We start from the raw sequence: 72,089 nt of genomic DNA on the forward strand, positions 1-72,089 counted from the left end.
TTGTAGATATCAAGAAAGCTATTTTTAGAGTCGTTGCCAACGGATTGAGATTTGTAAGTTATCTGAAAATTGTTTATCATTTGAAGAATATCAATTATTTTGATTTTTTATATATGTTACTTTCTTATGAAGAGAGATATATTATTTCAGTTCGATCATGATAATACCTTTAATTTTTGTTAAATTTATTTGAATAAATTATTTCCTGAAAAATGTAAGGCAACGAACAAAATTCACAAAGCCAACTTGATGTAGGTCAATTTCTACGCATGAGCGAACGACAAAATCGCAAAAAATGCAAATGAAGATATTGAGTTGGGTGAGTTCTTCAGATCAGCTGAAGGCAGATCAACTAGAATAAGCAGGAAGAATGTATATGAAAGGAAAGATAAAATGAAGAACACAAAGGGTTTTGATTCGACTGGTAATCTCACTTTTAATGGTGTGAAGCGAAAAACTAATATGAGATTTTGTACGTTAAATGACGTTGAAGCATATATTGAGAAAATAAATGATAAACATTAGGGTGAGGATGTTAATTTTGATGGTCAAAGTATCGAATATGATATTCCCGAAATTAAACCCGTAGAGAGAAGTAATTTTAGAAAAGGTACAAATCATTTATCTGATATCTAGTTGAATTTCATGGTAATAACTGCTTTTGGAATTGTATTAATTATCTAACTGGTGAAATTTATAAAAAAGTATATTTTGAATTTGTTCAGAATGAGGATCGCAGAAAAAAGTTATGGTTACAGCTCGTATTCAACCATTTGTTAGTCAACATGGGATTGATATTGGTATATTCAATAGAAGATAGATCAAGCCGGAAGGCGTTAATGGGCGCAAAAAATGTTTACATTTGCATAAGGATCACTATTGTGTAATTTGAGGTAACGCTGTTGAAGAAGTGAAAGCTAATTTCGGATTGATAATTCGGTTAGGGATATCAATGTAGATAACTATTCAAAATATGAACTCACACCAAGAACGGTAGAGAGTCAACTCAAAAGTATTTTTGTATGTGATATTGAATTTTTTAATAGAGATAGAGCTGTTACCTATGCTATCGGGTTTCGAAATTATCAGGGAATGAAAAATGGAATCGGGATTTGACGGAAGAAGAAATTGAGAGATTTGCGAGTGATGTGAATATATTTGCAGGGGATAATTGTATATCTGATATGTTCAAGAAATTGTAAGATTTGAAAGGCAAGCCAAAAAGAATCAATAAGAACGGAAAATTTTTTTTTGTTGAATATGAAATGAAAATGATTGCTCATAAGGGATCTGGTTTCCATAGTTGGAATATTCTTGATTATTTACCTGAACGGTGCAGAATTACTAGCATGATCAAAATTGGAAAGGGAATTAGAAGCAAGAAAATATATAATGAACTGGTAAATGTTAAGAAACATAGTAAAGGTCAACCACAATATCTCATATTCAATTGAAGTGCAAATCATATGAAATTTTCACTTAAAAAATTAGGTGATACTAATAAATTGCAATCTTCGCTATTAAAACAAGAAATTGATCACACTGAAATTTATGAAGATACTTGGGAAACTCAACGTGAAATTTTTGAGATTGTTTTTTGAAAATGGATATCCTATCGCTAGCTTTTGTATACTATATTCGATATTCGAAGAGATTGGAAAATATTACTGGATTTGGCATGAAAGACTGTCAATCAATACCGTCTTTGGTATACAAATATTTTTAACTCGCAGCGATGTGAAGATGATGAAGATATATATTCTAAAACTGATAAGTATAAGAGACATTTTGTGAGACAATCTATCAAGGTTTGTAAAGTTGCTTCATTCAATCAAAGTTATGAATCAGTTATTTCGAAAAATAGTTTCAACATAATCAGTTTAGAATAGGGAATTACAGGGAATAAATACAAAATTATTGAGAAGTATAATTCATACATCAAATCAAATAAATCCTTAATTGAAAACGAATATGACTCACAACTTGACAATTATAGGCATCGTAATCAGAAAACTAGAGATCATTATGTAAATGAAAAGTGAATTACCAATATCAATAGCGATTAATCGTCTTGATCGCAATGATCTACTGATGGCATTTGATGCAACTAGCTTACATCTAAATGCAATGGTAGATGAGGTTTATCCTAAAATTGAAAGTGGAAATGCTTTCACAAAAGATATGAATGATTCAATAGTAGAGCAATTTAATTCAGGTACAAAACCATTTGCATTTGCAGTACTAAAAGTCAAATTTTATAATCCAAACGATATTGTTCTTCAGCATATTGCTGTAAGTGAAGAAGAGAATAAGATTGAAGTTAACCGATTGAGAAATGGTTATATTACAGATTTTCTCGATTTTGTTGTTGATATTGAAGAGATTGTGAGAATTGGTGGCAAAGTTATTGAGGTTTATGAAGGTTTATTGTATAGAGATAATTTTAAAGATTCTCCACTTAAAAATTTCTTTAAGAAATTGGTTGATTAAAGAGCTAAATATAAAGCTGAACAAGAATATATTCTACAAGAAATGATCAAATTAATCATGAACAGCTTATATGGACAAACTATCAGGAGAGATATTGAAGAAGAATATTGCTGTAAAACTGAACACTGGATGAAAACTGAATTCAGTGATCGAGTGAAAGACTATTGGAAATTAGCAAACAAAAATTATATTGTAAAATTGAGTTTACATGAAGGTATCGATAAAGATTTTGGGAACAAAAAAAACTATGCCTTCTGAATTAGGATCGTTCATACTAAATAATAGTAAATGAATTATGAACAAATTCATAAGTATCATAGACGGTTTCAAAAGCAACAATGTTTATTATAAAGATATTGACTCATTATATATCGAAAAGAAATATTGGGACAAACTAAACAAAGCAAATTTAGTCGGTGCAAAATTAGGACAGGGAAAAAATGATTATGGAGACAGTGGAATATTTTTTGGATTATTTCTAGCTCCTAAAATTAAGTATTGTTTGACTATCAATGAACAAGGAATAATAAACGAAAAGCAGACTTTTAAAGGTTTTGGAGATATTAACAGATTATTAGACACTAAGAAGTATTTTGAAATGTATGAGGTCCCTATTTTATATAACACCATCTGAAAACCACAAATTCAATGAAATTCCTCCAGGTCTGTATAGATTTGATGATTCAAACGATGAAATAAAAAATCAATTAACTAAAAATGACGATGCTTGCGAAGGGTGGACACCAATAGAATTAAGATTTGATTATGTAACATTAGAATAGATAAAAAAATGAGGAATGGATTTAATATTATGTTTTAAAAAACTTTAGAATAATGGTAGGATTTGAAAGTAGAACTGTTGAGGAGGAACAAATTTTATCAAATTTTATCCCTCGTATTATATACTGATTTTATTGCAAATTATATCTTTGTATCTTGGAAAAGGTTGAAAAAAACCTTATGTACATTTGATAAAAACTTAAATATGTAAATGCAATTGAAAGTTTACCTTGGAATGAATGAAAATATTATTGTTTTCGATAAGTACAGTGTGCGTGCGGGTATTCAATCTTTTGATATTTACTAAGTACGTTCACATATTTAAACAACATATACGATTTTGATTTTAGTAATAAGCGAAGTTAGTAGTAAGCGTTAGTAAATTGTGAATACTTGCTAGATCGAAGTTTTATCAATGTCGACAGAGTGTGCAAGTGAAAGACTAAGAAAAAAACAAATACTTGAACTTATTTGAATATTTTTTTTCTTAATAAATGAAAGACTTAGTTATAAAAACTGTCAAGCTTTATGGAGAAGCGTTAAGATTTGCACCTGATGAATTAAGAAATGATGTGGATGTTGTTATGGAAGCAGTTAAGAATAATCACAACTCAGATATTTTCACAGCTTTAGAGTGTGCCTCCGATACACTTAAAAATATTGAGAAAGTTGTCTTGCTAACAGTTGAACAAAATGGTTTTGCTTTAAAATATGCTAGTGATATCCTTCAAAATGGTAGGGAAATTGTGTTAGCTGCTGTGAAAAAAAGAGATCTTCTATTCGTTTTGCTTCTTATAATCTTCGAAATGATAGAGAAATTGTTTTAGAAGCATTTAGAAAATTTAAAAAGAAGTTGGAGAAAGCTATACCAGTGAAAAGCCACTTCAGGATTTAACCCAAATAAAATCTAAACAATTTATCTGTCCAGTTTGTTTAGAATACATATAGAATGAGGGAGAAGTTGTTTTAAAATCTGTGATAAAATGTGGAAATAACTTTGGACATGCTTCAGAAAATCAGCGTAATGATAGAGAGTTCGTGTTGGAAGACGTTAAAGGTAATTGTTATGTTGTAAGCGATATACCTGATATATTTCTAAATGATCTGATAATTATTAATAAAGCTAGTAAAGAAAATTCAAGATTATATCTATATGAACTTAAAACAAAAACGACGAAAGAACATATGAACATCCTATATAAATGCATTCCATAATTTGAATTATTTGATGTTTTTATACGTCTATTTCTGAGAAATAGTAAACAAAACACATAATTATTACAATTTTATCCTAACTTTTGAAATACTGAATGGATATACTGAATGAAATACTGTTTTACTCGTCCGAGTGTGAGAGTTACAATGGTGAAAACCAGAGTTTCCAATTCGCAGTAGTTGTGGAGACTAGTTTTGGATATTTTGCGTTCATTTAAGCGATAAATAGCATAATTAAAATCACTCAAGCGTACATATTATCACAAACAGAGCAATTAAAAAGAAACTGGTTTCGTTTTAATTGCTAATGCTTCTTTGAGTTATTGAATCTGTCAACTTCAATCAAGAGACGAACTAAAAAGAAACTGGTTTCGTTTTAATTGCTCAACGCTTACTTTGTAAAATTATGTGCTTACCCGCAAATTGGTAAGCACATAATTTTACAAAGTAGGCGTTGAGCAATTAAAACGAAACCAGTTTCTTTTTAGTTCGTCTCTTGAATAAAGTTGACAGATTCAATAACTCAAAAATTGCTTCTTAATTGCTCTGTTTCTGAAAATATGTACGCGATGAATTTACACATATTCATCCAATGATGACTCTTAGTGTGCTTAGCTAGTAGCTAACGAGTGCATATATATGATTGACTTTTAAGATGGTAGTTCGCGTAGCTAGTAGTAAGCGAGCTGCGGAGCACGAGCTAGTAGTAAGCGAGAGCGAGATGCGGAGCACGAACAGTAAGGCAAGGAGTTGCGAGCGAGCGCTAGTAGATTGAGGAAAAGGTTCCTGTGTAGGAATGATCATCTTGAGTGAGCGAAGCGAGCGAAGGAAAGCTTTTTTCAAATTGGTACCGAATAACTAATATCACTAAAATGGGTGCCACTAGCCTTGTATGTCGAAATGCACGATTGAGTAATTTTAGTAATATTTCTACTTCGACTTGACGTCAATTCAAAATTCGAATATCAAGACCTCAGAAAAATAAGATAATGCACAGGATGGGAACTGAAAATAACAAAAAATTGTCTAAAGAAAACTAACAAATGCTTTTTGCACAGAACCGAACTACATTACAACATCTTTTCCAATGTTCCTTCCAATTTAACACAACTATCAAGTAAAAAATTGTGTATTAAACCTGCAGGAATTTATTTCAAACTAAGTACTACTACAGCAACAAATGCATGTGGGGAAATTATGTAAATTGAGGTTGTGCAACCCACCAACAAAAAATAATTAGAAGTTGGACAGAAAAACAAGGGTGTCTCAAAACACCCCTGGGAGGACACTAAAGGCTTAACTAATACCACAACTATCCTGCTGTTACTTAATGACGAGAGGATAAAAAGGACAGTATCAATACCAATAAGCCTTATAGGTGGTAACTGTCAAGTAGGCGGGCATTTAAAATTGGGATTTATGGGTTCATCCCGTTCCCAATTTTTATTTCGTTTTGTATACTTCCGTTCAATTTAGATTAATTTGCTGACCCACAGCTGAAAAAAAGCAGTTTGAGCAGAATGAGCGAAGATTGAAACTAACCTAAAGAAGTTTCAAAATGATTTCACACAAAAAGTTCACAAAGTGAGGTAAAGCGAATTAAACTTTTTTTCGACGAAGTAAAAAAAGAATAGCAGAGCAAGTCCTGAAATGGAATCCACAGAATTGACTGAAAAGCAACTATAACCCTGACCAGGGGAATAATTCAGGACAGCCAATCACAAAAAAAAGATTCTTAAATGAAGAACACTTCTGCAAAAAGTGGCCGTAGGGAAGAAAACCATAAAATCAATAAGGACTCAATATCCAACTAAAACGTCTGAAACTCTTTTCAAACCAATTTGTAACCGCATTTAGAATACTCGACTCCGTGAATAATCAAAGTAGAGAAAAGTTTAAATTTTTTGCTTTAATGGCAATTGACATGGGAATTCAAGACAAATTTTTCAGATATAATCATGAAAGGGATTTGAGAAAAAAAAGGTTTCAAGTATTCAGAAACTAATTGACACAAGCACACTTTTGTATTTATACGACTACATCACGAATCAAAAGCTAGCATTCAAAAATTATGTGGAAGCTTCAAAGAGCAAATTATAACATACACATCCGCACAAAGAAAACCACTACCAATGATCACAGGTCGAAATTTTCTCAACAAAACGTTTTTCCATTCACCAGCTAAAAAATTTTCCATTATCAACCTAAACAAATAGTAAACATTAGGAAACCCAACGTGATAAAAAATTTCAAAACACATTTTTTGACAAAAATAAACGTTTTCAGGACTTAAAAAGTTTTTTGTCCCATAAAGATCAATTAACTTAGAAAATCAGAAAAAGTTCAAAAGTTTGGAAAAAATTCAAGACTTTTAGCAAAATTTTGCAGAAAAGTGTGATATTAACTTCTTCAGACCCATTTCACTGTCTCAAGAGGCCATTCAAAAACCATTTTCAAGTCTTAAAAAATTATTGGACGCTAACGATGTTTAAAATAATTATTTGACAATAATCTAAAAGAAAATTCGAAAAAACTTAAGTTTTATCAAATGTTGCAAAAATTTGTGCCGTTGGAATGTTTCAAAGTATTCCATTTTTCTTAACAATTTTGCAGTAGTATGCTATCAAACTCTAGAATAGAGTACCTGGCCCCTCAGTCAAGAGAATTGATCAAAAAATATTTTCAAAACACTTGAAAAAGATGCAATATACATCAAAACATTAATACAATTCGTGATAATAAAAAGTTGGTTACAATTCTATTTTCACCAAAAGTTATGCAGTAACCTATTATGAGACCCATGGGGGTGTTTCTAGCCCCCGAGGCCAGAAAAACACAAAAACCGAAAAAATGTAGAAAAATTCCAAGTTTTATCAGACAATTCAAACCTATTACTAGACCCTAGAGGAAAGTCGCTGGCCTCTGAGGCTGGAAAGTTTCACAAAAGTTTTATTCAAAAAATTTCAAAAACTGAGAAACTAAAATAATCAAAATAACTAAACAAATAAACGTAATAAACCACTTACAAGCATGAAAAGTATTTTTGGCCAGAAATTTTGACCAGTGACACATCTGCAACATTTGAAAAAATTTCACTGGCCCTTGAAGATCAATGAATTTAGAAAGTGAGAAAAACTCAAAAAATAAACGTTGAATTCAATTTTATTGCCGCCAGAAGTCATACAGTGACGTTTTATTGGACCTAAAGGAGGGAGGACAGAAAAACACAAAAAAGGAGAGAAATTGTATGAAAAGTTCCAATATTTATCAAAAACTTCTAAAAACTGTGACTATAAAATGTTCAAAACAAATCTATTGCCATTAAAAATATATAGAGCAAGATATTATTAGATCCTAGGGGATGTTCGATGGCCTCTGAGTCTGGAAAAACTCAAAAGATGACAAAAGTTTTAGAACAAACTTGAGAACAGCAAAAATTGGTATCATTTTCGGTGACTGTGTTTCCAGTAGCAAAACATATAGCTCAAACAGGTCCAAAAATTATTTAACCGTATAATGAAATTTTATCAAATTTGACAAACGTGAAAATTCAAACATGAAAGTCAAAAAATGATGAAAAACGTTAAAAAACGCTGAATTTGGGTCTCATTTTCGGCTCTACCACTCTAAGCACTTTAGAGACTACTCAGGCCAGTTTTTGAAATCCTCAAAGCAAGGCGCACTGGGCCTTACTTGTTTATCCCGTTTTGAAAGATAAAGGTTAATAAAGAATGTGTGAAAACATCTTGCAAAGAAACATAGCACAACAAATTCCGAAAAATTATCTAAAGTATTGACATGAATAAGGACCTTACAATAGATATTTAGAAGAAAAATTGTCTAAGAGAGTCATCAGTTTCCCTGATCATATGAGAGCAAAAATGAAGAAAAGGCGAAAAACAATGAGACAATTTTTTTTAAACATTTTAACGACTATGTGCCTTGAGAATTGATAAGAAATACAAAAAATTCCGAAAACATTATTTTTTTGCATCCTCAAAAGGTGTACTTAATACAAAAACCTTGTGGGAATCGATGACAGACAAAGCACAAAGGAAGCAAAGTTTAATTAATTTTGACTCAAATTAGAACGTTCGAAGACCAGTGGCACAAACTAAGAGAATCCTATACCTGCAACCAAAAACATTTAACCAAAACAAACAATAAAAACTTAAAAATCAAAATTTTTTGCTAATCAAACATGTGAGTCAAAAAATGATTAAAAAAACGTTAAAAATTGCACCATTTTGGGCCAAAAACTTGTCAAGCATAATATTTCAACCTTTAATTTGGGTTTCCTTTTCGGCTCTATCACTCTAAGCTCTTTGAATTGTACTACGGCCAATTTTGTGTCTCGTCCAATAAAACAGAGTGCCCACTGGGCTTTACTTATTTTTTCCCGTTTCGAAAGATAAAGGTCAATGAAGAATGTGTGAAAACACATTGCAAAGAAACATTATAAGGATCTTACAATAGATATTTAGCAGAAAAATGGTCTATGAGAGTCAACAAGTTCCCTGGTTACATTAGCGCAAGAGTGAAGAAAAAGCAAAAACAATGAGACAACTTTTTATCAACGACTATGTGCCTTAAAAATCCATCAGAAATAATAAAAGTTCTCAAAATATTAATTTTTTGCCTCCTCAAAATGATTACGTAATACTCCATTTTTGTGGGAATCAATGAGAAACAAAGCACAAAGGAGGCAAAATATAAATAATTTTGACAAAAATCAACAAGTTTGAAGACCAGTGGAACAAACTACGAGAATCCCATACCTACAACCAAAAACAATTAACCAAAACAAAACATAAAAATTTAAAATTCATGAAAAATTTTTTGCTTGTTCTAACTTGAATCAACACTAGAACGCCTAAAAAATTTATTATTAAGTGAAAATAACGACAAGAAAACATTTAAGACAAGAAAAGCAAATTTTATTTTTCAAAAGCAGGTGTCAAATTCTTAAAAAGTAATAGATTTGATAAATATAGATAAAAAACTTATTGTGATCTTAAATTAGGAGAAGAACATAACAACATTTAGGACAACAGCTTCCCTTCCTCTATAGTTGTTTCTATTGACGCTTATACTATAAAATATGAGCGAGAAAAAGAATGAAGCTACGCAAAATTGTGCGTCCTATTGAACGTGATCACAGCCGAAACTGAATTGTCTTGTTTTATCGCTGATCGTGGAAGCCGATATCGGTATTGATTTTGATGCTGAGGAACCGGCTTCTCTATTAAATGAGAACAGTAAAGGACAGCAGAAAGTTTTCTCGATTTCAATTACCTTTTTCCCGTTTTTCAAATTCTTGATGAAGTAGTTATCTTTATAGGAATCAAATATGTTTTCTGGGCAACTCTTAAAGTACAAAAAGCACTTTCACATCAAAAAGTGTTTCACTGAAACGTTGTTTGAAGAAACCATTAGTTTTAATATCTAGTCGAGAGTCACATCGCAATGTTTGAAGAAAGGGCTCTACTTCGTCATACGTCTAACAACTTCCCATACCTCATTGATTTTTTTGCAAAGGGGCCACGGATATCATTGTGTCTCATGTCCGCAGCGCATAGCCACACTTTGGTCAATGAAGAGCGTGAGCTACATGAAAATCTGCTTCACATGAGCAAGTTGATGGCAAATTAACGGGATTTCTTCCATGTCAGATAGCAATCATATCACTCAACTCTCCCCTCTGGTTTAGTTGAAGTGATATCTTATGAATGGAAATCCGTTTACCCAGCTTGATGCTGTTTTCACCAGAGTTAATTTTTGGACAACAGATTTATTTCCTTTGAGAACTGCTAACGCCAATGTTTTGGCTCGAGGCTGTGCTCGCTTTTGTTTTCTCATTTTCTGAAGGATTGTTTATGATAAAGTTCTGCATCTACAGCGTTATGATTCTGTAACAGCTGCGTATTCCAATAGATTTTTCATATTCGGTTGCCATATCATCCGGTAGAAGGAAATTTAGGCCACCTTATTTAATCACGAAAGAGAAAGCCTTCCCATATTGGTCATTGCAAGAAGGATGGTTCATCATCGAAAGGATAACAATTTTCTCATTTATTTTTCGGTTTCCCTCAGCGGACTGTCCGAGTTTTGAGTAGTCCTAGCATTAAAAGTCAAAGAACGTTGCAATCCAATTGTAACACCTAACTTGGTTCAGCGAGTTGCTTAAGCATGTTGCAGTTTTCGTTGCAGTTTTCATCGAAACCAATAACTGAACATAGAACCCGATGAACTTCAATAACATCTTTTCCCGAACAAATTTTGTTGGCCGTATGAAAAACTCCTGTTTTGTTGTGCGATGACACTTGGTTATATTATAACCAAATGCACCACTATGTTCATTGAGCTTACCTAACACAATTTGTAGTGATTCGAGGCCCTCGGCTACATTGCCGTCATCTGCGAACTATTTATTAGTCAACTTTTTGTCTGCAACCATGTCAATGAGAGCTAGTATAGTCGCGCCGTTCATTGTATTTCACATTGGATCACCTTGTGTTGTTCTTTGTTTAGACTTGAATGTTCTTTTATCAATGAGAAAGTCTAATGGTTCTGATAAGAGATCCTGACTGCCACATAAAATACAGGACGTAACTTTCTGATGTTTTCTAGAACCACATCTCTATTCAATCTGGCAAGATGGTTCCTGGCATCAATCAGAAGGATAGTTTCAGTACGATCCTAAAAAAAGCGTCAACGGAGCGCATTGATAGCATGTTCGTTGCTCGTATGTTCTTTTTTTTGCCAAGACACGCCTTTTCAATTCACGCACTAGATGGAGATCTCGTATAACGCAATTCACTATACTCCTCCATGAAAATCTTTTTAGACCTCTCCAATGCTTATAGGTTGGACACCCGGGAATTATCGAGTACACTCAGACGAAAGAAACTACAAGCATTTAAAAAATTTAGTTCTTCAGTGGCAATGCTGTTAGCAAGATTGGACACTATCTAGCAGAGATTGATTAAGGGGGATTAAGCCAGAAGCCGTTTCCATTCTCCTCCATTGATACCCGATGGGCCATGGAGGCCACTTGTTTTCAGTGCTCACCTTTTTTTAGCTCCGTTATTTTTTTATCGAAAATGGAAGGAAGGAACGACAAATTTCGGTATATGGGTTGATCAAGCAGTGTTACGGCTAGAGATTTTGGGGAGGGCTGGGGAGGGGGTGAAGTGGGGGGTGGATTCGCCTTCTAAACAGGTTTGGTGCATCGCATAGTCGAAGACAAGCATGCTGTAAAAGTTCCGGCTTTGAATTATAGTATTAGATTATTGGAAACTGTGAAATGTGGTCCCATGATAGTGTATGTACAAATAGGATCAATAGCTGCTGATGAAATCAAAGTTTCAATTACAGACAACATTATTCAAATTGAGAACAAGCAGGAGTAACGATTTCGATGGCATTAGTGATTTCAGCTGCAGCGAAAAAAGAATGTTCATTTAACATGAATTTTATTTAAAAAACGGACGTCAGAAATACTGAGAAATGATTCACAATTGAATAAAATGATTTACAACGAATAGACCATTGTCATTGAACAAATTGTTCTTTTTTGTACTCGAACTAGAATCTTAAGTTAAGTCCCACATCAGTTACTCATCGCGCGTATTTGGTTTTGGTGTTGACTTTTCAATGCAGATCAATTAAATTGTCATTAGTTTTTTGCTAAACAGCAACATGCATCGAGATTGTCCCATTAAAATTTATGTGCTGCATCACAACATGCCACGAGGTGCTGTGCCCTCGGATTTTTTTTTGAAATGTTCTGAAATATTAGTGGCAAGGTGTTGCCTGGTTTGGTCAATATGGCTGGAATTGCATCCATTATATTTAATATTATATACTACAAGCAATTTCAGAGTTCCCTCAAAATAAGATTTTAGGCTAGGCAAACTAAACTGGTTGGTAATTTTGTCCTTCTGAAAATGATTTGAATATCACACTCTACCCGGTTTTTTCACCCTGCCCGCAAAATTTTGAGTAATGTTTTCTCTTTATTGAACAAAAAACTTTGTTTTATACCTCAATTTTGCTGATAATTTTGTTTGCGTTGAGATGTTGTTCTTTATCGGGATGTTCTACAGTTATCTTGTCTTTTGTGATTATGTTATCCAAATTTCTAGGAAATGAGTTAAAATAAGAGTGAATTTTTGAATTTACTGAAAGCTAGGCTTACATTTAACACACTTCATTTACAATCAGATAAAAAAATTCAAGAAATATATACTCTAAATTACTGGTAAATCCCTTAATTGTACATTAACGTAAAAACGAGTACGTCTTAACAAGAAAAAAATCTCTTTCAGCCAATTTTCACTGTGCCGTTTGCAGAAGTTAATTTTAAGATGCTACGTTGAATTTCAAATTTTGTCTTATCCGTTGTACCCTTTGTAACGATTATGCTGTGTGACGATTTATTTTAAATAACAACAGATTTTCAAGGAGCGCTAAAGTTGCCACTTTTGTAGAGTTGGACCAGAAGATAATTCATAGACCAAAAACTGAAACAACTATAAGGTGTTGTCAAACCACCATTCCTGGTAAAATTAGGTTTTTTACTGGTAATACAACTGCTAATCAAAAAAATAGTTTCAAGATCGCAGCTCTCTTTTGTTGTTTAGGTCGCAAAACCTATTTTTCTAGAACAGTTAATATACCATTAGGATACTGAAGTCCTGAAAAAGCTAAGTTTATTCCTCGACGATGCTGAAAATATTTAAATAGTAAGAATAAAATCTTGTTGCTAAATTTAATTTCAAGAAATTGCATGCAGTCTTGTTCAGTTCTATCCAGTTAATTTCGGGAATCGAGGTTCTCTGTAGAACACCTTTAACTAAATTTAATCTCACTCGACTAGCTTGTTGAAATTACCAACAGATTTTGAAGGCGCGTTAATGAAGCTACGTTTGCAGAGTTCAACGACAGGATATTTCAGGACCAAAAACTGAAACAATCATAAGGAATTGTCAATGTTCTTTTCCTGGTGAATTTGGGTATTTTAAAACCACTAAAACTAATCAGATAAACAATTTTAAAGAGTACAACTCTCTCTTGAGGTTTAATTTGCGAAACCTAGTTTTGCGAGAGAGCAGGTAAAATACCATTAGGATATTGAAGTCCCAAAGAGGCTAAGTTATTTCCTTGACGGCGCTGATATTATATGAATAGTAAAAACAAGATCTTGTCACCAAATTTAATGTCAAGAAAATGCATGAAGTGCTGTTCAGTTCAATCCACTTTATTTGGGTAACCAAGGCTTTCTGTATACCACCTTTAAGAAGATTTGATCTTACTCGATAAGTTTGCACTGAAGTACCAAAATTTTGGACTAACAGGCTTAACTAAAATCATGTCTTTAATATCGGCGTGATTCTCTTTTGTAAAAAGTTTTGTTTTTTCATACACTAGACATCAGGGCAACTTTATTACGGTAATGTAATTTAATTGCATACTATAGTAAAATTTAATTTCAACATAATTTTCAGTAAGTATAAAAAAAATTATCTCTCTTAGAGATATTTTCTGTTTGTTGAATATAATTTTTTAAGATCAAAGTATTCAGCAGAATACATTGATTACATTACAGGTTACTTAAAAAATCAGGTTTCAGTGTCATAAGCAACCAGAATAAAAACCTAGTAATAGTTGAATAAATGGTTCTCGATAAGATGAAAACTGCACTAATACCAATCTCGGTATGTTGCATAACTAACGACGTGTGGTCCCAAGATGTGTATGTGCAAACAGGATCAATAGCTCCTGAAAAGTTCAAACAGGAGCTATGTTTTTTCAAACAGACAACATCTTCAAATTGAGATCGAGCAAGAGAACGATTTCAATGAGATTAATGGGTTCAGTTACAGCGAAAAAAGAATGCTCGATATCAATGAACTTGACTATAAGAAAAAGACGTTTTCGAACTGTGCGTTTATCATCAAATTGATTTATTTAAAATTGATTCAAAATCGAATAAAATAAGATACAACGTACAGACCCTTGTCATTGACCAAATTGTTTTTTTTTGCATCTGAACTTGTCAGATATAGAGCGTTCCTGGTAAATGTATGTATTTTAGTACCACTACAACAACTAATCACAAGAACAAACTTAAGGTCACAATTCTCTCTGGAGTTTTAAATTGCAAAATCTAGTTTGTGAGAGCAGGTAATGTACTATTAGGATATCGAAGCCCTTAAGAGGCTGAGTTAATTTTTCGACCTTGCTGAAAACATATATGTAAAAAAAATTCTTGTCCCCAAATTTAATTTCAAGAAGTGTTATGAAGTGTTGTTCAGTTCAATACAGTTAATTTCTGGAACCGAGGTTTTCTGTATACAACCTTTCACAAAATTTGATCTTACTCGAGTTTCTTGCACTGAAGTACCAAATTTTGCATTAACAGGTTCAACTAAAATAATGTCTTTAACGTCGGCTTAATTCTCTGTTGTAGACATTTTTGTTTTTTTTATACACTAGACGTCAGAACAATTTATTTACGGTAACGTAATTTAGTTTCATTTTACTGAAAGTTTGATTTTGAACACAATTTTCACAGAAAGTAAAAAAATTATTTCACATAAAAAAATTATCTCTGTTAGAGATATTCTGTTTGTTGAATATAATCATTTAGGATCAGAAAATTCAGCAGAATACTCTGATTTCTTTATAGGTTACTTAAAATTTCAAGTTTCAGTGTTAAAAGCAATCACGATAAAGACCTGATCATAATTGAAAAAATGGTTCTCAATATGATGAAAACCGAACTGAAACCAATCATCATTATTTTGCATAACTGAAAATTAGCAAAATTAGCATGCTGTAAAATTTGTGGTTTCGAACTATGTTGTTAGAATAATGGAAAATGTGACATGTGGTCCCATGATAGTGCTTGTACAAATAGAATCATTAGCTTCTAAAAATTTCAAAGTTTTTCTTACAGACAACATCATTCAAATTGAGATTAAGCAAGAAGAACGATTCAATGACATTAGGGATTTCAGCTGCAGCGATAAAAAATGGTCAATAAAAATAAAATTGATTTTATAAAATGGACGTTTTCAAAAAGTGCGCTCATTGTCAGGTTTACTTAAAAATGATTCAGAATCGAATAAAGTGGTATACAACGTATAGATCTTTGTCATTGACCAAATCGTCCTTGTTTGAATTTGAAGTAGCGCCTTAATGTTATTTCAAACCCTCGTTACTCATGGCGCTTATTTAGTTGCGTTGTTAACTTTTTGATGCAGATCGCTTCATTTTTTTTTAGTTTTTAAAGCTCGCAACATGCATAGAGAGCGTCTCAATCAATTTTTTGCGCTATATCACATCATTGAACGAAGTGTTGTGCCCTTGGTGATAACTTGTTGTCTGGTTTGACCAGTTTAGTTGGAATTGATTCTGTTAAAGGTAATACTATGTAACATATGCGATTGCAGATTTCTCTCAAAAGAAGGTTTTAGGTTAAGCAATCTGGTTCGTAATTTTTTCGTTCTGAAAAAATTTTAAATATCACACTTTACTCACTTTTTTCGTTCTACTCGCAAAATTTGCAGTTGAGTTTCCTCTGTACTGAACAAATAAACATCGTTTTATACATCTTTTTTGCTGATATTTTGTCTGTAATGAGATTTTGTCGGGATGATTTTCACTCAACCTGTCTTTTGTGAGTGTTTTATCCAACTTTCTGGGAAGTGAGTTAAAGTAACAACGAACTTTTGATAATAATTACAGATAGGTTTACATTTACACTTCATATACATTCAATACACACAATTCGATAAAGACGTTCAAAAAATATTATTCAAAAAATTTTAACTTTCGATCAGAATTCGGGACCAGACTTATAATTTTTTGGGTGTATTTATTGTAAATAAAATTTTTTACCAAGATTTCATTATTCTAGGCCCAAAAATAACTCTCATCAAGAAGAAGTTCGTTGTAAACCAAGTTTCACTGTACCGTTTGCAGAAGTTGATTTTAAAGAACAATGTTGAAATCAAATATTTTTCCTATCCGTTGTACCTTTTGTAACGAATATGCTGTGTAAGGACTTGTTGCAATTAACAACAGATTTTGAAGGCGCGTTAAGAATACCAATTTTTAGAATTGAACAAGAGGATAATTCAAAGACCAAAAAATGAAACAAAAATAAAGTTTTGTTAAAATTCCTCTCCTGGTAAAGTTAGGTATTTTACAACCACTACAACAAATCAGAAGAACAATTTTTAAGAGCACAAATCTCTTTTGAATTTATGTCACAAAAGCTAGTTTTTCGTGAGAGCAGGTAAAATACCATAAGAATATTGACGTCCTGAAGAGACCGAATTAATGACTTGACTTAATGCCGAATTAATGCCGAATTAATGCCGAATTAATGCCGAATTAATGCCGAATTAATGCCTTGACAATGCTAAAAACATATAATTAAAAAATAATAATTTAAAATTTTGTCCCCAAATTTAATTTCAAGAAGAGTCTTGAATTGTGGTTCAGTTCAATCCAGTTTACTTCGGGAACAGAGTCCTTGGAGGTTACATTTGCGGTATGGTTTTGCGACATTTCAGCTAGTGCCATTTGGAATTATCTGGACGTCAGATAATTATCAGGAAGTAACAGTTCTCATTTGGAGATTCAATAACATACGACGTTTCTTCCAGGTAGCAGCCTACTAATTGTTGCCATTCGATTGTTCAATTTTTGGTAGTCAACAACTAATCTAAAGATTTCGTCTTTGTTCTTAGTAATAACTCAAGGCCAGGAGACAACCTGGTCAGCGGGACAACCATCTGCGTTAGACGTAACCATAACTTCCCCACTGCAGCCCAGTCTAATTTCAGATGCGGCGAGGAGGTGTGGTTTTGCTCTGACCAATGCTGAAGATAGGAAATATGAACAATATGCCCAAAAATGTGCCGAAATAGGTATCCAGTTTGTACCACTTCTCAGATGTGGTTCGAAAAACTTTGAAACGTATAGCCTTGCATGCCGATAACAGAAACTTTCAACCAGCTGGTTTATCAATTGCCGACAATCGGTTATCTCAAGGAGTCTCAGTGACTTTAATGAGAGGTTCAGCCACAATGCTGATCGCCAGAGATACCCTGTTATGAGACTCATTCCTGCGACAACAACCTCAGCCCCACAATGGTTAATTTACAGTCTTGGCTCTCCCAATTTTAGTTGCCCAGTTATTGCTGTGCGCGAATTCGTTTGTCACCCAATGAGTGGGGACAATGCTCATTTCTTCCGTTCAAACCGATTGTGTGGGCTGATGATGACGAAATTTTGAAGACCCGATTGTGAGGGTTTCTGGGAACAAATAAATGGCAAATACTCAATTGCGTGGGCATCATGGTGATTTGTGGGCACAAGGCTCATCGCAAGAAAACTTTCTGAAAATCGACTGAACTTAGAAATGATTTCAATCATGATTTCCCCAACCAAGTATACCTTAAATTTAGTCTTTGGTTTTGTAAAAAAAATAAAACTAGATGAATTCTATCTGTCTTGCTTCCTCAAAGTCCTCCACAATATTTTTACAGTTTTTTTAACAGATTGATCAAATTGCAATTTGCAATTATTGTGCCTGTCGATTATTTATAACTGTCATCTGCGGGTTGTTTACATTAACGCGCTCCAACTTCGCGTGTTTTCTCATCTTGAACGACTCGAGAGATTCTAGTTTAGTTCGCTTAGTGAAAATACTCATTTATTATCAACTAAATTTTGCTTGTTATGTTAATGTTTCGCTTATTTTGCTTAGATACGTTTCAGCTATACGGTTACTTCTACGAGATATAAAACTTTCATGACTCTAGAGCCGTCCTTAGACGAATTCTAAATTGCCACCAAATTCTTAATTTTTTTTGGGCGCCTCATTTTTCTTCTAATTGTCGATGCTTTTGCCGGGCTTGATTTTACGCCTATGTTCGATACAATATTTCATATGACATGAACCATGCCAAGGGAGAACCTGCATTTGGCGTCTGCGTGTGCGTTGAAAGGGGGAGTCTGCGACAGTAACCGAACGCACAAGCACAAGTCCAATATACAAATTTTGCGAATTAGTTTGGTCAAGTTTTTGAATTCTAATACTTTCTAGTTTGTATTTTTTCAAACCTGAAAAACATAATATTTCCGTATGCGTTGCTTCTTTTCTTACGTCAGAAAATATCACGGCTTTTATCTGAAATGAACCAGCCAAACAGTTATTGATCAATTGTTCTATAAAATAAAGACCATTTAAATCTTAGGATTAACTCCCATTTCGTTTCCCAGGATTTAAAGAGGCTTTAATCAGTTATGAAACGCATACTTTACAATGAAAAGAGCGCAAAATTTTTTATTTTGAGCAGAAAAAAACAGCGAGCAATTATGCTTTGAAAAATTATTCAAAATTTTCGTGAATTGTCTCAAATGTGAGAATATATCTCTTTTTTGCTTATTTTTCTATCAAATATGCACTTAACAATGCTTTTATGTGATAAAGCTTTTTAAAGATATTCGAATGCGCTGGTTTTAATTTTTGTAAACATTTGCTAATTTTACGTTAATAAGCAGATTTAACGTTAGTACAATGTGTTTTTGTCTTCAATATTAGTTTGACGATACCTGTATAAAACTAGCTTTTCATATTATATCATTTCGTATTTAAAATAGCTTCAAAAATCTTTCTCTTCAGTCATTTGAAAATTGGTAGATTATAATGGCTTACGTATTTTGCCGTAAATTCGAGCGTAAAACTTGATTTCAAATTTGGTTTCATTTTGGTGAAAACTTTGACAAGTTAAAAGAAACTATTTGTTATTTTTGACAATAATTAGTTATTCGGTGAAACCTCTAAAAGGGCTCTTTGTATCTTTAAAATTTGAGATAGATTGAAGGACAAAAAAAAAATTCGGTTTATTTTAAAAAAATTATTTGTTGAAAAATTGGCTTCGGTTTTTTTTTGAAAAATTGGGCAACTTTGTATTTAATTTGTAATTAACTAGATTTATTTGATACTTTCGCTACCCTTCATTATCCTACGCATCCCAGACTTGACTGAATTTATTTTGTAATCTCATAATCTAATGAACCCAGATTACCTGAAAAGAAATTGTTTAATAAAAACAACGTCAAAATAAATCATTTCCACTCTGCAATCAACTTCCAACCACTGAAAAACTTCAGTCCAACTGTAACCAGCGACAGACAGGGTGATTTTGGGTTCAAATGGAGAGAGTTCAGAGGTCAGTGACTTTTGGACCCATTTCGAGGGAGAGAACAAGTGTGACTGTGGTTGATGTACACCCAGACAACCGGCCAGGGTCACAGGCAGTGAGGAAACTGTCCCGACCGAAAACCACTGGTGAGTACATTACGAGCCAGCTCCCCTTTACTTAAAATCGAGCTAATTTATGGAGCTTGGTGACAAGGGACAAAGACATTATATAATTACTAATTAGTATAATGGTTCTTCTCTCGCCATATTCCACATCGTAAGGCTCTTCTTATATGTCTTAAGATCTTTTGTAGATTTAAGAGGAAAATCGGGCCAAATTTTTATCTGGCAGTGGCACTGGCTCGTACTGTAGATTTGGTATCACGGCCTCGAAGTCTTGCTAAGATGAAAGAGAAAAATTTCAAATAGGCAACATTAGAGAACTACATATTTATGAGTTGTCTAAGTTATTGGCAAAAATTCTGAGACGAGAAGGTTAATAACTTCATAACAGCAGAAGTCTCAAAATTGCTAAACAGCACTATTAAACTGAAAATCTTGAGAAAAAGTAAACAATTAACATCAAACAGTAAATGAAAAATTAAGAACAGGGTACGATCATTTTTCAATATATGTGCTGGACAAAACATTTTGATATCGATAATATGGTGCAAGAAAAAGGGGCTACATAAATCGTTTAACAACATTCGGGATTTGTTTATATGTGACAAGGAAGATCTCCTCAACTAATTCTGGTAGTGTTTTTTGTCTATCATAAAAAACTGTCAGAGCTCATTTCTACGGTTATGCAGTCATAAATCATGAGTAATAATTTTTGACTTTCCGTTGTGATCACTGGAAAGAGATTCCTCAATTGTTTGCTCAAGAGAGAGACCACTCGAAAAACTAAATGTCTGCAGTGAATGCAAAGTAAGCCGAAGTAAAAGCAAGCCGACATAAAAGCAAGCCAAAAGTTATGTAATAGTTATGTAATCTATCAGAAATAATACATTGTTAACCATAACAATCAAGACTGCGCATAGTATTTTCATGCATAATGTATTCCAATGCACTAAAGAAACAAGAATGCGTCAGTTTTCAGACATCTGGTGGGTACGGGCCACAGCGGACCGCTATCCATCGCCGTGCCTCTCATCCGCTGTGGGATGTAATCCAGAAACCGCGGGCCGGTTGCGGCGAAGCCGTGACGCGCGTGAAGCGCGCCCACAGGCCCGCCAAGGGCAACCTAAAATACCGGTATCTTAAAAATTTTTGGCTTACTTTGCCTCATTTTCTAACCGAACAGCTAAGACAGCCGCTCATATAGTAAATTCGGGGCTTAGCTGTGAAAAACACAAGGAAAACAACAGCAATTTATCTACTGAAGAATGTTAATCGATTAACATCATTTTAAACCTAGAAAATGTTCTCCGTTTTTCACATTCACTCCACTGATATCTTTACCAAAGTTATACAACTTACGAAATAATACAGTGCTATGCGCGGTTTGGTTCAGTGGTTTTAAGGTTTAGGTTACCATAGCACTTTTAACTTATTATTCCTTCTGTACTTTACTTCATTCTTCAAAACGTTTCCTTCCCTCAATTGATTTTAACGCGTCTTAACGCTTGCCTTCATGAACAAAGTTACACTAATTACATTTTTTACGACTAGCGCAGCCCTTTAATTCTCTGATCAAATGAGGCTCAGTAATTCAATCCCTGACGCGAGGCGAGTGCAGCCCAATTTTTATTTGTTCATTTATTTTTTTATCTACTTTTCCCACTCTCAATATTTATTACTTCTTAAATAATTTTTTCTTAATGAACGACTTTTTTAATTTGAAAAAAAATTTTGATATCTTACCACGCATTGAAATACAACGAACTAATCAACTTCTACGCGGCTAGCCAAGAAGACCAAGAAAAAGAGTAAAAACAGGCAGAGCCAGCAGAAGCCCTTCCCGGCGCTTGAAATGGCTCCCAGCAACAAGAGCAATAAATTGGTTTTAAAAGAAAAAACTCTGAAAAAACAGGAGCATAAACTCATCTTTCCGAAAATTCGAACTTTCTATTTTAATTATTGATGCCTTTTAAATTGATTGAACTTGATTGTACATACTTTAATAATAATCGTTACTTTGCCTCATTTTCTGAATTCGGCTCCCTTTCCTATCAGATTACTTGACCACCACCGTCTGCATGGTGTTCGAATGGTGTTCGCTCGAAAGGTTGTTAAGTTTGCTGAATATAAACTTTGACCGCATTTTCAGTCTTTGGAAAAATTCATTATTAATATTTTATTATTAGCTGGTAGCTTATAGAAGAGGTGATAGCATATATATATATATATATATATATATATACATATATATATATATATATATATATATATATATATATGTATATATATATATACATATATATATATATATATATATATATATATATATATATATATATATATATATGCACATGCCTAGGGGACCTTGAGGAAGAGGCCTTGGCGAGTGTCTCAGATGTGGATGTTATCTGGGGTGGATCTGGTGGAAGGCGGCGGCAGAAGAAATCAGCCAAGAGTGTGTGGGCTATTCTGAAGGAACACAGGAAACACAAAGAGGCACTGGATCATCACATTGAGAGACAATTGACTCTTCCAGTCATATCTGGTCAGTTTCAGATCAATTGATTGGAACGTGGCTGGACTGTGACTTATTTCCCGGGTCTAAGTTTCCCAGTCGATTTCGAATGGTTGGTTATCTTGCAAGATTATGCATAATTTTGCCAGATATGTTCCAGAATTTCACAAGATAGCCCTCTTTTCTGCCAGAATTAGCCCTTATTTTGTAGATAATTTGTAGATAAAAAGAGCAAAAAAACTGCTCAATCTTATATGAAAAAGTCGTTCTTTAAATATAACTCGCATAATTCCAGTTTTCTGAGCCACAATCTGGGCCGGTAGAGGTTTCATTGTGCAAGAGTGAAAACGCCACATGGAAAGCACTGTCTTTTCATATCTTTTGGGTCGAGAATAGTGCCTTCTAGGTCGAGCTGATGCCAGTGACCTCAGAAAATGATATGTATTATTCACAAACTGTTCTTGAGATTTGTCGGTTTTCGACAATTAGCAATCTATCGTCTATAATGGTACCAGGTGAAAGTCTCAGACGCAAAAAAAAGTGGTTATAGTCACCGAAAAAGAGCATCCATGCTCACTAAATGAGCAGTCTGAGATGCGGGAATAACAGGAAAGAGACAGCTGAAAACAAGCTACTGTTAATGCAGACTAAAAAGCCTAATGCTGCTCCACTGCGATTAAGCAGAAATAAATAATTATTATTTTTAGGCGAAAAACTGAAGAAGATGCGAGAGTTAAAAGAGCGACCAGTTGAACTGAATGAAGAGCAGAGAGAACAGATCAACTCAAAGAGTTTCGAAGCCATGATTGGTCAATACAAACAGTTGAGAGTGGAACAAGAGAGGAGGAGTCAGGGCTTGTCAATGAATGTGGATTCCATTCAGGATTTGGTAGAACTCAGGAACTTAAGGTACGATACAATGATCAATATAGTGGCTCTCAAACAAAATTTTTTGATCATTTTGGGGTCGTGTCGTGTTGGCATTTTAATTGAGATTTGAACTTACCTGTTTGTTTTTTTGTCCTGCGAGAGAGCCGTAAAGAAAATCTGAATACTGAAACCATTTCGAGTTGCAGTGTAGTTTTAAAGAGCATTATCAGTCTCTCAGGTGCTCTGCGCATTCAATTATCAAATTGGTCAGAACGGCGTAATTTTATATTGGGGGGGGGGGGGGCAGTTTGTGAAGTAGTTCACACGGACTTTGTACTTTTTTTTACTTTGCTTCGGATTTTTCTTTCGCATGCATCAAAATAAAGGCTCCAGAGATAAGCATAATCAGACCAGAAATATCCAACAAGATTTTTTTTCTGAATAAAAATTTTATTGCAAAGATTAGCTTGGATAACAGAATTTTGGTCATTCAGAAGAAAAGAATTCGGCGCGGAGCTCTTACACTTTTTGAAGAGTTAAATGACTTTGGAGACGGCCCATTGAGCTTAACAAAATCCGTGTTGACAACAACTACATCAAGTCGCAGTTAAAGCAGCAAAATATTACATCGAAATTGTATCCACCTCAAGCCCCTCACTTCGGTGGGATATGGGAAAGGCTAACTCAGTCTGCTAAACGCACTTTGCTCATAATTTTAGGCAGCCTACAATTGAAGGCCGAATTTTTTCAGACTATTGTTGCCGAGACTCAAGGACTCCTCAACTCCAGGCCAATTACATATGTCTCCCCAGACACAAACGACGAAGAAGCATTAACACCAAATGATTTTTTAATAAAGACGCCCTTACAGCCCTTTTGCACCGTTGACATGAACCAGCCGAACATTTAGTAAAAAGGAGTTTTCTTACACACAAACATTACCAGATCATTTTTGGAGACGTTTGCAAAAAGAGTACACATCAGATCTTATCAGCCACCCAAAGTGGAGAACAGAATCAGAGGAATTGAGAGAAGGCAATTTAGTCTGGTTATTTCTTGAGTTCACTCCGAGAAGTATTTGGCCAACGGGTTGAATTTCGAAATTCCACAATGTAATGGTCGGACGAGCACAATCCTTTGAAATCAAGACGTCAACTGGAGTGCTGAACAGACCAGCGGTTAAATTAGCTAAAGTTTTACACAGTACTTGAAACCATCAAAGTTTAAGTTTCAAGCAACATATTGACTGTAAAGGTCCATTATCATCATGTCCAACGTCAGCGCGTCAAATGTTCAATTCTACAGAATTGCAATCAATCGAGCACATGAAGAAGTCAACAAAGTGGTGAAACTGAGAAACGAAGAGAATTTTAGCGTCCTTAAATCCTTAACTTCCCTAGAACTACGCGAATTTCAGCTCAAAGTGTTTCTTTACCCTCAACGATAACATTCATCATCAGTCACTATTTTGTCACTGTTTTTAACTATTTTGTCCTATTCGTCTGTTTCACAAAAGCTACATACTCCGGATTCCAATCCACATAGTTTTATCGAGAGCCTTCACACCAACAGACTTTACAGTATATGCGGCCAACAATTTTTGATAAAACGTCAACTTTCACAGCACCCATGAAGCCCAATAACTACGTTCACACATCCTTTTCATTCAAGAACACAGTATTCCAATTACAACGCATCAAATGAAAACGTTGATACAAACGTATGATCACCAACTTTCACCAACATATAGCCGGTGTATGTGCCGCCCCGGAAGAGTGTACAACAAGTTTACACGCACACACACACACTAAGGAAGCCAAAATGCCCTCAATTATGACAACAGATCATCTTTACAGCTTCGATATTACAAAACAACCTTGAAATTACAGATCAGCAAAAAAATAATGTAAACTTGATTGTTGAAAACCTAAATTGTAAAATACAACAAGAGTATACAGTTTTACCCTCATGCGCGCGGCCCGGAGTGTTCAAGCACAAGCTTTATTTCCCTAATTTGTTTTCATTGATTGATGACTTCTGATTTGTTTTGATTTGTAAAATTTGCGGGTTTTATGTTTCACCCATTTGTGCAACTTAGCAATTCATTGTATTCTGGATATCTCAAGTGAATAAGTAGTAAGGTACGATAATTAAGGTACGATACAATAATCAATGTAGTGGCTCTCAAAGAAAAGTTTTTGATCATTTTGGGGTCGTGTTGGCATTTTTATTGAGATTTGAACTTACCTGTTTGTTTTTTTTGTCCTGCGAGAGAACCGTAAAGAACATCTGAATAATGACACCATTTCAAGTTGCGGTGTAGTTTTAAAGAGCATCATCAGTCTCTCAGGTGCTCTGCCCATCAAATTATCAAATTGGTCAGAACGGCGTAATTTTATTTTGTGGGGGCTGTTTGTGAAGTAGTTCAAACGGACTTTGTACGTTTTATTTTGCTTCGGATTTTTCTTTCCTATGCATCAAAATAAAGGCTCCAGAGATAAGCATAATCAGAATTGAAATATCCATCAAGATTTTTTTTCTGAACAAAATTTTTATTGCAAAGATTAGCTTGGATAACAGAATTTGGTCATTCAGAAGAAACAAATTCGGCGCGGAGCTCTTACATTTTTTTGAAATGTTAAATGACTTTGGAGACGGCCCATTGATCTTAACAAAACCAGTGTTGACAACAACTACATCAAGTCCCATTAACAGCAGCAAATTATTACATGGAAAGTGTATCCACCTCTAGCCCCTCACTATGATGGGATATGGGAAAGGCTAATTCAGTCTGCTAAACGCAGTTTGCTCATAATTTTAGGCAGCCAACAATTAAAGGCTGGAATTTTTCAGACTATTATAGCCGAGACTGAAAGACTTCTCAACTCCAGGCCAATTACATATGTCTCCTCAGACACAAACGACGAAGAAGCATTAACACCTAATGATTTTTTATAAAGACTCCCTTACAGCCTTTTTGCACCGCTGACATCAACAATCCGAACATTTAGTAAAAAAGAGTCTTCTTATACACAAAAATTACTAGATCATTTTTGAAGACGTTTGCAAAAGAAGTACACATCAGATCTTATCAGCCACCCAAAACGGGAGAACAGAATCAGAGGAATTGGGAGAAGGCGATTTAGTCTGGTTATTTCATGAGTTCACTCCAAGAGGTATTTGGCCAACGGGTCGAATTGCGAAACGCCACAAAAGAATGGTCGGACAAGCACGATCCTTCGAAATCAAGACATCAACTGGAGTGCTGAACAGACCAGTGGTTAAATTAGCTAAAGTTTCACAAAGTACTCGAAACCATTAAAGTTTAAATTTCACACAACATATTGGCTTTAAAGGTCCATTATCATCATGTCCAACGTCAGCGCATCAAATGTTCAATTCTACACAACTGCAATCAATCGAGCAAATGAAGAAGTCAACAAAGTGGTGAAACTGAGAAAAGAAGAGAATTTTAGCGTCCTTAAATCCTTAACTTCCCTAGAACTACGCGAATTTCAGCTCAAAGTGTTTCTTTACCCTCAACGATAACATTCATCATCAGTCACTATTTTTTCACTTTTTTTAACTATTTTGTCCTATTCGTCTGTTTCACAAAAGCTACATACTCCGTATTCCAATCCACATAGTTTTATCGAGAGCCTTCACACCAACAGACTTTACAGTATATGCGGCCAACAATTTTTGATAAAACGTCAACTTTCACAGCACCCATGAAGCCTAATAGCTACGTTCACACATCCTTGTCATTCAACAACACAGTATTCCAATTACACCGCATCAAATGAAAACGTCGATGCAAACGTATGATCACCAACTTTCACCAACATATAGCCGGTGTATGTGCCGCCCCGGAAGAGTGTACAACAAGTTTACACGCACACACACACACTAAGGAAGCCAAAATGCCCTCAATTATGACAACAGATCATCTTTACAGCTTCGATATTACAAAACAACCTTGAAATTACAGATCAGCAAAAAAATAATGTAAACTTGATTGTTGAAAACCTAAATTGTAAAATACAACAAGAGTATACAGTTTTACCCTCATGCGCGCGGCCCGGAGTGTTCAAGCACAAGCTTTATTTCCCTAATTTGTTTTCATTGATTGATGACTTCTGATTTGTTTTGATTTGTAAAATTTGCGGGTTTTATGTTTCACCCACTTGTGCAACCTAGCAATTCATTGTACTCTGGAAATCTCTTGTGAATAAGTAGTAAACATTTGTTTCTGTGGTATTTCACTTCAGTCTTTAGTTTTAACTCCCAGCTCATTGCAAACAAACTGAGATATTATTAGACTTTGTCTAGTCTTTTATCTTATTTGTTTGCAATGTTGGCTTTCAAATTGGTTTGTATAACTGGAAAAAAAATGAATGAAAGGCCCATCTAATAAACTGAAAGCTAAACAAATAATCATCCAGGAAGCCTCTGAGGGGGAACAATTTTTCCTATACTGAAAAGATGTTGATAGTTGGTCAATTTGGTTGACATTACTTTTTGAAAACTACGCATGATCAGATATTGTCGGGACGAACAGAAGTCACGATCTACCGTTTGTCGACTTCTAAACATGGTAGTTTTTGTAAACATAAAATTTTTTTTTCGTACTTCCTGAAAATGACCAAAATGGAATCAACGTCTGAAAAATTTTGAACTTTTGTTTAGAAAACTTGTTGTAAATTTGTGTAAATTTATTGGCAATCGTTTTAGCCAACGTGTTCACGCGAACATTGAAAAACTAAAAGCAAACAGTCTAATGGAAGCTGCAAAGCGTGAACAGAAACAGAAACACATTGAACAATCGAAAAAGAGCTTGTTGATGATATACCAAGAAGAGGACATGTCATTGGACGAGAGAATTGAGAAAAACAGAAAACAGAGAAGGAGAAAGTTGATTGCAAAGTTCAAGCAGGTGTCTTTGACTCTGGCAGCGAGGTACAGGAAAAGACTGGCCCAGATGCAGGAAAAAACGGAACAAAAGTTTTCAGCTAAAGCGAGGCTCCTAGGTAAGCTTCCATTTTCTGGTGTGAGCAAATGTTAAGGGGATTCGAACCAGCATCTCTTACTTGCAAGCCTAGTGAGCTACCTGTTAGAATTTCGATCAAACTATAGTCTTAAACTTAGTGAGAATTAGAAAGAAAGTTTGACTTACCAGATTAGAAAGACAAGCAATTTGATTTTGATCAAAGAAATTATATAAATGAATCGTCAAGAAATGGTGCTGAGAATCAATATTCGGTTCAAATTGGTGAATCTAGATAACTATTATTAGAGTTAGATTAATTGATGTAAAATCTTCCCAGCACGTATTAAATGATGATGATATCTCCGGAAGTGTGAATGAATTCTTAGAAAAGTGCAAATGCATTCCATTTATGGTTCCCTTTGCGACTGATTTGCAGAAGCAAACCATATTGGGTATCCCTTGCGACCCCCACTATAAATCACGGTGCTAAGATTAGTTTTGTATCTTGACTTTTTCACACTGATAATGGGTATATATACAGCTGATTTTTGAGTCCTTTTTCATCCCCAAATTCAAATCACCATCTTGATCTTATAATCAGATCTCTCCTGTAAATCTCTAAATTCTACTGTAAAATATCATTTTGTTATTCTCTCATTTTTGAGAAATTAATTCTTTTACTTAGTTAAAAACGCTTTTTATTCCGCTTGCGAAAGTCCATAACCCAACAGGTTATGGGCCCAGCAATTTTTTAAGTCATAAAATTAATTTCCAAAACAAAACTAATTTGTTGTTGACAGTCATAATCCTTTTCTGCTTAATACCTTTTCTTTTCACAATTGTTTTGCCTGCTCAAACTTCAATGGATCAACAGACAGTGAAGCTGCTGACCTACACAGGAAAGGCACAGGACTTTCCAATCTGGAGCACAAGATTTGTGGCGATAATGCAGACGAAGGGACTCTACAAATCACTACTGGGGACAGAGGAGCAACCCAATGAGCCTGCGCCACTGGCCAATGGGGCAACCAATGATGAGCAGAAGAACCACAAGGTGCTGAAGGATGCATATGAGAAAGAAGTTGCAGACATCAAGGAGAAACGGAACAATGTGTGGTGCCATCTGGCACTGACTCTAGATGCAACAACCCTCATGCTGATGAGACATGACTGCGTGGGAGATGATGGCATTGGAGATGGAGCAAAGGCTTGGAAGCTTTTGCAAGAGAGATTTCAGAGTGTGGAGACGCCGACAGTGGTGACTTTAGTGGCACAGCTTGCTCGGTTGCAGCTCGAGGATTCTGAGGATTTGGACAGCTTCTTCATCAGAGGACAGGAGTTGCTCACAAGGCTACAAGAAGCAGGGGAAGCAGTCTCAGAGACCCTCTTCAACGCCTTGGTCCTCAATGGTCTGCCAATGAGGTATGAAAGTTTTGTAATACAGGAAAGCTTCAACCCGGCAACGAACTTCACAGAGTTGAGAAAAAGGCTGCAGAACTTTCATGAGAGCACGGTGCAGAGACACAAGGGACAAAGTGGTTCAGTGGCACTGGCAGTGAAGCGTGACTTCAAGAAGGGACCCAAGAAAGGAAACTGCTTTGTGTGTGGGATCCCTGGACACTTTGCCAAGGACTGCAGGAAGAAGGAGACAGCACAATGCAGCAAGTGTGGTGAGAAGGGTCACCTAGACAGGGCATGCAAGAGACAAAGAGATGGAGGCAAACATGAGTCAGTGGCAATGGGTCCAACATTGGCTACACCAGACGAGGAATGCTGGGCAGCTTTTACCCAGTGGAAGACAGCAGGCATGCTAGTGGACAGTGGTTGTACAGATCACATAGTGACGAACATCGATGCGTTTCTGGACTTTGTGCCCATTCAATCAGTGGTCAGAAATCCCAACGGAGAGGCTTCCAGAGTGGTGGGCAGAGGCTGTGTGAGGATCAGCATACCCTCAAACAAAGGGGAATTCCAATGCGAACTCAAAAATGTTCTGTGTGTGCCGGACTATTCTTCAAACCTCCTATCAGTCTCAAGATGCACGGAGTGGGGACATAGCTTCACTTTCGAGAGAAGAAACAGCTGCATGAAACTCCAGAAGGGAACTCGGGTAAAACTAACACAAGAAAATAATTTATTTTACTTACCCTGCAGCGTTCTAGAATTCAAGATGAGTTCCAACAGCGTGAAACTTGACAGTGCAAGGAAGTGGCACAGACGATTGGGTCATTTGAATCAAACGGATGTGGTCAGGAATGCACCAGAGACAGTGGGGGAACTCGATGATGTATGCAATGTGTGTGCATTGGCCAAGATCACAAAGACTCCAGTACCAAGAGTGGCAGAGACCCAAGCAGAAGAGAAGCTGGAGAGGGTATTCACAGACGTGATGGGACCTTTCAGAGTAGAGTCACTGCCAGGGTTCCGGTTCTGCATTGTGTTTGCAGACCAGTACACGAAGTTTGTGTTTGTGGACTTGCTTAAGGCAAAGAGTGAAGCACTGGCCAGCCTGAAGAAATTTGTTCTCAGTGTGGGGACGCCCAAGAAGCTGAGGCAAGACAATGCGAAGGAGCTTCTCTCAGAGCAGTTCAAGACGTACTGCTTGGATGCAGGCATTCTACAGGAAAAGACCATACCAGAGACGCCACAACAGAATGGGTTAGCTGAGAGGTGCAACAGGACACTGCTGGAGATGGCAAGATGTTTGCTCATTGACTCAGGACTTCCAAAGATGATGTGGGGAGCAGCAATTCTTCACGCAGCAAGGATCAGAAACTTGGTTGTGAGACGAGGAGAAGAAAAATGCCCAGCAGAGCTGATGAGAGGTGTAAAACCTAAGCTTCCAATTAGTATATTATCTATTTTTGGTTGCACAGTCTTCATGAGGAAGAGGGACAGAGAAGTCAGCAAACTTGAACCCAAGGCACTGGAAGGAAAGTTTGTGGGTTACACTGAAGGAGAAAACGGATACCTGGTGTACATACCCAACACACGCAAGGTGATGGCAGTTCGAGATGTGATCATCAAGGAGTCTGAAGTGGGCTCAATCCCTGACAACAAAGAAACGGCGGACCTACTAGATGATGGGTCGGAACTGGGAATCTGGCACCCAGATGATGGTCATCAAGACGATGACAACAGAGAACGACAGGACACATCTACTGCAATAAAGGAGGAGTGGCATGACGCAGGGAGCGTGAATACTCAAGAAACAACACTGAGACAAGAGGCCTCGGATGTTGGAGAAACAGCACTAGATGAAGGATCTACTGCAACAAGAGGGAGTCACAGAGACTCAGATTCACTGGAAGACAGTGACACAGAAGACTTCTCACAGTTAGTGACAGTTGGCTTCAATGAAGATGCACTGGAACACGCGGACAGAGCAGAGCCCAGACGAGGGACACGAGCAAGGAATGTTCCGCAATTTTTTGGAGAAGTCAGGACCCATCTTGCTGTGACTGAAAGCGACTATGTGGAACCCAAAACAGTCTACGAAGCCAAGCAAGGTGACGATTGGGACCAGTGGCACCGGGAAATGAAGGACGAGGTCAAGGCACTCCAAGACAACGAGACTTGGAAGCTAGTGAGACCACCCACAGACAGGGACGTCATACCGGGCAAATGGGTTTACAAAGTGAAATTGGGACCCAGTGGTCAAGTGGACAAATACAAAGCGCGCTATGTGGCGAAAGGCTTCAAACAAGTGGAAGGACTGGACTACTTTGAGACTTTTGCGCCTACCTGTAAGCCAGAGACATTCAGGATTCTACTTCAGCTATCAGCGAAGCAAGGCCATGTGATGCACCAATTTGATGTCAAGACTGCTTTCCTGCACTCACCAATCGAGGAAGAAGTGTATCTGGAACAGCCACAGGAGTTTGTAAAACGCGGATCAGATGGGGAGAAAATAGTATGTCGACTAAATAAATCAATTTATGGTTTGAAACAGGCTGCTAACAACTGGTACAAAGAGCTGGCAAGATTCCTACTGAGACAGGGGTTCACCAGAAGCAGGAACGATCACTGCTTGTTCGCAAGATCAGAAGCAGAGGATCGCACCTTCATCTTGGTCTGGGTTGACGACATCATAGTAGCATCAAGAAGTATGACAGTGGTCTCTGATGTCAAGAAGGCACTAGAAGCAACCTTTCACATGGAAGACAGAGGGAGACTACACTGGTTTCTGGGTCTAAGAATCAGACGAGAAGAGGGCAAAGTCACAGTCGACCAAGAAGGCTACATAGAAACAATGCTTGAGCGGTTTCAAATGGATCAATGCAAACCCTCAAGAACTCCAGCTGATTTGAATTTGAAATTTCAGACAGCACAGAACGGAGACGAAGAAGTGAACCAGAGGATCTACAGAAGCTTGGTTGGATCACTTCTGTATCTGGCCAAACAGACGAGGCCAGACATCATGTTCACAGTCAACATTCTGTCCAGACACATGAATGCACCTACCAATCAACACTGGATGTGCGGAAAACGACTTCTGCGATATCTTCAAAGTTCAAAAGGTTTAAAACTTACTTACACAAAAGAGGCTAGTTATGATTTAGTGGGGGAAAGTGATGCAGACTGGTCTGGAGACGTGAACGACAGAAAATCAACAACGGGCTATTACTTCAAGCTCAACGGACGTGGCGCAGCACTCAGCTGGGGTGTCAAGAAGCAGGCCACAGTTGCTCTTTCTTCATCAGAAGCAGAATATCAGGGCATGGCAGCAGCAGTTCAGGAAGCACTCTACCTGAAACAACTTCTAGAGGATTTTGGCATCCAACAGAAACGTCCAATAGCAATTGGAGAAGACAACCAAAGTTGTATCAGACTCTGCCAAAACCCAGTCATGCACAAAAGGAGCAAGCACATCGAAACAAAGTTTCACTTCATCCGGGACAAAACAGAGGATGGGACTATTTCAATTCATTACGTTCCTACAGACAAAATGGCAGCGGACATCTTCACAAAGTCCTTACCCGTTTCGAAAGTGGAAACATTCAGAGCAGTTTTGATGGGAACAGACTATACGCAATCAGCTCAAGTCTGAGTGGGGGTGTTAGAATTTCGATCAAACTATAGTCTTAAACTTAGTGAGAATTAGAAAGAAAGTTTGACTTACCAGATTAGAAAGACAAGCAATTTGATTTTGATCAAAGAAATTATATAAATGAATCGTCAAGAAATGGTGCTGAGAATCAATATTCGGTTCAAATTGGTGAATCTAGATAACTATTATTAGAGTTAGATTAATTGATGTAAAATCTTCCCAGCACGTATTAAATGATGATGATATCTCCGGAAGTGTGAATGAATTCTTAGAAAAGTGCAAATGCATTCCATTTATGGTTCCCTTTGCGACTGATTTGCAGAAGCAAACCATATTGGGTATCCCTTGCGACCCCCACTGTAAATCACGGTGCTAAGATTAGTTTTGTATCTTGACTTTTTTACACTGATAATGGGTATATATACAGCTGATTTTTGAGTCCTTTTTCATCCCCAAATTCAAATCACCATCTTGATCTTATAATTAGATCTCTCCTGTAAATCTCTAAATTCTACTGTAAAATATCATTTTGTTATTCTCTCATTTTTGAGAAATTAATTCTTTTACTTAGTTAAAAACGCTTTTTATTCCGCTTGCGAAAGTCCATAACCCAACACTACCCATTTAAACCAACAAGTCTTAAGCTCTTGATCTTGGGAATCTCTTATAACCCGTTCTCACGTTCTTTCTTGTTCCTCAAGGCTTCATTTCTATAGCCAAGTATACGTTGAACAAGTAGAGCTTCTTGTCAAGCTATGTCAAGCTTATCTTATGCACAATTTACATTAGGTTGTACTCTCTCAACCTTCTAACACCAATTTTGTTGTCAGACCTTGGCTGGATTTTTCCCTATATACCCCTAATGAGCCTGCTAGTTTTATGTACGTGACCCAAGACAACGTTAAATCATAATGTTCATAATTTAATAAACGATATATGGCGTCGTAGATACCATATCCAAAACCATAATGATTTCTTAGATATATATCTAAGAAATCATTATGGTTTTGGATATGATATCTAAAGACACCATATAACGTTTATTAAATTATGAACATTATGAAATAACGTTGGTGTAATTTTGAACGCACGACAGCCCCCTTGTGCGTTCATTTCGGTCTGAACATATCGACTTTCGGTCTGGCATCTCAACATGAGATCATATCCAAGATCATAAAATGTTCGAACTGTGAGAAAATTATCAAAATTTGAAAAACATACCCAGAATCATCGGCTTCTTAGAAACCATATCAAGATCATGCAAGAAATTTCGCTTAGACTTGGATGGAACCATATATAGTCAGAGATATGGTATCTAAGAAGGATCACCCCGGGAACTCAGAATAACCCACTCTACAAAAGCGCACATTATAGAATAGAACAGTGATAAAAACCACAGTATGAATAGAGTGAATGGCATGAAAGAAAGGTGTTCTCGGCCTCTGCATGAAAACTGTTTTTTTCGCAAGTTGCATTTAATCAGAGCCAAAATCTGGACATGTCCAAGAAGGTTTCTTCGGATCTATTCTGTTTGCCCCCCCCCCCCCCCCAGCTTAGTGGGTTTATATCTTTTACGATCCCCAGGCGCACATGCTAATTTTTTACATAGTAAGGTGCTATATAACAACATATAATTTGTAACGGGGGGTGTGGCGGCTGAGCTTACTAACTCAATCACCAAAATGAATAACGCTTCAAGGTCATTTCGAGCATTGAAGCTAGAATAGCGTGACAAGCGAAATTTAATGCTACATTCTATCGAAGTCATACAGATTTGTTCATTTTGTTCAACATTTATATTTAGCAACTCTTATTGGTACAAATCGTCATTCATGAAGTTAAACTATAACCCAAACTCGAACTACCTCAACCACCAGCAAAACAAAACTACGACTTAACAGTATTGCATCAGATTCTTTGCGATTGGATTGCGAATCAACCTGTTATTGATAAAGAATATTCGACAAAACTTCTACATGGTTAACAAATTTCCCATGACATCAAATTTAAACTGAAAAAGTGACGTTATGGAAAAGTGTTCACATTCTGTTGACATTATTGTCTACAACAAATCAACAGTTGAATTTGACATGTAAATCCACTTGACTAGCAGCATAAAAGGAGCTTGAAAAACTACCAAAAATCAGTTGAAATTTGCAATTTTGGTCATATTAAACTGACATAAAGTGCGTATTGAAGCACTTTTTCTTGAGCGGTAAATTAGTTGTTATCGTGTCTTGTTTCAGTAGATCATATTATTGATTGTACAGTTTTAACTTTACTTTGACTGTTGAAAAGAGAATGAACTTTGATATTCTCAAAACTTTCTTACTGAGGAACAAAGTTCCTAAGTAAGAGAAACTTTATGCAAAGCGCATAGTCAGTTGCTCTTACTGGCTTTAACGAAGCCTACTCTAGTTCAACATTGGTGTTATTGAAACCAATAGAGAGACTTGCTAACATAAAAATTAGAAAATTATTATTCTCGTTCAGTTGTTGTTACAGTAATTCGGCCCCTTTCTGTAATCTTTGTAGCAGAAAGCTGAAAATTTGTAGAAGTATAGCTAATTTACAAAGCTACAATTTGTTGGAAATAGAATTCCTAAATTCGGTTTATAACTTGAGTTATTAACCAAAACTCAACAAAAATTTGATTGTTTCAATTTGAACTATTTTGTTATTTTGAGAGAAACAAGTTTGTTATACAGCAAAGCTGAGCAATTAGTTATCCAGAGTAATTGTGCAACAAGTAATGCAATGGTAATCTACAGTATAGCGGATAATACAGTTCACAAAAGTTTACTGCAAAAATACAATATCCGGACAGATTTGAAACCGCTGAAACGAACTGGGCGGTGTAAAGTTTTCCTTGACTTTGATAGGAGAGCAGCCGCTACATTTGAACCGCCGACCCGGACAGTGGAAGGCAAACTGCTGTCCAATCTGATGAAGAGAGTGCAAAAGGCACCCCCCAAAGAAATTCAAACGAATCAACAGCGCAACGCCAGTGAGGCAGGGCGAAAGGTGCGAGTGCAATTCACAAAACACGTTGAAGAGTTGACCTCGCTTAAAAGGAACAAGCAAAGCAAAAAGCAACCAGGCAATCCCAGCAAAACCAGCAGAGAGGAGCTTAAATCATCAGCTCAAAGGTACGACAAGAACTTCCAAGATTTATTGGAAGAAGTCAATACTAAAACAGGGATTGGCTATAAAATAATTGAAGATTCAGATCGACCCCACAAACTAAGGGTCCTCCAACAACATACTGTTCACCTTCTAGAGGAAGAAATACCCAAGCAACTGCAGCGTTGAAACAAGCTTGTGCCCTATCAAGCTAATTTCCTTCAAGAACATCTGAAAGAAGCAAGAAAGTGCAAAGCAAGTTTGGACTACCATTGGCTTGCATATATAAGCAAAGGCGCGCAACCAGCAATGAATGCAAAGCAAAGCAACACAACTCAAGCAGTGAACGACAGCGAGAGCAATAACAACTACCCAACGGACAACCCAGTTGCTCAAACAGTGCAAAATGGAGCAACAGCAAGCGGCCAAGATACGGAGAACGTTGCGGAAACATCTTCAGCAAAGCAAAAGCGACCTTCAGCAAAGCAAAGGCGAGAAAGAAAGGCGGAAACATCTTGCGCAAAGCAAAGGCGCATTCAGCAAAGAATGAAGAAATTCGATGTTGAATTCGAAACAAAAATGCAACTAGAACAGGCACAGTTCGAGCGGAGGAAGCTAGAGCTAGAAATGCAAATGAAGCAACTGGAAACCAAGCATAAACTACTGGAGGAAGAGCGCGAGCTAGTGCGCAAAGTGCAGAGAACAGCATTAGAGAACGATGATGCTTGTTCCCAATCAAATGGTGCTGGAGACAAATCACCCTTCAACTGGACCCCAAAGAAGGGAGATGTCTCAGACTGGGCCAGCAGAATGGACAACCTTCTAACACCAGATCGATCAAAAGCTCGCTTCGAAGTAACCCCTGAAGTGAACAGGCAAAGTCACTTCTCACGATATCGTAGTTCACGAGTCCAATCCTCAAGTGTTGAAGACCGGGACGTTTCCCCCAGAGCTGGTCTACGATACAACACTGGGTACGCAGGTAGCAGTAACCTACCAAAGCTGAAGTTGAACAACTTCGACGGAAACCCTCTCGAATGGCCGGAGTGGTCTAGTATGCTCATTGCTACAGTGGATCAACGGCCAATACCAGACTCAGAGAAGATGAGCCATCTGAAGACTCTACTGACAGGCAAGGCAAGGTCAGCAATCTCTGGAATGGGCTATTCTGGACAATTCTATGGTGCTGCATGGAGCATTCTGGAAAGGAAGTTTGGAAGGCCTCATGTCATCATTGATGCACAACTGGAGAGTCTTCGCAAAGCAAGTCAGTTGAAACCTCACGACTCAACAGATCTGATCAGTTTCTCAGTTATTGTTTCGAACTTTGTGAATGTGCTCAAGGAGTACAAGCAGATTGGTGATCTGCAATCAAGCTCGACACTGTATATGGCAGTAGATAAACTACCTCAAGTTCTCAAAGAGAAGTGGTGGTTCTATGTTGATGATAAAGATGAAGATTGGCCTGATCTGATTATGTTTGAAAAGTGGCTATCTAGGATAGCATTTGTGCACGAAGGGTTTTCAGCTTTCAAGGGAGAGCGAAGAGAAGAAGGCCGAGAAGTACAAATAGAGACAAACGGTTCTCGAAAACATCAAACTTCAGTGCAAGTTCGGACGTCAAAGAAACGAAGCAAACGGAAAGTGATCACTGTCCACTAGCTGATGGCACTCATAAAATATGGGACTGTCCACTATTCAGGAACATGAGTGTGAATGATCGGTACGCAGCACTGAGGAAGCAACGCTTATATTACGGATGTCTAGGCAAAGGACATGCAATCAAAGATTGTAAAGTCAATGCGTGAGGCATCAGTGGATGCATCACGAAGCACAACCGATTGCTACACTCAGAAAACCAAATGCACGAGGGCAATCACGCAGTCAACGTAAGCGCAGCAACAATCAACCAGACTAACGAAGTTACTAGCTTTCTTCAGATAGTTCCTGTCTCAATACAGAGCGGTGGCAACAGGCTGAACACATATGTTTTTCTCGGTAGTGGATCAACGGTTTCATTCATCGATCAAAGTGTGCAAGAGAAATTAAGAGCCCAAGGCTGGCATACACGGAACGAAGGATCTGAAGACCGAAAAGATTCCTCTCAAAAAAAGGGACTACATTCAAAGGTGTATTCAATCGAAGCGTTTGCACACCCGTCAATCTCCTTGGGAAACACAAACTACAACTACAACAAGCTGAAGCAAAGCTCCAATCATATGAGTGTTTTGCCAACAAAAGCTTCAACTTGATGGAAGTTGGCATCATCCTTGGTCAAGATGCTTATGAGCTACAACGCCCATCGGACTATAAAATAGGAACGCAAAGTGAATCTTTTGCCGTTCTCACAGGGCTAGGATGGGTAGTCAATGAACCCATGACGGTCAAAAGAAGACAAAATGTTTGTCATTTCGCCTTCACCGAAGATGTGAAAGTGGCTGAGGAAATCCAAACCTGGTGGGACATAGAAACCTATGCTTCCAAAATCAATGTCGTCAGTCAGTCAAAGAAAAAAATGCAGGCACAGAAGATGCTAGAGAGTACGACGAAGTTTACAGGCGAGCAGTACGAAGTTGGAATGCTGTGGAGTGAATCAGAGCCAAACCTACCGAACAACTACAGCTCAGCCTTGGGTTAGCTTTACTCACAGGAGCGCAGATTACAAAGGGACCCAAACCTGAAGAATTTGTATCAACAGTCAATAGATACAGATGTAGTAAAAGAATTCGTAAAGATATTGGACGAGTCCGAAGTGAAGGGCACCTTCGGGAAAAAATGATATTTGCCACACCATCCAGTGCTAAACGCGAACAAGCCTGGCAAAGTAAGACGCGTTTGCAATGCTGCTTCAAAGTACAAAGAATTATGCCTAATTGATAAGCTACTAGCAGGACCTGATCTGCTACATGGCTTGATTGGAACAATATTCAGATTCCGTGAAGAAACAATAGCCCTAACTGCTGACATCGAATCGATGTTTCTACAAGTGCAAGTTCCCGAGCAGGATAGAAGTTGCTTGAGGTTCTTATGGCGTCCAAGAAATAACGAACCTGTACAGATATACGAATGTCAGCATCATGTATTTGGAGCTAAAATTTATCCAACTTGTGCAAACTATGCGCTCAAGCGAGTGGGACTGGATAACGAAAAGGAGTATCCGATTTCAACAAAGGCAATACAAAACAACTTCTACATGGACGATTTCATCAAATCAGTAAAAACCCCGGAAGAAGCAATTGAAGTCTTCGATCAACTACAACCTCTTCTGTCACCGCATGGATTTGAATTGAAGAAGTGGATAAGCAACAACGATGCAGTTACCAAAGCAATCCCAGAAGACTTGAAATCAATCAACAACGCGAACGAAGTCGAAGTGGAATCCAATACGGAGGGATCCTCACTGCTAGGACTACAATGGACCGTTACTGATGATAGCCTTCAAGTGTGCAGAGGTACAAACAAGGAACTTGAAGCACCTATAACTCAGAGGAAGATTCTATCACTGGTATCTTCAGTATTCGACCCGATCGGATTGTTTGCTCCGTTCAGTGTTCACATGAGACGACTTCTGAAAGGCATCTGGACTAAGAATGGGCAACATTGGGACAACGAAGTGGAGCCTAGTGATGAAGAAGAATTCCTTAGATGGAAAGAACAACTTCCAATAGTGGCTGAAACAAGCATCGATAGAAGACACTTCAACAGAGAGAGGGATAAAGCCGAACTTCATGTGTTTGCTGACGCATCCGAAGACACGATGTGTGCAGTGGCCTATCTACGTTCACAGCCAAAAGAATACTCAGCTGACTTAGCATTTGTCATTGGAGAATGCAGAGTGGCACCGATGAGGCATCTTTCTATACCGCGATTGGAATTGCAAGCGGCAGTCATGGCAGTGAGGTTGAAAGAGCAGGTAGTCAAGGAACATGAAATGAAGATAAATAGTTGCAGTTTTTGGTTAGACTCAACTACAGTATTGCAGTGGATACACAGTTCCCATCGTAAGCAACAAGTGTTTGTGGCCAATCGAGTGGCTGAGATACTAGATACAACTGATGTTGCACAGTGGAAACATATGAGCGGTATCAACAACCCAGCGGACATTGGCACCAGAGCAATCAACATTGAGGAACTCAAGAGAAGTGAGTGGCTCACTGGGCCGGCCTGGTTAAAACGACCAGAAAGTGAGTGGCCGGAGCAAGTGAACCTAATCTTTGCATCAGATGAAAAGAATATACCCTCATCGGTATTCATGATACAGGCTGAAGAGAAGAGGGCTGTTATTCAGTGGGAACGATTCAGTAACTTCAAGTGTCCTAGATGGAGAAGGGCTTATTCGAGCCAAAAGCAGAATAGGCAAAAGTCGATTGGACTTCAATGCAAAGCATCCAATTTTGCTACATTGGAAACATCATGCGGTTGAATTAGTCTTGCGAAACGAGCACAAGGACAACCAACACGAGGGCACTGAGCATGTAAGAAACATTGTTCAGCAAAAGATTTGGATCCTAGGCATAGGCAACGCCTTACAAACAATCAAGAACAAGTGCGTTACCTGCAGAAAACGCAGAGCACAAACGCTAGCACCAGTAATGGCAGATCTACCCGAAGAACGGTTAGATGCCTCAACAGCTTTCACAAATGTTGGAGTCGACTACTTTGGCCCTTTCATTGTGAAAATTGGGCGAAGAAATGAAAAGCGATGGTTTTGTCTCTTTACTTGTCTGACTATGAGAGCCATGCACATAGAAGTTGTACCCAAGTTGGACACCGATAGTTGTCTCAATGCAATAATGAGATTTATTGCTCGAAGAGGCAAACCGAATACAATCATCAGTGACAACGGAACAAACTTTTTTGAAGCTGAAAGAGTTTGAAGAGTACGTTGCGGCATGGACCAAAGAAGGGATCGAAGAACATCAAGTTCAACGAGGAATCAGATGGAAGTTCAACCCACCCGCAGCACCTCACTTTGGAGGAGTATGGGAACGGTTGGTGAGAAGTTGCAAGAAAGCAATGTATGCAGTGTTGGGGAACAGATCAGTTGCGGAGGACGTCCTTTCAACAACAATGTGTATTGTTGAGCAGACTTTGAACGCAAGACCTTTGACTCCAGTCAATTCAGATGTTAATGACTTAGAGGCATTGACCCCAATCACTTCTTTCTCGGCAACAGGAACGTTTGCTTACCCTATCTACCATGCGCAGAAGAATTTGTTGATCATCGAAAGCTCTTTCGACAAACTCAAACCTATGCAAATCTCATATGGGACAGATTTCGGAAAGAATATCTGCCAACTCTGAATAATCGACAGAAATGGCGATCTACGTCGAACGAAATCCTTAAAGAAGGCGATCTCGTTTGGTTGATCGAAGACAGTGATAAACGTAAATATTACAATCTAGGTTGAGTCGCGGAGACCATCGATGGGTCTGACGGTGTGATTCGATCAGCGATAGTTCGAACGAGCGACGGAGTGTAAAAGAGACCAGTAGTGAAACTCGCCCCAGTACTACCTGGAAAAGATGTTTTCGCGATGGAAAACAGGGCCGGCGATGTGGCGGCTGAGCTTACTAACTCAATCACCAAATTGAAAAGCGCTTCAAGGTCATTTCGAGCATTGAAGCTAGAATAGCGTGACAAGCGAAATTTAATGCTACATTCTATCGAAGTCATACGTTCATTTTGTTCGACATTTATATTTAGCAATTATTATTGGTACAAATCGTCATTCATGAAGTTAAACTATAACCCAAACTCGAACTACCTCAACCACCAGCAAAACAATACTACGACTTAACAGTATTGCAACAGATTCTTTGCGATTGGATTGCGAATCAACCTGTTATTGATAGAGAATTTTCGACAAAACTTCTACATGGTTAACAAATTTCCCATGACATCAATTTTACACTGAAAAAGTGACGTTATGGAAAAGTGTTCAAATTTTGTCGACATTATTATCTACAACCAATCAACAGTTGAATTTGACATGTAAATCCACTTGACTAGCAGCATAAAAGGAGCTTGAAAAACTACCAAAAATCAGTTGAGATTTGCAATTTTGGTCATATTGAACTGACATAAAGTGCGTATTGAAGCACTTTTCCTTGAGCGGTAAAATAGTTGTTATCGTGTCTTGTTTCTGTAGATCATATTAGTGATTGTACAGTTTTAACTTTACTTTGACTGTTGAAAAGAGAATTAACTTTGAGATTCTCAAAACTTTCTTTCTGAGGAACAAAGTTCCTAAGTAAGAGAAACTTTATGCAAAGCACATAGTCAGTTGCTCTTACTGGCCTTAACGAAGCCTACTCTAGTTCAACATTGGTGTTATTGAAACCAATAGAGAGACTTGCTAACATAAAAATTAGAAAATTATTATTCTCATTCAGTTATAGTTACAGTAATTCGGCCCCTTTCTGTAATCTTTGTAGCAGAAAGCTGAAACTTGGTAGAAGTATAACCAATTTATAAGGCTACAATTTGTTGGAAATAGAATTCCTAAATTCGGTTTATAACTTGAGTTAATAACCAAAACTCAACAACAACAACAATTTGATTGTTACAATTTGAATTATTTTGTTATTCTGAGAGAAACAAGTTTGTTATACAGCAAAGCTGAGCAATTAGTTATCAAGAGTAATTGTGCAACAAGTAATGCAACGGTAATCTACAGTATAGCGGATAATACAGTTCACAAAAGTTAACTTCAAAAATACAATATCCGGACAGATTTGAAACCGCTGAAACGAACTGGGCGGTGTAAAGTTTTCCTTGACTTTGATAGGAGAGCAGCCGTTTCCGGGGGGGGGGGGGGGGGTTAAGAAACACTGGGCGCGGGGGGACAGAATAGATCCGTTTTTCCATAAGTAATGAGACGATTTTTTATTGACAGGTAAAACGTCAATGAAACAGTTCAACAATCTATTCGAGGCTGTAGTCTTCATGGGGTATGTAAAAGAGACAGAAGAGACACTTCGACTGAAGAAGACGTGGGAAGATGTCAGAAAGTGTAGATACTTGAGAGGATACGAACCAGAGGACTGTCGAGTCCTAACTGACAAAAAACTAACTGAATATGTCTTTGAAAAATAACACAGCAAAAAAAATTTCAGTGCGTAAACGGTCATGTAATGCTAATAAACAAAACTTTGTTACAAAAGCTAAATTTGCCCGCTTTGATTTCAAAAGTGAATATTCACATTTTGAAAATTGCTTATACGTGACATCTATGCACAAATCATTGTACTTCTGCGCTTTTTCCAATCGTTCAAACTTCTTGTCAGTCTCTGGATCTGTTCCGTTTCTGCCCCCCCAGCTTAGTGGGTGCATATTAATTGCACCCCCCGGACGCACGTGTCATTTTTTTACATAGGGATTTACTATGTAATGACACGTGCCCTGTAAATGAGGGTGTTTAAAGTACCGGGGGCGCACAAACGGAAAAGATTACCATATTAATTAATAGTTTGCTCTGCTTTAAGATTTTGAGTCTCCAGAAGTAGATCTCTGGTAGTATCCTATTTGGTTTTCATAAAGCAATTTTTATGCCCCAGTTTATCTGTTTGTTAATTTTGTCAATAGAGTAAGATGGTAAATTTTGAAAAAAAATCGCACTAAAATCTAAATGAGACAAAATTAGTGATTTAAAAAGATTTATTCTTGTTTTTAACGGTACCTGATAACTACATAGATGCCGAATGTTACATCTGGGCAAACAAAAATACAATTTGTCACTTTTAGTGCGCAAAATAAAACTGATGTTTATTATCACCGTGGAATAGTAATGGATACCTCACGGCGGAAAACGTATACTTAACCGAGTAAGTTTATTCGAGAATGCCACCATTCGAGAATGCCACCAGCAAAACAATACTACGACTTAACAGTATTGCAACAGATTCTTTGCGATTGGATTGCGAATCAACCAGTTATTGATAGAGAAATTTCGACAAAACTTCTACATGGTTAACAAATTTCCCATGACATCAAATTTACACTGAAAAAGTGACGTTATGGAAAAGTGTTCACATTTTGTCGACATTTTTATCTACAACCTATCAACAGTTGAATTAGACATGTAAATCCACTTGACTAGCAGCATAAAAGGAGCTTGAAAAACTACCAAAAATCAGTTGAGATTTGCAATTTTGGTCATATTGAACTGACATAAAGTGCGTATTGAAGCACTTTTCCTTGAGCGGTAAAATAGTTGTTATCGCGTCTTGTTTCTGTAGATCATATTAGTGATTGTACAGTTTTAACTTTACTTTGACTGTTGAAAAGAGAATTAACTTTGATATTCTCAAAACTTTCTTTCTGAGGAACAAAGTTCCTAAGTAAGAGAAACTTTATGCAAAGCACATAGTCAGTTGCTCTTACTGGCCTTAACGAAGCCTACTCTAGTTCAACATTGGTGTTATTGAAACCAATAGAGACTTGCTAACATAAAAATTAGAAAATTATTATTCTCATTCAGTTATAGTTACAGTAATTCGGCCCCTTTCTGTAATCTTTGCAGCAGAAAGCTGAAACTTGGTAGAAGTATAACCAATTTACAAGGCTACAATTTGTTGGAAATAGAATTCCTAAATTCGGTTTATAACTTGAGTTATTAACCAAAACTCAACAACAATTTGATTGTTTCAATTTGAACTATTTTGTTATTCTGAGAGAAACAAGTTTGTTATACAGCAAAGCTGAGCAATTAGTTATCAAGAGTAATTGTGCAACAAGTAATGCAACGGTAATCTACAGTATAGCGGATAATACAGTTCACAAAAGTTAACTTCAAAAATACAATATCCGGACAGATTTGAAACCGCTGAAACGAACTGGGCGGTGTAAAGTTTTCCTTGACTTTGATAGGAGAGCAGCCGTTTCCGGGGGGGGGGGGGGGGGGGGGGTTAAGAAACACTGGGCGCGGGGGGACAGAATAGATCCGTTTTTCCATAAGTAATGAGACGATTTTTTATTGACAGGTAAAACGTCAATGAAACAGTTCAACAATCTATTCGAGGCTGTAGTCTTCATGGGGTATGTAAAAGAGACAGAAGAGACACTTCGACTGAAGAAGACATGGGAAGATGTGAGGAAGTGTAGATACTTGAGAGGATACGAACCAGAGGACTGCCGAGTCCCAACTGACAAAAAACTAACTGAATATGTCTTTGAAAAATAACACAGCAAAAAACAATTTCAGTGCGTAAACGGTCATGTAATGCTAATAAACAAAACTTTGTTACAAAATCTAAATTTGCCCACTTTGATTTCAAAAGTGAATATTTACATTTTGAAAATTGCTTGTACGTGACATCTATGCACAAAGTATTGTACTTCTGCGCTTGTTCGTTCTAACTTCTTGTCAGTATCTGGATCTTTCCGTTTGTGCCCCCCCCCCCCCCAGCTTAGTGGATGCATATTAATTGCACCCCTGGACGCACGTGTCATATTTTTACATAGGTATTTACTATGTAATGACACGTGCCCTGTAACTGGGGGTGCATAAAGTACCGGGGGCGCTCAAACGGAAAAGATCCCAGTATCTTAATAATTTCGACTACTTTCATTATTTTAATTACCATATTAATACATAATTTGCAAACCTCGAATTTAATTCTTATAACTGGAATTTTGCTTGTTTGAGTTAACAGATTTTATTCCAATAATTAAAGATGAAAATATTGGAGCTAAATGCTTAGATGCCCAATGTTACATCTGGGCAAACAAGAATACAATTTTTCACTCTTAATGCACAAAATAAAACAAATGATTAATATCACCGTGGCGGAAAACGTATGGTTCAAACGAGTAAGTTTATTGGAGAATGCCACCATTTTTGAATATCCTTGTATCAAAATTAGAATCGTAAGCTTGTGTGGACGAGGGTGATAGTAAGGAGAAAAAGGAGGCTCGCACATAATGTTCCAACCTCGCTCATCTATATTTTTGATTTAATGATCTTCAAAAACAATTATAGAAAATTTTCAAAACATTAATTTTATCTCCCGAAGCGCATCGTCAGAGAGATTCAGTACTGGACCAGAAAAAAAAACATAATGGTTTTTAGGCGGGCCATTACTATGTTCAGGTCCGAGATTTCACTGTTTAGTATGATTTTAGTAAGACAAGATGAGTCATCAACTTACTTTCGTCTGAACATGAATTTGTTAATTCGGTTTGCGGTCTGGGCATAAAAAAATTCTGTCTGCCCTGGTTATCGCCATATTAAAATGCCGCCTGGTTTTGATATGCGCATAGCGTACATAATTACCCGCGCTTTCGCGCTTCTATTTGCTCAAGAGCCAATTATCTCGCGTCTCTCTCTCTCTCTCTCTCTCTCTCTCTCTCTCTCTCTCGCTCTCTCTCGCTATCTGTTTTGATCGTAATTAAAAATACATGCGTTTTCAATGTACATGAATTTATATCAAGTTGCAGAACTTGTTCTGCGTAAGATTTCAATTAAAAGGCTCTGAAACTATGATAATAACTATATGATTATAACTATGCTTTTGAGTTATAGTTTTTGAGTTTGTCTCATGCATTTGATTAAGTTGAATTGCGGCCATTTGAATTGCGGCTCCTTGAATTGTGGCTCCTCCGACCTCCGCCTCCGACCTTCGCCTCCGACCTCCGACCTCCGCCTCAGACCTCCGCCTCCGACCTTCGCCTCCGACCTCCGCCTCCGACCTCCGCCTCCGACCTCCGCCTCTGACCTCCTCCTCCGACCTCCGACCTCCGCCTCCGACCTCCGCCTCCGACCTCCGCCTCCGGCCTCCGCCTCCGACCTCCGACCTCCACCTCAGACCTCCGCCTCCGACCTCCGCCTCCGACCTCCGCCTCCATTCTCCGACCTCCGCCTCCGACCTCCGCCTGCGACCTCCGCCTCCGACCTCCGCCTCCGACCTCCGCCTCCGACCTCCGACCTCCGCCTCCAACCTCCGCCTCCGACCTCCGCCTCCGACCTCCGCCTCCAACTCCACTGCAAAGATGTAAATGCACCAATATATGGTATAGTTTGAGCTAGAATAGCTTTTGAGGGTATCGCCATTTTAAAAGTTTTAAGCATGATGTCAGTTATTCGAAATTTTCAAAACTTTCTATGTTCTTTGTATGTACAGTCTGATGATGAGAGAAATGTGAAACATTCTGTGCAGTGTTGACCAAGAATGTAAATGAGACTGTGAAGAAGAAGGGCAGACTGGGATGTTGCTTAATCGACTCTGGGCAGACTGGCAAAAGTATTTATACTGCTATTTGTCTGGTACAGTACTGGTTACCCTTGAAAGTCGAAGGTACAGCGCTGAAACTCACTGTGAGCAAGGTTCGGGCTCGAAAATAAATGATGTTAGAGTAAAAGAGTTGATTTAAACTCAAACCACTAAACTACCTAGAAACTGCCGTTTTAGAGGGCCGATGAGATATATCTTTAACATGACTACGAGACAGACAAACAAAGAAACAAAACAACAAACATTAATTACGACCAAAAATCACTGTAGATATCAAAAAAATTAACAAAAAGAAATAAATTAGCACCACATTAAAGTTGAATAAATTAAATTTTAATTCACTCAACAAATTATGGAACCTGCCTTTAACGAGACTAAGTAAAAATTGAACAAAAAGGAACAGAAAGAGAAAAGTTGAAAAATGATTACATTTCTCGAAAATAAAATTTTAAAAGTCATCGAAACCATTAGCAATCAACTAAAGTCATCGACAGTGATATTTAGCTGACTCAAATAACTGCTGAACAATTAGAGCTTTGAGGACTCGCAACTACTATTTCAAGAAATCCGACCAGGCAGCCTACCGCTTATATTTTTTGATTGAGTAAATAAGACAAGAGGCTTTTATGATAATCAAGACGACAAACTATCAAGAGTTAATTTTCCTGTCGTAGTGGGCTCTGTTGTATTACGCAAAAAGGTTTAAATTTTTCAAGCGCTTTTCTCCTCCTGGTATTCCAATGTTCTTCCTACAATACGTGGCTAATGTCCAAAAACGCAAATTGTAAAAAATGCGGTGTTTGGGGGAAACAATTAACAATGTTTCATCTTAATTGTTCATTTTGCGTAACCTTTTTTCCAGGCTAACAATTAGTTACTTAAGTCATCGAAATAAGTGACATTATATTCAGTGAAAGGTATATATTTTTAAAGTTTGTACAATCAAATTAATTTTGACTAAGCAAAAGAAATTATCGTCTAAGAATAATTGAATAAAAAAATAGAAAAACAATTGACAAACAAATTGTAATGTAGGCGACAAGAGAACCGATATTGACATTACAGTTGGTTATTTTAAATTTTGCAAATAAAAATTCAAAATGAACTGTGAAAGTGAAAAATTTTGATTATCTTGCTTAAAAGACTATTTAGATTTGCTACAATTAGTTTTCTATCAACTAGATTTTAAAAACAACTTGAGAAGAGGTTTAGATTAGTTTCTAGTTCCTTCTGTTGTTCAGCTAAACTTGATATTCTGATACTGTAATCATTGTCAATAGTTAGTTCGTTAGCTCAATTTTTCCATATTAACTATCTTTTGTCAGATCGATACTTAGCTACAACAATTTAACTGTGCAACAAGAAAATCAGTTCACTTCATTCAGATTCTTTTGAACACTGGCGACAATTTCGACATTGTTTTATTTATTTGAGCGGCTCTACACTTTTTGAGAATCGCCAGACACATTAGTTTTATTAAATATTTCATCCAGGCTTTATTAAATCTGTCTCGAAAAGGCATCTAATCCTATATATCTTTTGTTGGGAAAATTTACACCTTATGGCTCTACAAAATTAGCGAATATACAACATGTATAGAAAATCGTCTAAAAAGCTCGAAATTAGACAATTTATATCAAAGCTGAGCAGAGAAATGAGGTTATGAATAAATTATGAACCAAAATTCTATTTTGCTGGAACCCATATTTGCTCAATTTAATCATTCAATTTGATCATTTGTCCACGTCACTTTGAGAGTTATTTTCATCCAATTGCTTTTATTCGATTACAAAAGACTCAGTCATTATAATTTTGTCTAGCATAGATATTTTATTTCACTCTATTCAGTTTCGTTGCACATTTTTTCTCATAAAAATCGGCGTTAAATTTATGTTTAACAACGACAGTGTTTGCTTGCCAACGGAAATTTTGTTTCCTTTAGCTACAAAACTTGAGAAAAAGTTTTTAAAATTTATTCAAGAAAAAGCTAGAATTAAAAAAATGTTTTCCTGCACAACAACTGCTCATTTATTTGCTATAAACACAATTAAAGAAAAAGATTAAAGTCATTTCTGTTGCAAAATTTTTCATATAAGTGATCTCAAAAATCAACATGGCTTCCGTATGGCTGACAGTTTCTCATTTTTATCTTCAATCAATTTCAAACTAAACTGCCACCTATTACAATCACATCAACATTTGATTTCATAGAGTATTTTCCTTTTTTGCTGTGCATGGATTGCTCGTTATGTAATTTTAATAATATTAGTTGATTGAGGCCTGGTTATGATAAAGTAGATAAAACTAATTAAAATAGTTGATTGATTGATTCATTTGATGTTTAGTTCAAAGCCTGGCAATATTGAAATTCAATTGAGCTTAGTTGTAATTGTTCTGATTAAAGGAAGTTGTTATTATGCAAATCCGAAATTAGAAATTAAAGAAAATTTTATTACATTCTAAGTCCAAATTTAATCAAATCTTCTCATTTATTCCCCTTTTTTCCTAGCGATTTATTATTTTCCACTTTCTACTGATTTGTCAGCTTTCATAATTGTTCATCACTAAAAAAAACGTCGTAAAGACCAATTAATTAATGCGTCAATTCTTGGTTTAGATTTAAGATTCGGAATAGAAAACTTACAAGCAAGTTGAAACTCATTTATTCTGGTATTAGCTCTAAAACTGAACTGAATAATTGATAGCCCACATTTCTTATGTTCAGTTTCTGAACAAACGAAAAAAAATGCCCTCCGCCAATCAGAACATCAAATTGAGAGAGGTACACTGTTTGATCAGAGCGAGGTTCGACTATCACAATTTTGCACTTGTCAAATAGGCCACTAAAATAGACTTGAGCTCGTTCAGACTAGCAAATTTCTCGTAAAATTTTTTTCACAATTTTTTTGCTAATTTTGAAAAGCATTAGTTATAAAAAATTTCTTCTTAAAACTCCACTTTGCCTAACTGCGCAATAATTATCAATAATTAGGTATCGTTGATTTTTTTCTCAGCTCTAATCGCACGGATTATCGTATCTGTTTTCAAACATTGTTGGGTCAAGTCAAGGTCAAGACTTGACTTAGACTTGACAAATCTTTGGAACAATTTTTGACAAGTCTTCACAAGTCTTAAGACTTGAGATAAGACGAGATCAAAACTGATTACTGTCAAATCAAGACGTGTATTACTGGAGAAGTACCACTGGAGAAGTACTGATCAAGACTTGAATTTCGTTCCGAGCCACTCAATTTCGAGAGCAAATTGCTACTTCTGAGAACCTATCCACAAACTTGAGGTGACTTTTTTATGATCACAGAAAGTTTAAAGTGAAGCATTTGAGCAAATATGGAGTCCAACCAGATTATGGGTATATTCGTGAACTGGAATCAGGATAAAGAGCGTCACCAAAGGGTGTCAAAAGCTACATAAGTAACCTGCACAAAGGATAAGGAAATTTGTCATCTGATTTTCATCATTTTCATTTAAGGACATTTTATATTGCCCGATTAGGGCTGAAGATTTTTTTCTCATTTGAGACATCTATTGGGCAAAGGCACAATTAAAAAGAGATACGATAATCCATGCTCGGTTAGAGCTGCGAAAAAAATTCAACAATCCTTATTGTGACCAGTTACGGCAGAAGAATTGCTGAAATTTGAACTACACCTCTGAGTCAAGAGGAGGTATCCCGGGTCGAGGTGTCACCTCTAAAAATCGCTCAAAGATGTAAGATTTGTGGTGAATTTGAGTAAAAAGTGTAAGATTTGCGCTCAATGCGATCAATGCGGTGAAAAAAATCTAAGCGGTGAAATTTTTTTTTCACCGCTTATGCGGTGAAAAAAAAAAAATTTCACCGCCAAAAATCGCAATCCTTACAAAAATTCACCGCAAAAATCACCGCTAATCTTGCAAATTTTAATCATTGGAAAAGTTGTATTAAAAACATGCAAGAGTAGTGCTGAATGATCAGCAGCCTCGTAATATTAAAAAAGATATAACACTATAAGGTATGTCGAACATGATGTCCATAGAGGATCACCTAATGGATAGACAATCAGTTTACGGATAAAAGATAAGCATATTAAACAAAGATGTTTTAATTTTAGCCATATCTGAGGATAAATGTTTTCGTACTTTTTAACTTAGAAGCATTATAAAATATTGATCTCAATTTATGTGTCCTTCTATAGGTAAACTTTGAATTTCAGTGTTGACTCTGTCTTGTAAGTTAATGGGTACTCGTCGTCCTTTTTGATGTTTAGGGTGCAGATTCCTATCATTGTGTATTATCCCCTAGATATCTTAAACCAGACAACCCCTGACTGACTGATAGCGTACTTTGATTAGGACTTCAGCTGATTTTTTTTCAAGTATAATGATCATTCGTGTTACTTGAGCAATCAAAAATTTTATGCCAAACGAGGAGCAATTTTTTTTTCAAGTACCGTTGTTTTGGAACATAGTTTTAAGTTATAGTCACTGCTCTATTCCCGCTTGACTTGAAGAGCCATTCCAAAAATCTATCTCAATATATGTTTACACAGCAATTGAACTTTGCCTTGCGAGTTTACCTCTGAATGGCTATGTTGATCCACAACGATTTCAGTTACCTCTGGAAACATATTCCCTGATATTTTGAAAGAAGCCTATGTCAATCCTATCTATAAGAAAAACGACAGGCATAATTCTGAAAAAATCGACCAACATTTAGACATGAACGAACATTTAGATTCTCTTGAGCGAACATTCAGATATGAATAAAATAATTAACAAAAATCAATTTGGTTTCCAAAAACAAAAGTCGTGTCTTAATACAATAATTGCAATAACAGAGAAAATAGATTATTACGACGAGATCATTATGTTGAAGAAAAATATATAGTCTTAACAATGTTTTTGGATTTAGCGAAATTTATTAACTCAAAATACCCGGGCATTTTCACTCAAAAAATTGAAAAATTTGGTTCTGTAGAAAACGCAAGATTTTTATTGAATTCGTTTCTAATTAACAGAAACCACTGAACAATTACAATTCACGGTGTTCCACAAGAAACTGTACTAGAACTACTAGTATTCATACTTTATGTAAACGACTTCGGGGAGGAATTAGGGAAAAGTTCGACTGTTTCACAATTTGCAGATGACACAGCAATTTTATGTCATGAAAAAATTGAACAGTGCTTAGAAGCAAAAGTTTAAAAAAATATTGATGGAAAATGAACAATATGAGAAACAAAACAAGTTAAATCTTAATGAAGGGAAAAAAGAGATAATGGTTATCAAAAAAAAAAAATTACCAACTGTCAGTTGCATTGAGTTTAAAAGTCATTACTTGAAACAAACAGATGAATGCAGATATTTAGGTTTTATTCTTGACAAAGAGTGACATACCAAAAACAACTTAATAATGTGATCAATCAAATGGCTTTAGCTATCAGATCAATTTATTTAGTACGCTATCAAATACTTTTAAAGGCTCGAATAATTTACTTTAGATCACTTGTTTTGTTGCATTTAGAATTTAGTGCACTATTTTTTTTCCAAAATTTGCCATCCTAATCAATTGACGCAATAAACAAAAAAATTAGATGAGGCATAAAAGTTTGCTTTTTTCGAACCAAATATGACAGTGCTTATATACTGCTTCTTGAAGATGAAATACTTCCCGCAGAACTTCAAATAGCAAAAATTTCACCAAATAGAATAGACTTTTCGATATAGTCCAACAAACAAACATACAAGACCAAAAGAAATTCAGAATAATCGGAGATGCTGAAATTAAAGTTAATAATTGTACTTACGACTTTTCTCTCAAAACAAAATGTAAATCAAAATGGAGTCAAAAATTAGTTATAAGAAACTTCTTTCGGAAATGGAATAAACTTCCAAGAGCTCTTAGAAAGGAAACATCAAAGAAAAAAATTGAAAAAGAATTAAAAGAAGAGATGCAAAAAAGACACGAACGAGTTCCAATGGACAAAAAGATTGAAGGCTTTAAAAGTTTCTTTTAATAAGATAAGTCACGAGAACTAGAAACTGAACTTTATAGTTTTTTAAATATTATATTTAGTTATTGAAAGGAAAGATGTAGTATCTTTGATTTATAATTTTACCACATGTAATTTTAACCTTGGGGTTATTCAAATTTACATGTTTAAGATTTAAACAAAACGCAAAAACAGATTTGAACGGATAACAAAAGCCAGATTTATGTGTCTTAACGTTCGTAATACTCTCCCTGGGTCCTGGCCCAACCATCCGCACGGATAACTGTTTGACGAACTTGTTGGCCCGTCAACAAGTCATCATAAAGGTACACAATACATGTTCTGGCCGCCTCCTTCCCTATACAGAGTTTTCCCTGTGCACTTAATTTGGCATAATCCTTTTTCCTCAGTGCCGTACGCAATCATTGATGACTCTGGTCTCGCGGTCCACATGCATTTTTGACCCTGCTCGGTGCAACCGATGTAATATGTCTTTGGATTTTAATATAAAATGCAATGTTACACGACCCTTGATTCCACGGCTGGAGTAACTACTGGATCCTACAACCCCTTTTTTGTACACATGGTGTGACGATTGATTTTCGCCAAGACCTCAAGCGGCCACCGCTACTCACGATAACGCAGCCTGCACGTACGTATCCGCACGTTCTACACATCGCATATCGTCAACCTTGAAGCATTTGGTGCATGACCCAGTCAAGTGACCATTACTCTTGCTGTACATACCTGGACAGAGTCCAAAGAAGGTAGTTGCCTTTCAGTACTGTGACTGAAAAACTTGTTTTTGCTAGGAATAATATTAGACAAGAAATTAAACTTTAAAGCCGAAATCAAAAGAATACTATCCAGAATGGCGTGCAGCATCAAAATCTTGAAATATATAAGGAACTGTTTTCCTATAAAAATTAGAGTAACAATATAATATTGAACGCGCTTGTTTGAAGTCACATTCAATACTCATCTCTTATGCTCGTTGGTATCAGAAAAAATCTCATGATAATTTTAGAAAAACAACTTAATTGGGGATAAAAGTTTCTAAAAAGTCTGATCACTCGACTGATTTGAAAATAAAAAATAGAATCATGCCTGTTGAATTCTTTCTCAAATATCGATGCATGGTATGTTTTTTGAAATATGTTAGGAAGCAATCACCAGCTTTTATCAACAACAATGAATTGCAAACTTCCAAGTGCAACCAGAATGCAAGAGCAGGAAAAGTTGAAACGACTATGAAAAGTAATTCAGAATTCCTCCATAAATCATTGATGCTGCAAGCCATGAAAATGTACAATGAAGTTCCATATGAACAAAAACAAAAACTCGATAAGATTAAAAACATCAAAAGTTTTCTGAAAGAATTCCTTTTCAAGGAATATCTGAAGAAAACAAATGCATTGGAACACAGAGATTTGTTGAGGCACCTTTTCTAATTTGTCATTATTGTTTTCACTTTTTCAGTATCCAATATATATTTTTATAATATTTCAAACGTTGTAAAATATTTTTTTTATTGTTTTACGGATTTGTACCTTAGCATTTTGTTAAAATTTTATGGTGTGTCACATTTTGGAATTCAATGAATTCTTTTTTAAGCTGTTGATGCAAGTTTAGCTTTCGTTGCTTGAGGCTGTGCTCTTTGGTGATAGTTGGACGCTTGATTCTGTGAGCATTTCAAACAAATTTTGGTTTGGTGAGACTGTGCTCGGTGGGATGACCATTGCTGCTGTGAGAAAGTAATCAAGTTGAAATAGTTACGTCAAGAAAATTAATTAAAGAACTGTTCTTTAAATGTTCTTTGAGTTGAGAGAGATGTTTAAATCAAGAGAGAGTTGACAAATTATACAGTTGAGAAAGTTTAGAGATTCGAGAGAGCAGTGAGAGTTACGATTTTGTAGATATTCAAGAGATTAGCTAGATTTTCAGGAGAAAATTTTATCGTTCTGATAAGATAGCTCAGGAAGAATTTATTTCTACAGCGTGGGTAAGTCTACGTAGATTTCTAAGTCCATTTGTAGGTAAAAGTAATTTAATAACCCCAAAAATTATTTTTATTTTGTGGGAGATGGTGAAAAACTAGGGTAATCAGTTCACCCGTTGGTGAGATATATGCTTTTGTATCTTTGTCGTAGTTTTGCCCCTGGTGTGTATTTTTGTAGTGTTGTAATTTTATTTAAAAGCTTGCTGTTCGCCTAACAAATTTTAGATGGTCTTGTATATACTTTGTAATCGTTTGAGAGTTGTCGTCGTAGACATGTTTCTTGGCTAGGGCATTCAGCCAAGTCTGTATTAGATTGTCTAGGCGGTTCATGCATGGGCTGTGAAATTAAAATTTTTCTTTTCTAATGGTAATTCTGGGGTGTCTAAAACAAGACAGATTTTGGTTTCGTGATTGACGGTTTTCGTGGTATTCTTTTGAAGGAAGAATCGTCCGAAATTTTTTTTTCATTTTTTCCAGAGTGAATAAATCTGTGGAGAAATAGGAAACAACATTACTTCTGCCACAAGTTTTTTGCTCACCCTGAAAGTACTCTAATTTATAAGTTACTAATGTGGGAATTTGGATTATCTTGTAAGGTCTCACCTTTTTTGGTTGTAAGTTTTTTTTTGGATTCCAATATGAGGAGTGTTGCCAACCATGAGTACATATTGGTTTCTTCAGTGGTTGGGTTGTGCACAAAATTGGATTATCAAAGGAGCGGAAATCTTGATTGAATTAATTATGAATTTCTTTGTAGACATCCGTGTGTTTCTTTTCCCTACTAAGGAACCAAAAAGCGTAAACTACTTCATGTAACTTTTTCATTTGGATATAATGACGTAGATGATGGATCTCTGTGTGTGTCGGAAAAGAGTTACATTGTGTTTTCTGTGTTGGTTTAAAATAACCAATAAAATCTGTTGTAGAAATGAAACGTTAACGGTCTCCTTGGATTGATAACGAATTGATTTCGCATGGGAATTGTATCACATTGGTGCGTACTTGAGAATTAAAAACATATGAGAAAGTTCTTACTTTTCGAGAGCAACCAGCATAATTTGTAAAAAAAATGGTCCTACAGTTAAACGCATTGATAGCATAATCTTTGGGTGATAGATATAAAATCACTTTGTGTCAAGAGGAATTACATTAGATGTTTAAGTTTCCGACTGATGCGGTTACAATTGGACCGTTTGTATCTATTGAAATATGGTGACTGAAGTATGGAGAAGTTTCTTAAACATTATTTTAAGTACATGGTTTTAGGAATAATTTTAGTTGTAAACAAATCTCACGTGATATGATTTCTTGTGCAAAAAGCAAAAAGTGCTTTCACTCATTTAAACCCAAATCGTTGAAACAACAAAAGTAAAAGAGCTTTGTTTGCACGTTTTGTGGGCGTTGGCTTGTTTGCGCATTTTTTGAACATTTTTTATGGTACTAATTCAAGGCTTATTGGATCCTGTTGCTATACCGCACAAAGGCTTCAGTTAAATCAGAATTTGCAGGGAAAAAGTTATTGTACGACTGTGGTGCGCTTGATATTAAATCTTCAGCTGCTGGCAGACACATTTTTTAAAAATCAGACACTTTTTTTAGTTCAACATAGTCTGCTGTTGGGATATGACTTGGAGTCGGTTCCATTGTGTGCATATTTAAGATAGCATCTGCTTGTTTTACAGCCGGATAAAGTTTAAGCTGTGTTTACTGATTTGAGATCTTTCAGTTATCTGTTCTTGTAATATTTCAACTGGCAACGCTTTAGTTGAGTATTAGTTCTGTGAAACTGGGAAAGTTCCCTTATTTTCTATTTGTGCTTTAAAGTGATAACTTGTATTTTGAGATAAAGAGGAGAATGTGGTGAATCGCGCCGTGAATTGCTTGTGATGTTAATATAATCTGTTAAATCTGAGTAGGCAAATGGTAAGAGAGAAGTATTTCGCTTATATGTGACAGAGAATTTTATCGGTTCCGGTAATTCTACTGTTTTAATACTATGATGGTCCGGTATAGTAGAGGTTAGTGATCAACTAAATCAATCTGGAGTGTTTTTTCCTTTCCAACCAATTATTATGGAGGTTGAGAAATGTCATAACAATTAACTGGAATTTGTAGAATTTATTTTTTTTGTTTATTTTGTACGAAAAAAGGATTGGTTTATCATCTGTATTTAGAACAAAAGAGTAATCTGACACTTGGATTAAAAAATAATATTTCAAGCGTGCGTAAATGACTGCTGAGCATTTTCCAAGAGTTGTAGAGACTCTCAGATCTGCTGTAAATAAGATTCGGGAAATTGCAGAGATAAGCTCCTTTTTCTTAAATTGGATTTTCTGCAACAGAGCCGCACCTATACCGTAGTTTGAAACATCACATAGGATACAAAAACGCTTACTTGTTTTTAGTGTTGCTTACGGAGTGTTCCGCATCTAGGTTGTTTTTTCACTTTGTCAAACCTGTTGTATTTCCGGTGTCCATTGAACATCAATCAAATCTGAGTTGGAGGTCAAACGCTCTTTGAGTGACTTTTAGTTCTGTAAATAAATTTTTTGAGATAATTGTACAAAATCTAACATAATTTTAATTTTCAAATTTTTTGTAGTTGGAGCTTTGAAATTCCGTCAATATTTGGGTTTCGTGGTTAGATGTGTTTTTGTATCTGATTGCCACTAACTTGTACCGACTCAAAAAACAAAAGAAAAGGCTTTTGTTGGGCGACTTTGAAGTTTTCAACTTAAATTATGTGGCGATTTTCTGTGAGGATTTTTAGCATCCAGTCTGTTCCATCATCGTGAATAAGTATCTCATCTTAATAAAAGATTGAGCAATTTTGTCTGTATGATTCGTTTAGAGATAAAAAACATAAGAGATAAGAAAGTGGCCGGTGCGATTGAATTGCCGAAAAAGCGTTCAAACTTTTTGAGACACTCGGAAGGTTTGTCAAGCGGCATTTGGCTATATGCGCCGTTCGTATCGGCTAATGAGAAAACTGAACGTTTGATGCGTGTTAATTTTGTTTGTTTTGGCTCGATGAGCCAACTAATTTTTGCATTGCCAACTACATTTTGTCTTGCAGTAATTGTTCAAATTGTGGATGATCACGTTGAGTGTGCTCCTAAGCGAACATATTAAAAAATTTACTTGTAGTATTTGAAATGAAAATAAATCAATTGATATACGAAATGGTTTCCTCGCACCACAAGATTCTCAGGTTGTTTTCCGTCTGAATTTATACAATACAGTTGTTTTTGTGTTTATGAGAAGTTGTGACTTATTTAGTTTGCGATATTTTTGTCCATAATTTCACTAAGTTAGTTCACGCAGTATTTAGTGGTGTGATAGTCAATAAATGAGGTATCTTGTGTGCTAATGATAGGCCCAATTGTGAGTTTTAATTGATGATTTAAAGGTTTTTGTATAAGTATTCCTTTACAGAAATTAAATAAATTTTCTATATTAATTATATCCAATATTAAGAACTGAAACTTTTTTATATACTGGAATAAATGAGAGGTCTTAATTACAAAATTTGAATCTGTTTGGGCAATGGTTGTTATATTCGAATGAATTCTGTGAAATTGTTAAAGTACGGTGTTCGAGGGTCCGAAAACACAGAATATGATCTCCTATGACCGCAAAAAGTTGAAAATAAAAGTGGAGGTGATTTTGTTGACGAACCAAAAAACAAATTGTCTTTTGTTTTACTTTTTTGTTTTATTTTTCACTTGTGATTTGTGCATTGTATTGCATCTACATATTTTTCCAGGAGAAGTATTCGTAGAAAATAAATCTTTCTTTGAAGTATTGAAAATTAAGCTAAAAGTTCTACGTGTCATTACTTTTGTTTCATTAATTTTGTTTCTCTTATATTTTTTTCCTTTCTGACTTGTGGTTTGTACATTGTATTGCATCTACATATTTTTCTCAGAATAGTTTTCCTATAACATTGAAATTTGTTTTTGAAATATGGGAAGTTGATCTAGATGGTTCAATGGTGAGTTTTCCGTCTTCCGGGAAACTGGGAAACGGTTCGCATTTAATCGTGCCTTGGTAGTGCAGCCTTGTGTTAATTGCTGCAAAGGAAACAAACTTAGATGTTGTTGGATTGCAATTTCTCATATCTTCCTCTTGCCAATGTGTCCCTATTGAATAAATTTAGTGTTACTCCTGAATTAAAGGAGAAAACAAAATTCAAAAGTGGTTGCGGCAAATTTCTTTTGCAATGATTGTTTTGCTATGTGCAAAGAACGGTTGTTAAAAATCAAATTTTGTAGTTAGAGGAAGTTGAGAAGATGTATGTTTCTGTGAGAGAACTGCATTTTCCCGGGCAGCCGGAAATCTTTTTGTCTTGTGTATCTTTGTCAAGTTCCATGAGCAGATTGTTGAGTTGCTGTTCTAAAAATTGTTTGTTGAAAACGTTTTGTGCTTCAGTTGTTTATATTCGGGCCATTGTATCTTCTGTTTTTTTTTATCCAATAGTGAAGTAATGAAGTTAAGTTCTTTTCTAAGTCTCTTTAAAATGATAATCGTTTCTGCAAACTTTGTCGACTGTGGTTGAGAATGCTGATCACAGCTTCTATAAAAGCCGGTTGGATTGCTATTTTTGTAATTTCGTAGCCTTTGGTACGGACAACTTGATCGGTTTGATGGCTTAGAGACATTAATGTTTGTTCTGTTTGAATCATTGTAGAAGTAATTTTGCATTCTGTTCCTGTTTGGACTTCTGTTGCGAGAAGAGTTTCGTCAATTTTAAGATTACTGCTAGAACAGTGTTCGAATGGTTTTGGTTTACCTTTTGTATTATTTGTTGTAATTTGTGTATTTGTTCGGCTTTGTTTTCCTTTTATCGCTTGGTTAAATTTCCGTTTATAAAAATTGATTCGTTTGTCGGTCGTGTAGATCGACAGTCAGGGCAATCTAATCTGTTTGTGATCGTCTACACAAAATCTTAATAATAATGGGTTTCCTTTAAAGTTTGGACCGTTCGATTACTGGTGTCGTACTATGTTGATAAGGTATCGGATATCCTGTTTTTTTACGTTGATATTATCTGCCTGAAAAATGTTTGTTTCCATTTTTATGATGTTTGTCCGGGTTAAAAGGATTAAATTGGACTTGACTCTGTGTAGGTCTATATGTGTTCTAGCAAAACCTTCTAGGTGAATTTTCTCTAAATGCTGTGTAAAAGAAACTTGTGGTACCAATGCCGTTTATTTGTCGTTTGCTATCTTCTTTAGTTATATCCGTGCTAATTGTGGTCTGTTCTCCGAAAGCATAATTAATGCTTTCTAAAAACAATTGTGCTCGAGTTAGTTACCGATTGTTGGTTATCAAATGTTCTTTGAAATTCTCGTCCAAAGTTTTGCCAGTTCTTGTTAATGTCTAGTGGTAGATAAAATAACCATTGTAGTTGTTGCCCAGTTAGTGCTGTTTGAAGCGTTTTGATATCTTCGAGTAACCATGGTTCATTGAAAGGGGAATCAGCTTAATGTGGGTTCGCTGTCATTAGCATATTTGCTATTGCAACGTTTAAAAAGTCTTCTGTTGTGCAAGTTGGGTCTCTGCCAAAAAATGGTCTTTAAAATTGTTGCATGGGAATTGGGCCTCAAAAATAAGTGTACATCAGTTGAAAATTTCTTCTCGCTATACGAAAGTGTTTACGTTGAAGCGGGCGTTAGGTAATATGCTGTTGGGGCATTTTTCGTCGACTGATTATTTTGTGCATTTAGTTGTCGAATTAGAGTTAACAGTTTTTGGGCTGCTTTTCCCCCCTTTTAATCCTTCCGTGTTCCGTGGGATTGTTGGTGGGACGAAGTGAATATCAATGGTTGGGGATTAAAGTGGACTGAGTTTTGTTCTTGTAGTCCTGTTAGTGGTGTGTTTACAATAGGCAACGTTTTTAGCGTAGTGTCAGTTTCTTGGTGTCAATTTTATGGAAGTTTTCATAAGGGAATTGATCCTAAGTGGCTAGCTTAATTGTTAGATAAAAATCCAAGATATAAGCTATTAGAAGTTTGTGATGAAGACCTTTTTAATTCTTATTAGAGAGTAGAGTTGATAAATCTTGAAATAAATTGATTTGTGTCCATTGGTTTTGTGTGTATAATTGAATCTAAATTTTGGGGGTCAATTGATATTTCTAGAGAATTATTTGGTTCCGTTACATGATCTACTGTAAAGGGACGATTTGCTTCGTTGTGGTTTTCAAAAGTTCTTTGCTGTTTGTCTATGCGTAATTTTGTATAAGTTTTAGAGTACTTCTGTAACACCAACGTAGCTAAAGGGGAACAATTCGGGCGCATCAATACAGTTTAAAATTTCCGGGAGATTGATTGTGGAAAAGCTTTTTGTAAGTATTTTGTTGCCTTGAGAATGTGACGCATGAGATTACGCCAAAAAGTGTGTAGAAAACAGATAAGAAGTGTTAAAACATCTACTGTATCGAATTCTGATAGCTCCGTTTCTGGGACACTACTTAAAAAAAATTCGATTAAGTGGTTCAATCCCGTTCAATTAAAGCCAGTCGTTTCAAAAATTCAAATGACGATTGTTTGAACTTGAACTGTTCATCTGTCTAGACTAGATAATTTTTTTTGAATTCGAACGAATTCAAACAGTGTATCTTCGAAAGCATTCAAGCAGTGTATCTCACAGACGGCAAATTAATGTGTCATAAATGAGAGAAGTGTGGCGGTTGTTCATAAGATCACTAATGGAAAGAATTTCGTCACTTGTTAGTTATTGGCCTGAGAATTCTATAAGATACAATGTGAAAGCTGTTCTGGTAATTTGTGAGATTTTATTAGTTTTTCGCGAAAATTATTGTTGTTCCTGGGTAACATAGTGAGCTTTTAGGTATAAAGTTGTGCTTACTAGGTGGTTTAAATTGTCTGGGTCACAAATTTTATTTAAAAAGTTTGGTGTAATATCTTCTAGTAGTCGATCATTCTCTTGTTGTAAAAAGAATATTTGTCCACTATCGTAAGCGAAGTCTGTTGAGAAGAGTTTTTACATTTGTTTGTTTCGTTGTGTTACTGTATCAATTTTTGTATTTTGCATTTTTTTTTATTTACTTTGAAACAATTTTTTTTGTTTCTCCTGTAGCTAAGTGAAACAAGGTTTCACAAAAGTAGAGTATGAAGAGTAAAAGTGCAGACTTAATTTGCAGTTCATTTGTGTTTGATTCCGATTAGTTCTGTTTATGTACAAAAGTTAGGTTCTGCCTTAGGGTTGCACCAGTTAGCAGACCCTAGTTGGGCTCATTTTTCAAATTTAAGGATAATAGGTATAGGGCTTTGTATTTCTGCGCGGGAAGCAGACTTAACTAAATCTATTTAGTTACTTACCTAACCGTTTACTTACTTAACTAATTGACTCAGCAAAACTCTGACGATAAACTTCGATGAGAAAGAAGGGTGATAAATATATACAACATCAGAGTCAATAATATGCACATAGTGTATCAATGAAATGCACTAACGGGAATAAAGTCAGCATGCGCTGATTAAAAGGAAATCGAGTCTTCTCAGTCGGTGACTGGTTGGAGAATATTAGAGAATGGACATTTTGGTGGATTTTCATCTACTGCACAATTTTATTCAACGGTTGAGACCACAAACAAGCAAGTTAATAGCTCATTTTTGTCCCTCATTTTAAGGAAGAAGATGTTGCGTTCATGTCGCTAATAGCTTGCTTCAGGTTGGAGTTTTTGCTTGCTGCGGGTGGGTCGACGAGGATCAACAATATTGAGATTTTTGGTCTTCCAATGTCGTACCGTTTTTGTTGCTTTACTTAGTTTATTTACACAACGGGTGGTTATTAGTGCACAAAATTTGAATGCAGTTTTTCTACTTTCCAGTTTTTTTGCAGTTCTGCTGAAAAAAATCATACTTTTTTATTATTTTTTTTTAAAAAATGACTTAGTGATATGAAATTATCCGTGTTATTCATAATTGAACCCATCATTTGTTGAAAATTTCTTTTGTAGTTGGTCACGTATAAGAGCAGTTTGAACATGATTTGTCAATGAACATCAATAACTGTTTCTGTTGTGTCTTCTTTTCCCAAGTTCCAAATTATGGAAAAGTCACTGAATTTCCCTCTCAGAAATATACATTCTCTTCTATTTTCCGTTGGCATTTTCTAATTTGTTTCTTGTTCATTTTATAATAGTATGTGTGGAAAAAAACCAGCCTCTAAAATTATAGGAAAATTTCACGGAATTATTTCATCGGAAAAAAGAGAAAATTTGTCTTTCAGCTCCTACTCATCACCGTGAAATAAATGTCACATTTTACCATAACAATTCTTTTCATTATTTTCATAATGTCATAACTGTGCTATTACTAATTTGAACGGAAATTACCAGTATAGAGGCAAAACACACTCACTAACTTGTTTTCAACCATAACAAACTCTCCGAACTTCTGCTTTTTCCACAAATTTGCAGTTAATAAAGTTCTAAAAATTTATTTTATCCGCAGTTTCTTTCACAGCCAATTTGACAATTTCACTTAAACCATACAAATTTTGGATCTACTCTGTCCCCCCCCCCCCCCCCCCCCAGGCTTAGTGAGCATAAATCTTTTATGACCCCCAGGCGCACGTGCTACTTTCTTACATAGTTACTTGCTATATAACAACATTTAATTTGTAACTGGGGGTCATAAAAACACGGGGGGGGGGGATGAAACAGAATAGTTCCCGAATTTTGTATCCCTAGAAAGCGATTTATCTTTGTTCGACCATCTTACATATTTGTGAACAACAATTAACTAACAACAATTGAGTTAGTCCTGCAAAAGTCAGTCATAAATCATTAGAAATAGGACAAATGCTAATTTGTATGACTGGTGGAACAGATAATTGTCATTTAGTCCAGATTATAGAATTGCAAGACAAATGCCCTCATTCCGTCATTTTTTTAAAAAAGCTAATTAACTTCATTTTTCTGCAGAATAGTGTACATCTATTTTATTAAACCTTTATATTTTTGTTCCCGATGAAATTACAGTGAGATATTCAAAAGTTAAGCGTCGAACAAAATTATTTTTTGATGATTTCAACATTTTGGGTACTCAATATTTGAAATTTTATCATAAAAAATCTGTGTTTTTCCATATCAAAATTTTGATCTTTCGTGAAAAACTAACCCCCCTTGATGTAAAGAACCTAAATTTTAATTTTGGCAAGTGATGTAAAAGTGAAGAATTACATTTATATTGATTTGAGCTTCAAAAACTAGTTTATCTCACTTTGCAGAGGAAAATTCCATTAGCTGACACGATCGTTATCTTCTCTAAAAACGTTAGTTAATGTAGGAAAAAACAATTCAAAAACAACGAATGGAGCTTGCCAACACCCTGATGATATCAATTCATGAGAACAAATCTTTCTTCAGCTGAGAAAAAAGAAAATCATAATTAGCTTATAAATCTTATAAATACACCAAATTAACTGACAGACTTATTTTCCATTTTCGAAAGGAAAACCAATAAATTTTATATCAGTAATCTTAGTTTAAGTCTTTCTTTGATGTTTATTAGGATAAGAAATAGTTTGAGGAGAAATATTGATAGGAAATAATATATTTTCTTTTATTTTCTTACTTACCGCAGACCCGATTTATTTTCCGCTCAGCTAAAATAGAGGATTTATCTTTTCAGTTATCGGCAGCATTAAAAATTATTGAGGAGAAATACCTTTTGGAGATAAAGGCTGTACCTTTAAACCATTTCTTATCATTGCTTCAATTCTTTCATTTCTTTGTGATCAGTTTAGATTTACAATTCATCACTGCAATTTTTCAGTGAGAAAACAAAAGCGAGTTTAACAGTTCAAAATTCTTTTGTCAACTGTTCTATCCTTTATAATTTATTTTGAGTAGTCCTAAATTGTCCGAAAAAGTTTGCAGAAATGCCTTTCAATTTTTTGTCGGAAAACTGATTTTCACCGAACAAAGCTCTCAGAAATATAGAAACTTTTCCGTGCTTTCGAGCATTTTTGCAAAAATTGTTGTCAAATTGGACAGCACATCTGTTTTCATGAAAAAGACAATGAAATCTGCTAAAGAAAACCTTTGAAATCGTAGTACCAGAATTGAGAAATGTGCATTTTTTTATTTTCGGTTTAAAAACACGAAGCACAAATGTATGTGTTGTTTTTCAATTTTGGGTAGAGCGGCAACTCGGGGTTTTTAAACTTACTCGAAATTAGTTCAGTTAGATTCCAAAGAGAAAAAAAACGAAATATTTACATCGATTCACGAAAACATATTTTCTGACCTGTATTGCAGAAGTGGAATCGTTTAGAGATTGTAAATTTCTCAATAGGATTCGATGTGACAGTGAGTCGAAGGCTTCAAATAAATCGCGCGAAACAGCTTGAATATTATTACCGTTATCAATTTCGTGTCCAACTGATTCATTGAACTTTAGAATAGTGTCTTGCGCTGATATCTTACGTAAGAATCAAAAGTAAAGTGGCAAAAATAACTTTCTACTCTCAATAAAACACGTAATTTATTTGTGCCGGCTTTTTTCTAATATCTTAGAAAACGATGTAGTTTTCGCAAAAGGACATTAGTTTACAGGGTCCGTGATGCCATCTTTTTACGATAGGGGGTTGGGTTATGACAGCTCTTCTGAGCACCGCAGGAAAAACACATTGTCTGTAATACATTGATTTAGAAAAAAGTAATAGCGCACGATAGTACTTGACAAAGACCAGTTAGCTTGTTTTGATCTAGCACTCTTATGATATCAAAACAATATTTAGGCAAAGGAGACTGATTTGATGGGACTTGGTTTTCTCCATTTAAACAAAAAAAAACAAAGTAAGCGATTAAAGTAGGACCTTTTCCTGTCTTTTTGGATGTGGTCCGATGTAAGCTTAATTCGCATACGGGGAAAGATTTAAACGTTTTAACCAGATCAAAACAAAACACAGAGCATATAAGAAATTTGACGTGCGTTTTTTTAAACTTAGGATTAAATTGATTTGGAAACTTGTCACACTTTGTATCTCGTCTCGTTATTCATACAAATTATATTATGCTATTTCCTTACTATTTCATTCAAGCGTTTGTAGTTGATTAGACACCTTATCTCCTTGTCATCTAATGACTAACAACGTTTATTTGCAGTTTTGTCTTAGAGCGTCTTTCCATTTAGTGCTGCGGTATAACGCAAAGAAACAAGATGCTCATATTACTAATAAATTAAAACGAGCAGCTTAAATAAAAATATTAAAACAAGTCTAAAGTTGTAAAGCACTGTAACAAATGTTATCAGTTTTTATAACCTTCAACTTTTTTAATGTCAATATTATAACTAAATGCTTCACTAAGTTTTGCAATTTAATATTACCGTACAATAATTTTTTCCCGGAAACTAACACACTGTTTTGTATCAATTAAGTTTCAATTTGCGTTCGAGCAGATAATTATCAATGTCTTCAAGGAACTGCCTTGTCAACGTTTTCTTGAAACAAATTGCCATCAATTCATTTGTTTGGCTGTAGAGCATTATCCTTACATGTTATAATTGATGTTTTTGTCGCCAAATGTCATCAATAAAGATTGTCAATAGAAGGGATCCTAAAATTAAGGTTTGTAGCAATCCAGAAACACCTAAGAGATCAAGTTTGTCATCAGGGGAACCTTTTTTAAATTTTTTTTGAGGTAGGTCATTCAATGGGCCATTTCACTCAGTATTTTATCAAAGTATTTCTAAGCAGAATAAAGTGATGAGCTGTGCCGAATGTGTTTGTAGTCCAGATCAAGCCAAATATCCTTTTGGTTTTTGCTTTAACGCATACTTCGTAGGTTATCAACAGAACGAGACTCTGCATCGTTTGTTCGCCTTCCGAAAAAAATTAGTAGGATAGGACATAACAGCTACTGAATTTAAATTTTGGGAAGTATATTTACTCATAAATAATTACACAATAATAATTTCCGGGTATCATTTTCATTAAAGTTTTTAATGTGCTCTTGTGGCACACAGCAGCTACGCCAATATCATGAACCATTTTTTTCTTAACAGAACTGATAGAGTTGTCAGCATGCGGTCAAAAAAGCCTATGGTTTCATAGGCAACCAATACTTCGAAAATTTAATTACTGCCTTAAATACATGTTGGAAAAAAACTCAGTCATTTTTTACACATTTTGTGTTCAACTTTTCTTGATGGTAGTGAAATAAAAAAGGCGTTTTAAGGAACAAAAAAGTTCCCGAGATTAATTGTAATCCAAAAAATTTTTTTTGGAACATTATTGCTTTTAGCATCAACTTTTCTGGAAAACTTGAAATGTGCTAAGTAGTTAAAAAAACTTTCGTAGCTTAACCAACATATATATTTTGACAACAACGGTTCCTTAAATAACTATATTACTTTAAAAAAATCATGCATCTGTTAAATTTTGCAGAAACAGGAAAAAACAGTCAATTTAGTTAGTTTCGGGGCAAAAATTGAACGTTGAAGCTGAACTCTTTTCTGAAGAAAGTTCTATTAGTTCAATTTTGGTCATTAATTTATACGGCGATAAAACAAAAATTCATGCGTTTTTCGTTCTGTTTTTTAAATTTTTCTTCTGAGATTATATTTGTTTGACTTATAATTGTATATCTTAGGGTCAATTAACTGGTTAATTATCTCATCAATTTGGGCTATTCAACTTTGTTTTTTGTTCAGCTGTGATCTAACAAAACTTCGTTCACGTGAAAGGGTGTAATGAACTCATAAAGAACTTGACTTTTGAGCAGTCAGAACCATAATTTGAATATATAACGTGCAAAATGAGTAACACCAAGATAACACACCAAGACAATATGAATTGGTGATTAACAACTTTAAGCAGAGTTATAGATATAGTTGATGACATGGCGCACCAACGTTAGAATGCACGAACCCTTGACTACAGCCTGCCAACACTCGAAGCTAAGTCCAAAGCCACAGCACCCCCATCAATTTTTTTTCGAATATTGTTCTAACACCCCGCCGTTTTTTTTACGGACAGTACCCCCACCCAGGGAGCGGAGGAATCCCAGCCAAGTTTGGGTCTACCCAAACCACCCTCAGAGGTCGAACCCCGTGGTTTACGGACGGCACCCCCCAACCAGGGAGCGGAGGAACCCCAGCCAAAATTCGGTCTACCCAACCCACCCTCAGCGGTCGAACCCCGTGGTTTACGGACGGCACCCCCCAACCAGGGAGCGGAGGAATCCCAGCCAAGTTTCGGTCTACCCAAACCACCCTCAGAGGTCGAACCCCGTGGTTTACGGACGGCACCCCCCAACCAGGGAGCGGAGGAACCCCAGCCAAGTTTCGGTCTACCCAACCCACCCTCAGCGGTTGAACCCCGTGGTTTACGGACGGCACCCCCAACCAGGGAGCGGAGGAATCCCAGCCAAGTTTCGGTCTACTCAACCCACCCTCAGATGTCGAACCCCGTGGTTTACGGACGGCAACCCCCCCAACCAGGGAGCGGAGGAATCCCAGCCAAGTTTCGGTCAAACCAACCCCCCCTCAGAGGTTGAACCCCGTGGTTTACGGACGTCACCCCCCACCCAGGGAGCGGAGGAACCCTAGCCAGCTTTTGGCCTACCAAGCCCACCCTCAGAGGTCGAACCCAGAGGTCGAACACCCCAACTAGTGAGTGGAGGAACCCCAGCAAAGTTTTGGTCTACCCAACCCATCACCAGAGGTTAAACCCCGTAGTTTTTCGGACGACACCCCCAACCAGGCAGTGGAGGCGCCCCAACCAAAGTTGAGTCTACCCAAACCACCCTTCTCCGGTCACTCGGCAATTCCAACCGCAAGCGGCATTCCCCAGCCTAGTTTTTCTTGGCCAACCAGGATTCCCTACCAGCAGCTACCAACCTGTAGCAGCATTCTGTAGCAGTTTTCCTGGCTAACCAGGTTTCTCAGCAGCAGCAAGCAACGACAAGCGTCTTTCCCCAGCCTTGTTTTCCTGGCCAACCAGGCTTCCCCACCAGCATCTACCAACCTGCAACAGCCATCTGCAGAAGTTTCCTGGCTAACCAGGGTTCTCAGCAGCAGTAAGCAACGACAAGCGTCTTTCCCCAGCCTTGTTTCCTGGCCAACCAGTAGCCACCAGCCCAGAGCAGCATTCTGCAGCAGCTTTCCTGGCTAACTAGGATTTCCAACAGCAGCAACCCAAATCTACTTCACCTGAGCACCCAGAATCTTTCCTCTACATCATAACTCACTTATTGTCTCGACGTCCACTGATTGTATGTGACATGCGATATCATCTTTTCAAGTCTTCGAAAACGAAGTTCATATTGATCACAGATTCACAGGGAAGACATTTCGAATCTGGAAACCTGAATATATTATCTCTTCCCGGCCCAACCATCAAAGACGTATATAACTTTGTTCCCCCTATCAATCAGTACTGTAAAATTATACTGTTTATGGGCGGTAACGACTTGTATAACGGCTGCAAACCTTCAGACAAAACACCAATTGACATCGCAAATCAGTTGATTGAACTCGCAAATTTTTTGACCGAAAGAACCAAAGAAGTATACCTCATAGGAATACCAGAACGAAACGAAAACAAACAGCAGCCGTTAACGAAATCCTCGAGAAAGTGTCCCACAGAACTCGTAGTCACAATCCCTCAGTCAACTGGAAATATAGAGGAATCAGTCAGCATATATCAGGCGCTAAATACTTCAATCCTAAAGATCATCTTCACCTTAACAAATGTGGTCGCTCAAACTTTCACCACTTTATCAAACAAAAGATTCTGTACAAGGATTATAACGTAATGTTGAATAACAGTGGTCACAGCAAAATTTACGAGTGTAAACGGAATTCATGTACGTGCATCTGCTCAACCTGGTAGTTTCTACTTCAACTTAAATTTCACAAATCCAAAGCTACAGCACCCCCATCAATTTTTTTTCGAATATTGTTCTAACACCCCGCCGTTTTTTTTTACGGACAGTACCCCCACCCAGGCAGTGGAGGTACCCCAGCCAAGTTTTGGTCTACCCAACCCACCCTCAGAGGTCAAACCCCGTGGTTTACGGACGGCATCCCCCCCACCCAGGGAGCGGAGGAATCCCAGCCAAGTTTCGGTCTACCCAAACCACCCTCAGAGGTCGAACCCCGTGGTTTACGGACGGCACCCCCCAACCAGGGAGCGGAGGAACCCCAGCCAAAATTCGGTCTACACAAACCACCCTCAGCGGTCGAACCCCGTGGTTTACGGACGGCACCCCCCAACCAGGGAGCGGAGGAATCCCAGCCAAGTTTCGGTCTACCCAAACCACCCTCAGAGGTCGAACCCCGTGGTTTACGGACGGCACCCCCCAACCAGGGAGCGGAGGAACCCCAGCCAAGTTTCGGTCTACCCAACCCACCCTCAGCGGTTGAACCCCGTGGTTTACGGACGGCACCCCCAACCAGGGAGCGGAGGAATCCCAGCCAAGTTTCGGTCTACTCAACCCACCCTCAGATGTCGAACCCCGTGGTTTACGGACGGCAACCCCCCCAACCAGGGAGCGGAGGAATCCCAGCCAAGTTTCGGTCAAACCAACCCCCCCTCAGAGGTTGAACCCCGTGGTTTACGGACGTCACCCCCCACCCAGGGAGCGGAGGAACCCCAGCCAAAATTCGGTCTACCCAACCCACCCTCAGCGGTCGAACCCCGTGGTTTACGGACGGCACCCCCCAACCAGGGAGCGGAGGAATCCCAGCCAAGTTTCGGTCTACCCAAACCACCCTCAGAGGTCGAACCCCGTGGTTTACGGACGGCACCCCCCAACCAGGGAGCGGAGGAATCCCAGCCAAGTTTCGGTCAAACCAACCCCCCCTCAGAGGTTGAACCCCGTGGTTTACGGACGTCACCCCCCACCCAGGGAGCGGAGGAACCCTAGCCAGCTTTTGGTCTACCAAGCCCACCCTCAGAGGTCGAACCCAGAGGTCGAACACCCCAACTAGTGAGTGGAGGAACCCCAGCAAAGTTTTGGTCTACCCAACCCATCACCAGAGGTTAAACCCCGTAGTTTTTCGGACGACACCCCCAACCAGGCAGTGGAGGCGCCCCAACCAAAGTTGAGTCTATCCAAACCACCCTTCTCCGGTCACTCGGCAATTCCAACCGCAAGCGGCATTCCCCAGCCTAGTTTTTCTTGGCCAACCAGGATTCCCTACCAGCAGCTACCAACCTGTAGCAGCATTCTGTAGCAGTTTTCCTGGCTAACCAGGTTTCTCAGCAGCAGCAAGCAACGACAAGCGTCTTTCCCCAGCCTTGTTTTCCTGGCCAACCAGGCTTCCCCACCAGCATCTACCAACCTGCAACAGCCATCTGCAGAAGTTTCCTGGCTAACCAGGGTTCCCAGCAGCAGCAACCAAAGACAAGCGTCTGTCCCCAGCCTAGTTTTCCTGGCCAACCAGGCTTCCCCACCAGCATCTACCAACCAGCAGCAGCAATCTGCAGAAGTTTTCCT

At 36.9% G+C, this 72,089-nt stretch overlaps 1 protein-coding gene and 1 long non-coding RNA gene across 5 annotated transcripts in view; both read left to right on the top strand.

The window, feature by feature from the left end:
- Nucleotides 1–19,159: 19,159 nt before the first annotated feature.
- Nucleotides 19,160–46,017, top strand: LOC142351188 (uncharacterized). 2 transcript variants are annotated; one of them, XM_075403309.1, is made up of 5 exons: nucleotides 19,160–19,858; nucleotides 22,194–22,379; nucleotides 23,057–23,258; nucleotides 27,954–28,249; nucleotides 45,368–46,017. In XM_075403309.1, the coding sequence occupies exons 1-5, from the start codon at nucleotides 19,723–19,725 to the stop codon at nucleotides 45,565–45,567; spliced, it is 1,020 nt and encodes a 339-aa protein (XP_075259424.1). In that variant the 5' UTR covers nucleotides 19,160–19,722; the 3' UTR covers nucleotides 45,568–46,017. The 2 variants fall into 2 exon arrangements, with proteins under 2 accessions (XP_075259424.1, XP_075259423.1); XM_075403308.1 differs by lacking the exon at nucleotides 45,368–46,017 and adding an exon at nucleotides 43,282–43,492 and having other exon boundaries at nucleotides 19,162–19,858.
- Nucleotides 46,018–65,109: 19,092 nt separating this feature from the next.
- Nucleotides 65,110–72,089, top strand: part of LOC142351157 (uncharacterized) — a 16,757-nt gene continuing 9,777 nt past the window's right edge. For 2 of the 3 annotated variants that reach the window (XR_012760947.1, XR_012760948.1), the window contains exon 1: nucleotides 65,110–65,511. This is a non-coding gene — a long non-coding RNA (uncharacterized LOC142351157). The remainder of the gene's footprint in view (nucleotides 65,512–72,089) is intronic. The other variant, XR_012760949.1, reaches the window with a different exon arrangement.

This window comes from Convolutriloba macropyga, chromosome 12 (genome assembly GCF_964194025.1).
Source record: "Convolutriloba macropyga chromosome 12, txConMacr16.3, whole genome shotgun sequence".
Taxonomy (NCBI): Eukaryota; Metazoa; Xenacoelomorpha; order Acoela; family Convolutidae; genus Convolutriloba; species Convolutriloba macropyga.

Coding starts and splice junctions, on each gene's coding strand:
- LOC142351188 (XM_075403309.1), top strand. CDS start 19,723: ATGGAGAGAGTTCAGAGGTCAGTGACTTTTGGACCCATTTCGAGGGAG. Junction 19,859..22,193: donor GTCCCGACCGAAAACCACTG/GTGAGTACATTA, acceptor GCACATGCCTAG/GGGACCTTGAGGAAGAGGCC. Junction 28,250..45,367: donor AGCTAAAGCGAGGCTCCTAG/GTAAGCTTCCAT, acceptor TTTTATTGACAG/GTAAAACGTCAATGAAACAG.